General features: G+C 30.1%; 3 protein-coding genes across 3 annotated transcripts; 1 reads left to right on the forward strand and 2 right to left on the reverse strand.

Annotated features, from left to right (window-relative positions):
- Positions 1-3453: 3453 nt before the first annotated feature.
- LOC122271495 (zinc finger MYM-type protein 1-like) lies at positions 3454-13793 on the reverse strand. The gene is made up of 3 exons (XM_087153462.1): positions 13150-13793; positions 8413-8637; positions 3454-6969 (listed from the first exon to the last, which is right to left on the reverse strand). Exons 2-3 carry the CDS (start codon positions 8599-8601, stop codon positions 3988-3990), a joined length of 3171 nt encoding a protein of 1056 aa, XP_087009588.1. The 5' UTR covers positions 8602-8637; positions 13150-13793; the 3' UTR covers positions 3454-3987.
- A 27201-nt stretch (positions 13794-40994) lies between these two features.
- On the reverse strand, positions 40995-43666 carry LOC147802497 (uncharacterized). Its single transcript, XM_087152732.1, has 3 exons — positions 43468-43666; positions 43075-43213; positions 40995-41598 (listed from the first exon to the last, which is right to left on the reverse strand). The coding sequence occupies exons 1-3, from the start codon at positions 43664-43666 to the stop codon at positions 41385-41387; spliced, it is 552 nt and encodes a 183-aa protein (XP_087008858.1). The 3' UTR covers positions 40995-41384.
- Positions 43667-60839: 17173 nt separating this feature from the next.
- LOC147802498 (uncharacterized) lies at positions 60840-63122 on the forward strand. Its single transcript, XM_087153384.1, has one exon. The coding sequence runs from the start codon at positions 61121-61123 to the stop codon at positions 63062-63064; it is 1944 nt and encodes a 647-aa protein (XP_087009510.1). The 5' UTR covers positions 60840-61120; the 3' UTR covers positions 63065-63122.
- The last annotated feature ends 8967 nt before the right edge of the window (positions 63123-72089 follow it).

Genomic DNA, 72089 nt, shown 5'->3' on the forward strand with positions numbered 1-72089 from the left:
GCTATTGCAGTTTTAAGTGCCGTTTTTAGCCATTTTTTTTTTCCATTTTTCCTTGCTATAAACAATGACTATTGCTTTAGAAAAAAAAGTTTCCCCTCGAGATCTTAATTTTATAAGCTCGCTCTTTTCTTCATGTAAACTTTAATAAAATAAGTATAATAAAAAAAATGCGATTGGTTGGATGTTTCCAGGCATACATTTTAGCATTTGTATTGAACTTTTTAGGCTATATAAATGAGTCAAGAGAAGAAGAAGAAAAAAAACAGTTTCGTATTTGAATTGTTATGTGATTTAAAGTAATCGTTACATATTATTATGTACACAAGTTATACATTTTTAGTAAGTAAAATGACTTCCTATCGCGCCACTCATTCTATATTCTTGAAGTACATTTTTTTTCTCAAGTACAGTTGATTATTTTTTAAATCTAGGTATCCATTCATTTCGTTGTAATTAACATGTTAATAAACTGCTTTGCATAAAATTATACTAATTTGATAGTTTATAAACAAAATGATCTTTTTTATCAACGTTTAATGGAAATAAAAAACAATGATGAAAAAGAAACAACCACATGAATTGAAAATTGAAGCCTCTTAAATTAATAAAATTAAAAAAAAAAAAAAAAAAAAAAAACATTTAGTTTAAATTTAACCAATGAGTACTTGATCAAAATCCAATTATACATACTTCTTTATGAACATAAATTAGAATTGTTGCTTAAAATAAAATAAATTCTGCAAAGGGCCATTCCTTTTAAGCACATTCGTAATCATTATCATAACAGACAGACTACAATGAGTACTTGATTCAAAACTAATCATACGTAGTTCTCCATGAGCATCAGTTAGAATTGTTGCTTAAAATAAAATAAATGCTGCAAATGGCCATTCCTTTTCAGAACATTCATTATCATAACAGACAGCAGCAGGGTGATCATTAAATATATCATTACATGCAGTTAAAAGTCTTGTATTTCAAGTTGTAATAATAATACTTCTCTTTTGTACTATATATCAATTCTAATTATTTTAATTTCGCCTAATATTCATTGGTTTGGTGTAATATTTAAATTTTTGTTTAAATAATTACAAATGTTTATCAGTGTTACAATTGGGTACTTGCACTTTAAGAAGAAGGAGACCTCCTATACCCACACATGGGACTTATGACATCAGCGGCATCATGAACTATGTTTCTGTATGCATGTTAGAAAGTTAATTATTGTTAAGTTAATTAATACAGAGCTGTATCGCACATCGAAATTGCTGAAATATAATTCTATCTCAACTACTTTTTTTACTTAACTTAGAGTTATTATTTGTTTATATATTTTATTCTAATCGCGATATATTTTTATTTTGAGTACCTGGCAAACTTCTTTGCATAATTAGTTTGTTTATGTTCCACATGGTTTCGTGCCTGTCTTTGTGTTAAATCTCTGCGTAAATATATAATAAAAGAATTGAAATCTTTGATAAAGAATTTCGAATGATTGATCAAAAATGCCACTTTTGATTAATCAATCAGGATCAAGTTACTTGGGAAGTGGTGGACTGCGCTCCGTAATTGTCTCAATTATGACCCCCACCCGTAACAGTATGCCAATTGTGCTGCTAGTTGGTTGCGTTTCCAGGTAGATCCCTCTTCTCATTGACACGTGAGGGGTGCAATTTATAAAAATCAAGCACTAACTTGACAATAAGCTTTTACTTAGCCAAGAAATGTATCAAAATATATTATGACAAGTTACTAAATTCGAGATATTGCAAGCACGATTAGATTTATAATTAGAATATAATACATTTACTGATAGTATTGCATTTATCAAAACAATTTTATAATCTTTATGGGTTAGTCAATTTACAAATGTGCGGAATTATAAATTTTGGAATTAAAGAACGGGTGAACTTAGCCATTTGCGAATGTTGTGTTATTCTCTTTTCAACTTTTGATTTATTGTGAATAAAAGAATTTGATTAGGACACATTTAAACGCATTATTTTGTTTAAATATAGTACTCAGTGTTTTGTAGTTAAAATTAAGAAACAGTTTCAATCACGAGATTGCTTAAGAGTAAGAATCGAAAATTTTTTAAAAGTTTTACAAAACAACTCCTTTATGGTTTTACTTCATGAAGTAAAAATTAGAATATTGAGTGTAACTTTCTAATTTTGGGAAAATCAAGTTAACATAGCTTCAGTTAATTTTTCTCATATTATAATATTTTATGAAATTTTATCTTAAAATTTGCTGCAAGATTTTCTTATTAACTCTAAAAATAAAGAAGGAAAGTCGAATAATATAAAAATATCAAACAAGATATCAACTTTTATTTTTAAAAAAAATAATTTATAAGAAACTCTTGCAACGCCTTTTATGAAGTTATATTTAAAAAAAACGTGTACTGAGACTATACTGACTCGACTATCATTAGTTAGAAAGTTACACTCAGTATTTTAAGTTTTGCTTTTCTTAACAAAACCTTCGAAAATTTGTTTTTTAAGCTTTTTTATTTTATAGGATATATTAGGATTTCTATCAAGTGATTAAAGATTCTGCCTTTAAAAAAAAATTGCTTCCAATATTTTATTCCCCTTTTTAAATTTGGTATTGACAGCAAAACGCGATTTAAGTTCATATTTGTATTGCATATAATTATAGAGTAAAGCATAAAGCTTATATTAATCTTATATAATTATACTGCACCCTGAACTTACACTTTTTAACCAACTTACGACGAGAAGTGGGCAACAAATATATATTTTTTTAACTTTTTAACCAATATTCTTGAAACAATTACATAGGTGTAATTAAAATTTTGACCGATTTTCGAAACTTTGAAAGCCATATGTCACCTTAAAATGAACTAGACAATTTTTTTTCTTAGTTTATTTATAGTTTGTATTTTAAAATTACAGAAGTATTAAAATTCACAAACCTGTAAAAAAATAATAGAATTTATATTTTTATATATTATAAATGTTTATATTATATATATATATATATATATATATATATATATATATATATATATATATACACTTTTTTCAACTTCTAAGTTCTAACTAAGAAAAGTTCTGAAGAAATTTTTTATGACATTAGTTTAGTTGTTCAAAATTTACTCATTTGATGAAATTACATAAAAATATAACCTACACCTCCTTGTGAATGATAATATAGAAAATTATTAAGGGCTTTTGTAACTAGCTGGATTTTAAGTACATATAACATCATTGATTTCAAGGTGTTGAAATTAATATATTCAGGCCCGTCCCTAACCGATTCCTGAGGGGGGGTGTTGAAGTTAATTTTGCCGACTGTCATGAGTAATTTTTACAGCACTTAAAAATGCAAACGCTATAGGTGTATAAATGTGGTATTATTGACTACTACATGATACCAGTAATTATTCAAAATCAAAAAGAAAATATACTCTTTAAATTTCCATTAACTTTTATTATTAAATTGGTAAAAAATATTTAAAAAAATAATTTTATTAAATAAACTGAAACCTATTAAGTTTTCAGTAACAGTAATCAATAATTATTTGTGGAAATAATTTTAAAAAATAAAGTTGTAAATTTAAATCTTTTTCAATGCAACTTTTAAATCACTTAATATTTAAATACTTTTACTTAATAATTAAATTCTTTTTTTGAAAATTTCTTTGTTATTAAACTTATCTTTTGTTTCATCTAAATGTTGTTACCAAAAAGCTAAACAGAGCAACTGTTAGAAGATAAGGAAATAAGTCGCAATCAGCAAACACAGTCTTCTATCAGAAATTGATTCAAAAACAAATTGATTCAAAAGTAAATTGTCAATTCTTATTTTTAAAAAATAAGAAAAATAACGTAAAAAAACATTGAAAATATTTGCAATTTAAATTATAAATGAAAAAAAATTATAAATGAAGAAATTCACATAAAAAGGATAGAAAAAAAATAAGATATTAGCAAAGTTACGTTATATTAATCATATTAGCTACGTAAATTTAATTCGGCGTTGTTTTAAAAGTGAAAAATGTTCTGCCAACATATCAAGCTTAATATTATCAACTATATCTTTTTCTGCTTTGAGTAAAAGCAGGGAATTTAAGCGTTCATCGGTCATTGTTGTACGAAGATAGTTTTTAACCAATTTCAGCTTGCTGAAAGTTCTTTCATTCGTCGCAACTGTCACTGGTGCAGTTAGCACTAAGCGACAAACTAAATTTGCCAAAGGCAATATTTTCTTCAGGTCCTCTGACTTTTTCATTACTGACATTAAGTCAGAGTATTCTTTGCAATGATCGCAGAGAATCTCCAGTTCTGCTTGAACTGCCAGAGGATCTGAAATTTTTAAGTTGGTGGGGAAAAGTGAAAGAGCCCTTTCAACATTTTCCAAAGTACACCGACTTCTTTCCATAGGAGGCTTTAAAATGTCAAACAGGGGTTTCACGACGTTGACAAACGTTTGGACATTGTCCTTACATAATGTTATAATAGTGTCCAACACTGCTGTAAACTCCTTTCTATAGAAATCTTTCAGAGAATACTTCGCTTGAGTTTCTGCATTCTCGTCCAATCTTTTTGGTGCAATCCTTCTTCTGTGATGTTTTTTAAATTCCATGAATGGATCAATTTCGTATTGTTTTGAAAATGCAATTGCACTATCCAATAAATCGTCCATGCTCTTTTTATTATGATTGATATCTTCTAAAGATTTTATGGCGCTTTCGATTAGAATGGAAGCATCGATAATGTTTAGCTTCTCTGCTTCCAAAGCTTCTGTTAAATTTTTTAATTTATACAATATATTTTTCATGAACAGTATAGTTGAAATAAAATCGAATGAAAGCATTTTCTTCTGTAATCCTGATGCCCCAAGTCTTGTCTTTGAGTCAAATTTTTTTGAGGATGAAATATCATCTAGAACAGATATAATAACATCAAAAGACTGCCAAACAGCTTTTACAGATTCAGACCTGTTGGTCCAGCGTGTTTGAGACAAATTTTTTAACTGAAGTGAATATTCCAAATTTGACAATTCTTCACACAAATGTGCATATCTTTTTGTACTTGAAGTGAAAAATGTGTAGAGAGCACCAAGATCATCCAATAAATGACCGACTAAGGCACTCGCTTCACATCCATGCTGAGTGAAAGTATTCAAGCGATGTGCTTGGCATGGAATGTATGGAATATTACGTTCCACGATGTCGGAAAGTTTTCTTTGGGCTCCTTGGTGCTCACCGGACATAGAACTAGCATAATCATAAGATTGAAACACTAACTGACTGCTTAGTAATTCCAGTTCACTTAATAGCTTGAAAATCAGACTGGCAATTCCAGAGCCTGTTTTATTTTTTGCTTCTGTAATTTTTAAGAGCCTCTCGTTTGGATTTCCGCTATCATCTACATATCGAATTACTAACGATAGCTGATCTCTGTGAGATGTATCAGGTGTGGTATCCGCCATAATCGCAAACATACCTGATTTTTGGACTTCATAAACTATATGCTTGGATATTGCTTGCGCAAATATATACAAGAATTCATTTTGTGATTTTGGGCTCATATAGCTTACGTGGTATGGTCTGATGTTGCGATCTTCAAGCCATCGCTTCATCACGTAATTATGTCTCGATAAAAGTTCGACAATTTGATTAAAATTTCCATCTTTCTCATCCGCATCTCCTCTTAAAGCGAGCCCTTGTCTGCCTAAAGTTCGCACAACATCAAAGAGTAAATTCACTGCTTTTTTATTGTAGATTTTTTCTTCCTCTTCTCTAACTTTTTGCAATCTCAGATTTTTTTTAAAAAACTCATCAACGTGTTTGGAATCTGAAAGAAAGTTACAATAATCTTCTAGTGCTTTTTTGTGATTGCACGAGGAGAAATGGCTTGCGAGTTTACCTAGCTTATTATTACCAACACTTTTCATTTTATGCCATTGCCTGACACCTTCGTCAATCCAGGGCACATCACCAGTTATTTCCCTATTAGTACATGCAGGGAAGAGACTGCAAACAAAGCAAAATGCAGCGTCTTTAAATACGCTGTACTCCAAATGTGGGTATTCCTTATACCAGCTGGGATTAAAGCGTCTTTGCTTGGACTGAGGAATTTCATTATTAGCCGGAAAAGCTGTTAGTTTTGGCTGATTTGGTCCAAGGGAAATTAAATACTTCCTTTGATTTGAAGAACAAATACGTTTGCGTTTTCCAGGGTCATGCTCAACTATTTCATGATGTTCTTCCGATACAGAATGAGAACTTACTTGCCGACTGCTTAAAATTGCATCTAGAGCCGTGGTTGCATCATTTAAATACAAGCTACACTTTTCTTTTACACTCGTTATGACTTCTATGCTTTCAGACAAAAAAATCAAAGGATTTGCAAATCCTTCTTCGTTCATATGGTTTAAAATTTTCTTGCACTCTTCAACCTCAGTAACTAGCGCTGAAAGTTGAGCTAAACACGTCAACCAAGACTTATTACCTTCAGTATTTTGTTGATTACCATCAGTATTTTGTTCATCGAATCTTAGTAATATTGTAGTGTCGGTTACTTTGGTTGGAGAATGACAAGCAATAGTAATGAGTTCTTCATTTTTTTCTTTTCTTACTCTTGGAGAAACTTCTACAACCGCATCTTTCCTTTCTTCGGAGTTAAGAACTAACTGATTTGTTTCAAAAGAAGGATTTTTCGAAGCATGGTTAAGTTCTTCAATTGCTTTTTCTGTAATAGCTTCTACATCCACAATTTTTCGTTCTTCAGGATCTGTAGATTCATTTGTGTTCATAGAATTTTCGGAAAATTCTATTAACTCTTCAGTGATTTTCGAAGCATTTTCTATTTCTTCATTTTCTACATCTTTAGTTTCTTTTTCAAGGCCAGCTAACTTATTAACTTCAAAGGAAACAGTGCTTTTTGGAAAGTTGCTTGAAATTTCGCTTACAACTTCTGTCAAATGATGAAGATTCTGAAATAATAATAAATAAAATAAATTTTTCAGCTATTTTTTTAAAAATTGGGATCTATGGTTCTTTAAAAAGTGCCAATTTTCAGACTGTAAAAATTTTTATATATTATATATTCTTTATTTTGGGAATTTTTTTTTGTTGCCATTTCACTTTTAAAATCAATAAATCTAAGTTCTGCAAAATTATATCTCTAAAAGAAATTTTGTACATTATAAACACATTTGTGTTTTAAGTAATGAATTCATATAAGAAAATTTACTTTCTTTGAAACATAACTTCTTACAACGAATTTAGAATCTAAGCCGAAACTTTTATACACACTTTGGCTATTAGAGTTTAGTTTTGTTTTCATTGCTCAATATCTGCTTTTACCTATACACTATATACGCATCAATTATATTATATTGAGCAAAATCAAAAGCACTGGTGTAAACAAGAAAATCGACATATTTTGAAGAATCTTAAGTCCCATATATATATATGTTTACATACGTAATGCAGCTTAACATTATTTAAATTAAAAATTGTAAGTAAAATTTACTATCACATTAATGCTATTTCTATTTTTACGAACTCTCATCTCATTTAAAAATCCCTTTTTATGGAAGAGTATTTAGCTGGTAATTGCTTGAAATAATTTAGCCAGTTCAGTTAAATTTATTCAAAACCAGCCATAAAAAGCGATTCCATCGAATTATAGGTCTTATGTAAATACTCTCTTATTCTAAACAAATAAATAAGCAAAAGACAAAATTAAATAAAAATAGAACAAGTATTTGCAAGGACTTTAAACAATACTTATATTTAATATATGCATGCCGTAATACAGTTTTTATCTCTTGGATTTGAAAATTAAATATTAATATTTTTATGCGTTTTAAATGATGAGATATATATCACCCTCATGCCAACAATAATACAATATCACCCTAAATTAATTAATTTCAAAAACATTATGCAAACTTAGGCATTTATGTTCAAAAACATCTCAGTAAATTTTTCATTTATAATTTTCGTAATGAACATTTTTTATCAATAAACATAAATTTAAAATTGGTGCAATTAAGTTACTTTTTTAGTCATTTATGTGCTTTTTATAAGGTTCTCCTATTTATAAATGGATTTTTATCATTGCTCACTTGTAAACGTGTACAATGAGAAATGATATTTTAAAAATTTGAATTTAATAAATAACATCAGTTCCTAATTTATGCAAAATGAAGGACACAACTGTTTGTTTAAAAAATTAAAATGATTCACAAAATCATATATATATATATATATATATATATATATATATATATATATAGATACACACACACACAAACACATACATACATATACATATATATATATATATATATATATATATATATATATATATATATATATATATATATATATATATATATATACTTATTCAAAAACTAAATGTCACTTACTTGGCTGTTTTGGGGTTTTTTCTTTGCAGCTTCAAAAGGGCTCGATGGTGCGTCTAATGTTTTAACTTGAACACGTTTTCCTTCATGGCATGCCTTTTCATGGCGATTTCTATAATCATCATCGAATTGACTACCACAAATACAACATTGAAGTTTTATTCGCTTCCGTTTTTTAGAAATACTTGACATGATACGGTGTTCGCTTGTTCTTGTTGTCTTCGATTTCTATAACGTATAACGATTATTTTAATTTAAGAAAACAACTCATAATTCTGGGAGTATAAAAGTAAGTAACCGTAAAGATATTTAAAAATTAACATATTTTATAAAACTTGATAATAAAAAACCTTGGAAAGTTCTAAAAGGAACTGCCCCCCCCCCTTCCTCTTAAGGAGGACTGAATAACCAATGTTGGAGAGGGAAAAAATATTCATTTAAATTGGTGATCTAAGAATTAAAGTTCGGATTCTAAATTTATAAGTCTGAAACAAACTTTTGGAATATAAGTTTTACAAGCGGTTTGTCTTCATAATAGAAAAAATTCAGTAATGGGCACTGTTAATCAGATCTTAAGGATTATACATGTGTAAGGAAAGTATGTTTCCGATGTGATTAATGTTATTTTTTTAAAATTTAGTTTTATTAAATATTTTAATTTCTCTTTAGATATCTTTTTTTGAAGGGAGGGGTAAGAATACTCGGGTCATTAAAATTATATGAACATTTGTAAATTTCTTTGTTAATTTTAGTCAAATCTTCAACAGAAAACAACAGAATTTTCAACAGTCAAATTTTCAATTCCGCAATAATATTAATTTATATTATACAGTTAATATTCATTTTATATTATATCAGAATTTTTTCGCAATTTTCTTTTTTTAAGAAATATGTACCTTCAATTCTTGTTATCGTTAAAAAGTTTTTTAAATACGTAAAAGTACTAAAAATTTAAATACATTTTGCATATTTTTTGCAAAGCAAACATTAAATCAACTTATGATGAAGTGCTAGAAATGATGGTTACATACTTTTTATATTTATTGTAAAAATTTTCACAATTTATAGAGCCTTGAGCTTTAAGATTTGAGATTGAGCGTTTTTTATTTTTAATTAAGTTAATAAAAGTTACTGAAAGTAACGATCTTCTATTATTTAAAATATCTTTTAGACGCAAAATTACAACATTAATCTATTTGATAATATAATTTAATAATATGCTATTTATTCAAAATCACCCCTCTTGGTATTCATTTTAAGAAATTTTGTTCCAAGTGAACGCGAAAAAGAACGCATAGAGGTCGCACGTTGGAAATTTAACTAAGTGAGGTGAGAATAAAAGAACAATCGAAAACAGACAAATCGCTGTTGAGGAAGGCGAGCGTAAAAAGGCATCAAGACATGTATGATTAACGATTTTTTACCTAATTAAATAAATTTATAAATTAAAAACTTTAACATTCACCTGACAATCAAACAGCCCTATTATTATTATTATGAAGATTATTATCAATATATCGTATTAGATATTTTATAAATTCATATGCTTGTTTTTTCTCATTTAAGTTTTAATTTACTACACCCACTGAAGTAGATTTTTATCTTTATTTTTGACAAGGTTTATAAAAATTTATATTAAGGATTATCTTTTCTTACCATCATGTTTTATATAATTGCATGTGATACACATCAAAGGCTATTTAAGAAATGTAGATAAAAATTAAATAAGTATTTATTCATTAAACTGAAACATTAATCTGAAAAATTATCTGACATCAATTATGCCCTTCGTGAACTTAAAAAAAAAAATCTTAATCCAAGTGTGATTGTTTTTTATGCATTTCAAATATTAATATATGCATATTTATTTAATTTTAGTAATTTTGATTGCGAATAGTTATTTATTTTTACTGCTTATTTATTACTAAAATTTCATTTTTCATTTTTATTTAAGAATTTTATGTGTTTATATTATTTCTTGTTATAATTTACACTGTTATTATTTTAAGAACTGGGACTAAAGTCTTAAATGGAGATACAGAAATAGGTTTCTTTCGGAAAAAAATTGACAAGGTTTGGAAGTGCGGATAAATTTTTGTATGCATTCTTGCCTTAAATAATTTGTAAAATGCTACATTTTTTATCAGAAAATTTTTTCAATATGAAATTAACACAATATAAATAATGAACATAGCATTTTAAAAAATTGAACTATGAATTCAAACAAAATGACATGATAAATCATAAATAAATATTTGTAGGAATTATATTTTGTAAATACCTAAAAATGCTTTACAAAGAGTGATCAAGTCCCTTTTTAAAATATTAAAAAAAAAAAGAACATCACTGTAAATAATAAAAAAAATGAAGGAAATAAATAAGGCGTTATTTCTTTTATCACTTTTATAGCTTTTTTTAAAAAATAGTCGTAAATCACAAAAAAATTTTTTTTTCCAGTTAAGGCAGTTAAAGTACAATTTTGTTAATTATATCTTATCCGTAAATTATGTTAAATAGTTAATTTTAATCGGGGTACTAAAGAAGTCACACAGGCGTGACATAAATATTTTGCAATACATTTTTTATATATACATTTTTAATATGTAAAATGCAATAAATGTACACAACAAAATTTAACAATCAACAAAAATTTCAAAAAATTTAAATCAAAATTTTAAATACTATAACATATTAAATTATCTATGTAATTTTATAAAAATAATATTTGATAGATAACAATATTGTTTTACCGAAATATGTTTATTTTATTTTTTAAAAAAAACAATTAAAAAAAACAATAAATATAAATAGTAAATAACAATTTGCCATAAATATTTTTCAACTTTCTGAAATTTTTGTTAGAATGTATTTATTTTTCTAATTTTGTGCGTAAAATACATTAAATATAAACAATCAACCAAACTTTAAAAAAAAAGTTAATAAACATTATAACATGATAAATTATGTATCAATATTCATAAAACTATTTTATAGATGGCTATATTTCTTTACCAAAATATATTTATTATTTTTTAAAAAAAACAATTTAAAAAAAAAAAAAAAACAATAAATATGAATAGTAAATAACAATTTGCCATAAATATTTTTCAACTTTCTGAAATTTTTGTTAGAATGTATTTATTTTTCTAATTTTGTGCGTAAAATACATTAAATATAAACAATCAACCAAACTTTAAAAAAAAAGTTAATAAACATTATAACATGATAAATTATGTATCAATATTCATAAAACTATTTTATAGATGGCTATATTTCTTTACCAAAATATATTTATTATTTTTTAAAAAAAATTTTAAAATGCGATTATATAAATAGGACACAAAGAATTTAAATAGCAATTACAATAAATGAATTCAAATTTTTTTTTCATATTTCCTTAAATATTTTGAAGAAATACAAACACTTTTTTAGCTATAAGAGGTTGTTTTTAATCCTCAATCAAATATAACGAAAAGAAAATATTGTTTTTTTGTACAAGAAAGGTATATAAAAAAAAAGAGAGAGCGAGAGACATTTTTAAAATTTAAAAACCTTAACTTAGACCTGACAAATAACTTAACTAAATTAAACTTAAATTAATAATAGAAATACATTCACTTTAATTCATATGCCTACATAATTTTATTTTACTTATTATTTATTTTTTTTTGTTTGTTACTTTTTTGTATCGCCTGTAAATTTTAAAAATGGATGGTGTTAGTTTGGGAAGCAAAATAGCTGAATTATTTATATATTTAGTTAGTTAAATCAATGAAAAAATTTTCGGAATTTATTTGAATCTCATAATTCTGTTAGGTTTTACGCTTTCTTCAACTTTCGAAATTTCAAATGTTATTATGTTATAGATTTGTTAATTAAAAACGCATAAAAACATTATGCTAAAATGATTATTCTGTATTTTTAATGCAAAACTGTGAATTCTGTGTGCAAAAACTGTCAAAACTGTGCAGAATTTTTATAAAAATACAAAACTATTAATTTTCTTTTTACTAATAATTAACTTAAACAAATGAAAAACTGTTAACTTTAGTCGAAAAGATAATATAATTAACATTAAATGCATGAGAAATACATGATAGTAGCTGAAAAAAAATTTTATAAAAGAAAAAAAAATTAAACTTTTCTATTTTTAAACAAGTCACATTTTCAATAAAATAAGAATTAGTACATTTTTGTTCATAAAGTATTGCAGTTTGAACTTATCATAAAAACAAAGGCTACGTACAAATATAGAATTTGATATTTGAAATTTCAATTAAATAAAATCTATGCAAAATAATTTCAACTGAAAATTTTTTGAAAAAATTACAATTTCAAACATAAAATAAAAAAGCTTAGTAAATAACTATTTAAAAAAAGGAAAAAGACTTCCTAATTTTGGAATTCAAATTAATTATTTCTATCTCAAGCTCCTACTAATGAATATAAATAACATAAAAAATTTTTAATTGTTTTTTTCTCTTTTAATCATTTTACCGTACAAAGAGATTAAAAAAAATAATTTTATCTGCTTCATAAAAATTAATTTTGATCCATATATATTTAAAAAAAAAATAATAATAATATTTTTTTGGAAGAAAAGTTTTAACCTAATTTTTTAAGCAATAATTGAGGAATTAATTTAATTTTGAAATAACAACTTATTTAATGCATTTTAATTAAACTCAATATTCAAACAATAATACAAATAATAAATATTCATAAAAAATTTATACTTACATTCAAAATTTAAGCTGATTGACTGATTCTTGGCTTCTTAGTAGATTCAATAATAATATGAATATTTAAAATGCGCTGTACTGGACAGTGATATACCGGTCAGTGAAGTAGTTGAACTGGTGAGGTGAACGAAAAAAAACTGGACAATTAGAGAAAACCACAGCTGTGTGTGCCTTTCCCTTCTTAACGACATGGACAAAGATATTGTCTTTATTCTTAGAAATAGTAAGAGAAAACGAGAGAAAGAGTAGCCTTAGGCATTTCTAGCTAACCACTTTTAAAACACCCTCGATTTTTCAAGTTGACAGAAATATCCGGGGTTTTGTGTGCTACTTTACAAGATCAGACCGGTGGCACCATCCTCTTTTGTGCCTTTTCATAATGTCGGTAATGGCTTGCTCAAACAGACAACTGACTTGCCACTTTTTCGTGTGAAAACTAGGAATCGAAGAATTCCTTTATATTCACCGCTTTTTTATTAAAATAATAAATGAATCCAAAATTACAACATTTAATACTTTGACCTCGAATCGGCAACCATCCACAAATTGTGTGAAATGATTGAAATATCGATTCGATTGAGTGTAATTCAATTTACTTTTTCAGAATTCTTAGGATTCTAGAGGAAAAAAAACAATATTAAAAACAAAATATAATATTTAATTTTCGAAACAGAAACTTTTATAAAGGTGAATTGAGGATCACAGATATACTTACTATTTTAAATAGAAAAAATTAAATTTTGTTGTGATGATTAATTGTTCCCAAGATATGAATTGACACTTGAACAGTTTATTTCAGGTTAAAAAGAATTTAACCCAAATAATAATCCAATCATCATAGAATTTTAAAAATTACGAATTGAAGAGTCGTTAACAAATTAAATGTTTTTTTTTTTAAAATTTTTTTTAATTCATTTGGAGTTAGTAAAAAAATTCATAATAGAAAAATATCTTTTAACAATAGAAAATATAAAGTATTTCATAATTTGTGTTATTTAAACAGAATTTAACTATTTAAATAAGATATTTTTGAAAATTAAGTATCCTTTTTAATAGGTATTCTAATTTGTATCCCCCCCCCAAATATTTTGAAAGTAACAGAAAAAAAAAATAGGTTTAATTGAAAAATATGTAAATTTATTAATTCTTTGAAAAAGACTCATGTGAGTTCATCACTCCCTTTAAAAATTACTTAAACTTCAAATTAAGACTTAATATTATTCAGAGAATTAATATCTAAATTTTATGATACATTATAAGCTAACTAACAAATAGAGTTAGCAAAATTTACGAATGTGTCGTGGAAATAATAATACAGAGAAATGGTTTTCGGGATTTCGGCTTGTATTATCGGTCATTTTGCTTCGAATTATCATAAATGGTTACTCTTGGAAGAGAGAAAAAAAAACTAAATTTGAAAACACATTTTACAGCAAGATTTGCCGAGTCGGGTCTGGACAAAATCCCGAAATAAATAAAACTCAGATAGCATTGAAATCCGTTTAAATCTCATCACCGATAAAATATCCGACGATGAAAAAATTACGGCAAAGTCGGCATTTTGGCTAGTATTATCAGTCATCTTGCTTCGAATTATCATAAATGGTTACTCTTGGAAGAGAGAAAAAAAAACTAAATTTGAAAACACATTTCACAGCAAGATTTGCCGAGTCGGGTCTGGACAAAATCCCGAAATAAATAAAACTCAGATAGCATTGAAATCCGTTTAAATCTCATCACCGATAAAATATCCGACAATGAAAGAATTTCGGCAAAGTCGGCATTTTGGCTAAGTATTATCGGTCATCTTGCTTCGAATTATCATAAATCGTTACTCTTGGAGTGAAAAAAAAACTCAATTTGAATAGTTACATTTCAGGGCAAGATTTGCCGAGTCGGGCCTGTGGCAAAATCCCGAAATAGACAAAACTCAGAAGTCATCTTGCTTCGAATTATCTTAAATAGTTACTCTTGGAAGAGAGAAAAAAAATTTGCCGAGTCGGGTCAGGGACAAAATCCCGAAATAAATAAAACTCAGAACTCGGAGAGCATTTAAATCCGTTTAAATCTCATCACCGATGAAATATCCGACAATGAAAGAATTTCGGCAAAGTCGGCATTTTGGCTAGTATTATCAGTCATCTTGCTTCGAATTATCATAAATGGTTACTCTTGGAAGAGAGAGAAAAAAAAAACTAAATTTGAAAACACATTTCACAGCAAGATTTGCCGAGTCGGGTCAGGGACAAAATCCCGAAATAAATAAAATTCAGATAGCATTGAAATCCGTTTAAATCTCATCACCGATAAAATATCCGACGATGAAAAAATTACGGCAAAGTCGGCATTTTGGCTAGTATTATCAGTCATCTTGCTTCGAATTATCATAAATGGTTACTCTTGGAAGAGAGAAAAAAAAAAACTAAATTTGAAAACACATTTCACAGCAAGATTTGCCGAGTCGGGTCTGGACAAAATCCCGAAATAAATAAAACTCAGATAGCATTGAAATCCGTTTAAATCTCATCACCGATAAAATATCCGACAATGAAAGAATTTCGGCAAAGTCGGCATTTTGGCTAAGTATTATCGGTCATCTTGCTTCGAATTATCATAAATCGTTACTCTTGGAGTGAAAAAAAAACTCAATTTGAATAGTTACATTTCAGGGCAAGATTTGCCGAGTCGGGCCTCTGGCAAAATCCCGAAATAGACAAAACTCAGAAGTCATCTTGCTTCGAATTATCTTAAATAGTTACTCTTGGAAGAGAGAAAAAAAATTTGCCGAGTCGGGTCAGGGACAAAATCCCGAAATAAATAAAACTCAGATAGCATTTAAATCCGTTTAAATCTCATCACCGATGAAATATCCGACAATGAAAGAATTTCGGCAAAGTCGGCATTTTGGCTAGTATTATCAGTCATCTTGCTTCGAATTATCATAAATGGTTACTCTTGGAAGAGAGAGAAAAAAAAAACTAAATTTGAAAACACATTTCACAGCAAGATTTGCCGAGTCGGGTCTGGGACAAAATCCCGAAATAAATAAAATTCAGATGGCATTGAAATCCGTTTAAATCTCATCACCGATAAAATATCCGACGATTAAAAAATTTCGGCAAAGTCGGCATTTTGGCTAGTATTATCAGTCATCTTGCTTCGAATTATCATAAATGGTTACTCTTGGAAGAGAGAAAAAAAAAACTAAATTTGAAAACACATTTCACAGCAAGATTTGCCGAGTCGGGTCTGGACAAAATCCCGAAATAAATAAAACTCAGATAGCATTGAAATCCGTTTAAATCTCATCACCGATAAAATATCCGACAATGAAAGAATTTCGGCAAAGTCGGCATTTTGGCTAAGTATTATCGGTCATCTTGCTTCGAATTATCATAAATCGTTACTCTTGGAGTGAAAAAAAAACTCAATTTGAATAGTTACATTTCAGGGCAAGATTTGCCGAGTCGGGCCTCTGGCAAAATCCCGAAATAGACAAAACTCAGAAGTCATCTTGCTTCGAATTATCTTAAATAGTTACTCTTGGAAGAGAGAAAAAAAATTTGCCGAGTCGGGTCAGGGACAAAATCCCGAAATAAATAAAACTCAGATAGCATTTAAATCCGTTTAAATCTCATCACCGATGAAATATCCGACAATGAAAGAATTTCGGCAAAGTCGGCATTTTGGCTAGTATTATCAGTCATCTTGCTTCGAATTATCATAAATGGTTACTCTTGGAAGAGAGAGAAAAAAAAAAAACTAAATTTGAAAACACATTTCACAGCAAGATTTGCCGAGTCGGGTCTGGGACAAAATCCCGAAATAAATAAAATTCAGATAGCATTGAAATCCGTTTAAATCTCATCACCGATAAAATATCCGACGATGAAAAAATTTCGGCAAAGTCGGCATTTTGGCTAGTATTATCAGTCATCTTGCTTCGAATTATCATAAATGGTTACTCTTGGAAGAGAGAAAAAAAAAACTAAATTTGAAAACACATTTCACAGTAAGATTTGCCGAGTCGGGTTTGGGACAAAATCCCGAAATAAATAAAACTCAGATAGCATTGAAATCCGTTTAAATCTCATCACCGATGAAATATCCGACAATGAAAGAATTTCGGCAAAGTCGGCATTTTGGCTAAGTATTATCGGTCATCTTGCTTCGAATTATCATAAATCGTTACTCTTGGAGTGAAAAAAAACTCAATTTGAATAGTTACATTTCAGGGCAAGATTTGCCGAGTCGGGCCTCTGGCAAAATCCCGAAATAGACAAAACTCAGAAGTCATCTTGCTTCGAATTATCTTAAATAGTTACTCTTGGAAGAGAGAGAAAAAAAAAAAATTTGAAAACACATTTCACAGTAAGATTTGCCGAGTCTGGTCTGGGACAAAATCCCGAAATAAATAAAACTCAGATAATATTGAAATCCGTTTAAATCTCATCGCCGATGAAATATCCGACAGTGAAAGAATTTCGGCAAAGTCGGAATTTTGGCTTGTAAGGAAAAAAGAAATGCCGACTTAACCTGAATTTGCCGACTGGATGATATCGCTGGGGGGGTGAGACACCCCTCTCACCCCCCCGTTGAGGACGGGCCTGAATATATTTAGTGGGGTATGTAAATCAACTATGTCTTTCAAACAGTACCTCAATATAGAATCAAGTTAACAAGTCTTATATGCTACTGAATTGATATTTAATATTATTAGTGGTAGTTACGCCACATTACACTCCCCTTCCAGAATTTTGATCTGTAATACATTTTGATGAATGAATACCACGAGTCGATTAATGCTGTTTTATTTATTTATTAATAGATTTTTCTACTTATATTATTTATCCCATTATTATTTATTAGCCGGGAGAAACTTATTTACTTCACTGGATTTTTGACCGCAATTTTGTGTGCAAATCAACTGCTTGATGGGGACCATCTATCGATGTTGCTGAGTACAGTCATTAATGTGGGGAGTTTATTATGTCTTTTTTCACCTCTCAAAGGGTACCTCTATATAGAATCGAGTTAACAAGTGTTATATACATAGATGTACTATATAAGTCCTTGGTTATATACTACTGAATTGGTATTGATATTATTAGTGTAGTTATAACACATTTTCTTATTGCTTTAGGTACTAGTATTTTAAGAAATTTATTTCTAGTAAATACCTGGTATACAACACTAACAAAATATAAGCATTTGTTTCTTAAATTAATTAGTTTAATTATAAATTTATGTCGCAAATTATAATTCATTACTGCAATTAATAAAAGTTCTTATGATTCATGGGGCATTTAGTAAAAAAATATTTAATGTCATAAAATAAATTAAATATATCTTTATTTTGATTGGTAACAGGAACATGGGAAAGATATAAACGCATAACACGAGCAAAGTGAATAACATGAAAAATATAAAAAATAACATAACTTATTACTTTTATACTTTTCCAACGTAACCATGTGTAAAAAGATTAAAAAGCTTAGAGAAAATAACCTATTTTAATACTTATACACCTGCATAAAAGATTTTTATTTAAAATAAATAAACTTAAATGTTGAATTCTCTTCTTAAGTACTGGAAGTATAAAATAACTGCATCGCAACTTTAATAAAAAATAAAAATGTTTTGTTAAAAAACTACATACGGCTGATGTTTTAGGCATTTAGTTCTCTACACAGAATTTTTTTTTTAAAGGCTGTAAAATATGAAATAATCGTAGCTTTTAAGTAATAAATTTTTATATTTTCCAAAAACGCATGTTTTGCAAAAAGAAAAAAATGCTCTTAAAAATAGCAATTATTAAAAATAAATGATAAGAGCGAGAGCAATTTGTGTAGCAATTATTCTTTTTTGAAAAAAAGTTTTGAAGTTTTATAAAAAAAAGTTCCCATAACTAGATTTTCTTAAATTTTTTTCATTTTCATAAACTCGTCGCAATCGCTGATATATTCAAACTTTGATGACGGAAACGTTATTAAATCCACAAATCAAGAATTATAAGCAATTTACATTATAATTCTTATGAAATTGGATCTATATATCTCATTTACGTAATATTTTAAAATATCACTTTTGACTGTAAGTTCATATTCAATAATTGAAGTCAAATAAGTAGTTTGCATTTTACTTCTTATTAAAAAATTGAAATATTATTATAGCATATTTACTTACAATGAAATTAATCTAATTGTATTTCTTAAAATTTTTTTGAAAACCAGTCGCAATGGCTGATACAAAAAAATGTTGAACACGTGTGTGAATAAATCAACAAATGCATATTTGCAATGTATTCATAAACTATTAAAACATGAATTTGCATTCCCGATTGCAATACAAATTCCCGATTGCAATTTCACCAAAATTTTTTGTTAAATAATTATATAATCTGCATTATACTTTTTAATAAAATTTAGTAGCTTAAATAAAAATTAATAATTTTTTAATAAAAAGTATTGCATATATAAGAGCGAAATAACATCTCCGTTTTATATTTTTAAAAAAATCGAACAAAACTCTTTTTCCTAAGTTAATAAGAAATACTTTTCTATTTCACATTACAATTAAGTAAATTTTATTACCGAAAATAAATCTTCGCATTAAAAATTATTTATTAGTATTTTATTATATTTCAGTTAACTATATATAGAATGGGCATAAGTACTTACCATTATCATTTTCCATAGCATAACTTTCCATCCTTACAATTTTAAACACCTACTCACTTTCGTCTGAGTACACTAAACTATGTTTCTTTTCTTGAGGATCCTTGCACTCATAAGGCTAAACCCCGTACATTTCAGAGCAATTTATTCTTAAGTGCATATGTTGCCCATTCATCAATGTCGAATGCGAATTGTTCACTTCCTTGAATAACCACACCTTACTAACTCTCAAATGAATGGTTTCTTATCTACTTTTTCTATTGCTGCTTTCTAAAATAACAATACTTGCTTACTAGTAAATTCACATTTATACTGAATACTTTTGAGAAATGGACGCTGTAACTGAGGAGAATTTTTTTATAGCAAATTCTCTGAAAATAAATAATTATTTGACTGTGTAATCTGTTTTTAAAGCTTAAATGGGGAAAAAATTATTGATAGATATCAAAACTACTTAATTAAAAAATTATTTGCAATGAGTTGAATAAAACTACAGTTCCTGGCCAAATTATTTTACGCACTGAAGAGTCTATGTCAAATCTTAATTATGAGGTCATACTATACAGCTTTATTGCTTTTACATGACTGAAACCGGTTTGCACTTGTTTACGTTACTTGGTTGTTAACATTGTAATGCAATACGTTAAAAATAAATACAAATAGGAAGTACATAAAAAATTTCCCGAATAAAAACACATTACATGTATGTTCAAATGTAAAATTATTGCATATAAATACGTGCAAAAGAGATAATTTTTAAAAAAACTGCAGTGTGTCGAATAATTTGGTCGAATTATTATAACATACTAATATAATACCTGATATAATAAATATTTTATATAATATACCGTCTAAACTTATCTTATTTTATAATTTAATTAATTAATACACGAACATAAACAAGTGCAAACCAGTTTCAGTCGCATAAAAACAATCAAGATTATATAATATCACCAGATAATTATAATTTATCTTAGAATATTATAGTGCGTCTAGTAATTTAGCCAGAAACGGTAAGCAGCTTATAATTTGGCATTTGATACTATATAAAAGTTTAAGTAATATTTATATAGAAACCAAACTTATTAGCAAAATGAGAATAAAAAAAATGCAAGAATAGAAGATAAAAGGACGGAAAAGAACAGGATTAAATAGCTAATTATAATAAATTTTGCTTTATTTTATATTTTAACCTTATTAATGAGTGTAATATGATTGCTATTGTTCCAATTCAATAATCAATGATAAATAACGGTTAATTTTAATTATTTATGGCGATTATTCTAAGATAATTTTGAAGTTGAATTAATTAAAATTATATAATAGATAAATTTGTTTCTATTTAAATTATTTATAATAATTTAATGTTAATTATTAATTTCAGAATTTTTTTACTTTAAGTTTTGTCCAGTCGAAGTTATGTTCACACGAATCTTAGTCAGTGCGAGGTTTTGCGATCGCGAAGTTTTGTCCGGCGAAGTCTCGACCGTTAAAGTCTGACCAATTACTTTTACGAATCTGAATAATATTTGTTAAAATTAGCGAGAAAAACTTTCAAAATGCAAGAAACAGTTTCAGTCCCCTTTTCAAATAACTATTTAAAAAATAACGCATCTTTCATAAATAAATAAAAACATTTTTAATAAAACACCCCCTTAAGAAATACGTCGTGCTCAATATACCCCCCCCCCTTTTCTTCAATTCACAAGTCTGAATCATAATTTAAAAAAAACCATCCCCTCCGCAGAGGACCAAAATTGTGATGGCATGTCTTCGGATCATCCTTAGGGATGTTTCCCAGACCGTTGCCAATAGCCCATTGTGCAGCACTAGTGCGACGTAAATGAACAACAACCTTCCATTAAAAAAAATATTTCACAAAAATAAACGCTTTTATAAAACACCCCCTAAAAAAGAAATAATTTCCACTCAATATCCCCCTCCATCTTACCTCAATTAGCGAATCTGAATTATATATATTGAATTAGCGACAAAAATTTTCCTGATGCAGAGAATCTTCAACACCTTCACAAAAAAAAATCATATGTCGAAATTGTAGAATATATATATATTTAAAAGCAGAGGGGCGTCATCTATGGCTAAGAATATGACTTCTGCCACACACGTACAACACAGCCTGTTTTACAGAGAGGACACATTCATACGCCATCCTCAGATCATAATTTTGACCAGCATCGATCAGAGCACGATCAATCTCCGATCCAGTACCTCCCGAGGTATTGATTTGTTATGGAAACTTCTTGGAAGACTTCGTGCCGCCGACAGATTTAGCTTGCATTGGTCACCAATTTGCGGGCAGGAACTCACGATCTCTCGGGCATGGCCCCAACTGCCTACAAATCAGGCTATACAAGCCCACTGATTTGCATTTAAATACATTTAACGTTTCTTTTTCTTATATATCCTAAATTCAAGAGTTTTTTTTTCTTTAGGAGACCAAATTAAAGGATCAAAAACACGCAAAGATGTTAACACGGATTGTAATCTTTCTGTGATGTACAGTGCTCGAATGAAATAATAAACAAGCAAACGGACCACCCTGAATAACTTTTGATCTGATGATCAGATCTTTACGTTCTAAGACATAATCTGAATGGTTCAATTGGGGTTACCTCAAATATGCTAATAAGAGCAGACGACATTTTAAATTACAAAATCAGATACAAAACGTACTTTTTCTTAATAAAAATACTTTTTTAACGGATTCGGGTTTCTGAGCCCCAAAATATAGGAGTAACTGCTATCGAAAAATATGTTCCCAATAATTTGGTCAGGAGAGTAATCCAAAGTTTTGATTCTTAAAGCTAGTTTTAGTTTATTTGGTTTCGCCATATCTCGAAAACTTTTTAACCAAATTTAAAAAATTTTGCACACAATTATAAAATTTATTTATCCGAAGATAATTCTATGCAAACAATAACTTTTAGTAAATAGAAAAAATATTTTACTTATTAATAGTTGAAATATTTTGAGTTTAAAGGTACTTAGTGTTTTTACATGTTTAAAAGAATTTTACACGGCAAAATACAAAAATTTGTCAAGTAGTTCCTAAGAAATCGAATTCAAAAAAAAAAATTTTTTTTTTAAATCTTACCTTTACAAGTCATAATTATAAAAGCATGATAAACGCAACATGATTACTTAAATTTACCCTAAAAATAACTGCTTTTCCGATAACCATCTTTTTTAATAACCATCTTTCATAAATTAAATTCATGAGCTAATTTGTAAAGCACACTTCTAAAAATAGATCTATATTCAATAGTTAAATCCTTAAAATCTGTCAATCAAATGTAAAATTAAGATTATTTGATTGGATTAGACTTCATTCAGAAGAATTGTGAGATTGTTTGTAGCTATACACCTAACGTACTGAAAAACACTAAAACGGTTATGTGGATCTTTTATTAATGTATGTCAACATGCAACATAAATTTTTCTATTATATATACAATATATGATTACCTTCTATAGAATATGATACTGCTCCCACATGATTGGAACAAAATACCAGTCTTATAATGACTTAGAGCATTCTGTCCATGACCAATTAAAACAGAAAAATGAAAAGTAATTCTAGGCTCTGTACAGTACCCAAACACTATAAAGGGTAAATTATGGTTCCAGTCATTATCCTCTAAGAACACAGCATGAAAATTTAAAAACAGATTCCATCACTACTTGTTTGTATTAATAATTTAAAAAAACTTAACAAATGCAGAATATAGATTAAAAATATCACGACATAAGTCTATGTGCTTTGATACTTTTTATTTTTTGAATTTAGAATTGTAATGTAATATGTAATTGACACATTCAGATAATCATTAGTTAATTTTCCTCAAAGATAATTTAAATATTCAGAGTGTTTAGAGAAAACACCATATAAAAAATAATGTAGTCAACAACACCAATTTCTGATGTATTGAAAAGCAGAATTGAATTGATAACTCAAAATTAAATTAATATAAATTTTATTTTTAACAAATTCAAAAACAAAACAATAAATTATGTATAAGATAAACATACAATTTTAAACAAATCACAGACTTAATTTTTTTAAATACAATGCACCACAAACGTTTAAGCAGATATAAAATATTTCTATAAATTCTAAAATGATTCATATTTTTTTCCAATAATTTTACTGAATGTGTAATAAATTTATAGAAACAGATAAAACAGAAACAATACCTAAAACATTGAAAATAAAAATAATATTCACCTTTTGACCAGTTTTGACTGCACAAAAGTTTAGGTACAAATTACAATATTTATTCAACAAATAAAGTACGAAATTTTAATAATTGATTTCATAAACCATTTTTTATAATCAACTAAAACACAACAATTTCCCTTTAGGCAAAACTTTTTTGAGCTATCTGCGACAAAACACTCTAGCACTAATATCTTCCTGCAAGATACTTTTACAAATAACAAACATGCATGTTACAAATTTAAAAGAACAAAAGCGCTGTGTTTACAAAAAAAACTATATACAATTTTTTTAATTAAACATGAAATAATTTTTTATTCTAATATTATGGGTGATATTTTTGCATTTTTTAGGGGGAGGGAACGCATTAATTATTTCTTACTTCGCATTTTGTAAATAATTATCACAGTAAAAAAATTAATAATTTAAAATCACGAAATCCGCAGAAGTAATTTCGTGAATCGGGCTTCTCATAAAAGGGTCTCTCACATGCGTGTTTTGTTTCGAGATTAGGTTGTTGTAATAAATATTGAATAAAAAATATCAGATTTAAAAACTATGGAGAAATCAATAGCAAATAACTGCCGAAAATTCAATATAATTATTGCCTTAAAAAGAAAATACTCAAATGCATGATTGGGATTTTCCATACTCTTTGAAATGTATAGGGAAATTTAAAATCCATGTGAAAATCAATATTAATAACTGCGAAAAATACAATCGGAAAATTACATCGATTTACGACACTACCAGCGTAAATTGAGCGTGTCAAAAAGTTATTATCTAAATACACAATTCAAATATTACGTGCAAATTTCTGTAGGATAGAAAAGAAATTTTTTTTAAACTTTTCAAAAGAAAAATCTTTCTGCATGAACTCTGCAATGTTCTGCGATTGATACAATTTTACGAAGCCAATTTCATGAAATCGAAATTAACAAACGAAATTAATGCTAAAGACTAATATTAACATTTTAATTCAATGGTAAGGAATGTACTGAACAAAATTAATGCTAAAGACTAATATTAACATTTTAATTCAATGGTAAGGAATGTACTGAACAAAATTAATGCTAAAGACTAATATTAACATCTTAATTCAATGGTAAGGAATGTACTGTCGTATGGGTCAGAAAAATGGTAACTAACAAAACTTCAGAGAATAAAACTAAATAGTTGGTGAAACAGATGTTTGAGAAATATTCTAAAAATATTCTGGCCTCAGACCATATCAAATTCAGAACTCTACAGTAAAACCAGGCAAGAACCAATCACCATCAGTATAAAAAGATAAAGATGGAAATGGATAGATAATGTATTGAGAATGCCTCCTAGAAGAATACCATCAGTGGTCTTAACATGGGCACCAGAAGGCACACAAAAAAGAGGCAGACTCTTGCTAACATGAAGAAAGAGGCAGGATGAACTAGCTGATCCGAGGAGAGATCTTGTGCAAAAGACCGAGTGAGCTGGCACAAGAAGATAAAGGCCTTAAGTGATACCCGGCACGAAGTACGATATATTAAGTAAAAGAACGTAATAAAACTGAATTTACATGAAACCAAAACTTCCTTTCGTCCTATTGCAACAAAAGAAGTTGTAAATAGTTACCAAATATTTAACTTTCATTTCATTTGTTGTTAGAAGCAAATTCTGCAATCTCATTAAGGACTCATATAAAAAGATATAAAATATTTCGAAAAAAAAACCTAGAAAGGCTAGGCATTTTCAAACCCTAACTTCAGGACTACGAATCCCAGGTTGGGAATCTCTGGAATAGGTTTGCAGCTCGAAGAATTTTTGAATAAAATAATCAGTTTTACAAACATATTTACCCAATGCAATAGCAAGCTTAAAACTATAGATAGTACAAAATTTTAAGAGTTTTTCAGAATACAACTAAAAAGAGCTCTGCCATGTTTTTTAGAATCCCCACAAGAAATAATAAGAAAAGACTAAGACTTCATAACCTTTAATAATAAAGGTTCTCACATATCATTTCTTCATTATGAGAGCCTCAAATTCATTTTTTTTTCAGTGGTACTGAATTAATGCAGTAACTTTTCAAGTTAATAGAAATTTTATAAGACTATTACAAAACTGATGACATGAAAATTCAACCGTTAGATCTTTTATATATCTGTCTAAAGTATTTATATATAGAGACAGTCAAAATTTCTTAATTTCTAATTCATGAATTAAACTATTTTAAATAATAATTTTAATTTCTAATTAAAATTATTATTCAAAATATTAATAAATTATCTTTTTTACTAGTAAGAAAAATATTTCAGGAAACTATGGAAATTCTATAGCATTTAAAGTATGATACCGCATGAATTCAAATGTGTAACATACACAAGCACAAATTAAATATAAAAAATTAAACATAAGAAATTAAACATAATTTAAAAAATATCAATTAAAGGTAATCAAAATTAAAGAATTTTCAGTAATTGTGTTAATTTTTTGAGCATAAAACTTTTAGATTTGGCAGAAAAGTTCAATTCAATAGAATTTCTAAATGAGAAGAGTACAAAGAAGAAAATTTTTCAAGTTTATGAAAAGAAGGGAGCGAAATCTAACGTTATGCCTTTTTTAAGTCAGCTAATAATATTTGTACTTTGAAGGATGAAATACTAAATTATAAATGCGGTTTTTTGTTCTATAACAAAAGCAGGAGTCTAATTTTAGCAGTTAAAACTCCTTTAGAGAATCTTCTTTAATTATTTTAAGATTTAATATAATGTATAAATGTTACTTTTGGGATGTTTGCATAAAGTATTTATAATTTTCATTAAATGTGTGTAACTAATGCAATTCTATGTTTTAGACAATCTAAATTTTTTTTATAAAGCCTTAAGCTTTAAATTCTCCAAGTTCAACTATGACAAAAACAGATCTTAAAACAAACAAACTTAACCATCGAAACTTAAAACATCAAACAAACTTGACTTTAAATCACTAATAATCACTGTTGAAACAGTGACCCACTATGGATCACTGTTTCAAAAAAATTAAAAAACAATTTCAGATGTATGAAATATAAATATTAAATGTATGTATGAAATATAGGTATTGTCTGTGTTAATGCTTATAAAGGGATTTATGTTTAAGTCTAGTAACTTCTTTGAATAACACGCCAAAAATGAAACATTTTCACAAATGGAAAAATAACATCTATTGCTGGGGTTCTTTCTTTTATTCTTTAATAGAGACCTGTCAGTTATTTTTATTTCTTCTCCATACCTAGTTTCGATCGAGTTATCGGTAAATCTCAGGAAATGGAGAAATAATTGGCATCATTAGAGACAAAGCTTGAGCGGCAAAGCGAAATAGTTACTCTCTTAGTCATTATCATCTTCAATTCTTCCTAACGACTTGAAACCACAAATGGAAATTTCGGGGGGGAAAAGTTTTAGTTGGTAGTTAACAGGAAGTGAAGTGTGTTCTTAAATGATTTTTAAAGATGATTTGAAAAGCAAAATAAATTCTTAATAGATTAAGAAAAAGAAAGTTTCCTTTAAATTACTAGTACTTTCTTGATGATTCCAGCATTAAATTTCTAGAAGAGTTCATTAATTTATGTGTAAAGCACTTACTTTACCCAACGTAATTTAAAACGCTTTAACATTATGAATTAAATTAATTAGCTGCTTAATGTATTAAACAAATTTGACTTTAAATCTCTAAGAATATACTTCGCGTACCTAAAAAATACATTATATGGAGGGCATACATATCATATACCTTAGATGGTTTGTGCATTCTTGAAAAATCATTAAAAGAAAGGGTATTTAATAATTTAAATTATAAATAATGATAAAAATTTAAAAGTATGTCATGATCATGTTTTTTACATTATTAATTAAGTTAATTAACTGCTTAATGTATTAAACAAATTAGACTTTAAATCGCTAATAATATACTTCTTTATTTTATTGAAGATATTTAACATAGTTGCAGTTGATCAAGACACAACAGTTTTTATTAATTAATTTTGTTATCAAGAGTATTTAGATGATTGACTGTTGAGATAGATATTACAAAGAAAATTTTGCGTATCTTAAAAATACATTATATGGAGGGTATACATATTAGACAGTTATATACCTTAGATGGTTTGTACACTCTTGAAAAATTATTAAAAGAATGGGTATTTAATAATTTAAATTATAAATAATGATAAAAATTAAAAAATATGTCATGATCATGTCGTTTACATTATTAATTAAATTAATTAGCTGCTTAATGTATTAAACAAATTTGACTTCAAATCACTAATAATATACTTCTTTATTTTATTGAAGATATTTAACATGGATGCGGTTGATCAAGACACAGCAGTTTTTATTAATTATTTTTGTTATCAAGAGTAATTTGATGACAGACTGTTGAGATAGATATTGCAAAGAAAATTTTGCGTATCTTAAAAATACATTATATGGAGGGCATACATATTAGACAGTTATATACCGTAGATCGGTGTTTCCCAACCTTTTTATCACAGTGGACCAGTCAACGTTTGATAATTTTGCGGCGGCCAGCTGGGAGGGGGGGACGTTGATTGATTGTTTATATTTTAGATTATTTAGATTTATTAATTTTAATTTAATTATGCTTTCTTTATGATATTTACAGTTATGATAATTCATTTTTTTTAAACTAATTGAAAGAGAAATTAGTTGTGGTGTTTTTCTTTCTTTATTTTAACTTTTTAAAACATTAAAAAATTTATGTCACTACCTTCGGGGGCCTCTTTCTTTAAATAAATAAAATTTTAATGAACACAAACATTTTTAATTTGGGGTATAAACTTAGGAATTTAAATTCAGTTTCAAGGAAATGGGCTGCCCGGGTCCATTTGATCCACTGACCGGGGGTTAGGGAACACTGCCTTAGATGGTTCGTGCATCCTTGAAACATCATTAAAAGAAAGTGTATTTTATAATTTAATTATAATAATTATAAATTATTAAATTAAAAATAATGACAAAAGTTAAAAAATATGTCGAAAGATGGTCATACAAGAAAAGCATAAGAATTGTAATGCCTTTTTTGTTTTTAAATTAAGCAATAAAATAAAAATAAAGCGTTAAACTCCTTCAAATATGAAAAATAAATAAATGATATAGTGCCGGGAAAAAGCTAAAACAAATGCCGTTTCTTATAATAAAAATAATGGCGTACACAACCAGCTGAATATCCTATTTTTAATAAAGAACAAAGTGCCTTAGTTTCTCTTCAAAAAAGGAAGGAAAAAAAATACCGATTCAGATAATATCCTAAAAATATCAATTGTGACTTTTAGAAAAATACTCGATACAGCCTTTTTTGATCTCCTTTTTTTATGGGCAAAAAATCGAAGCAGTGTCAATACTTAAGATGTCAGAATTTTTTTCGTAGAGGAAGGAAATCTTTTATTCTTTTGTAAACTAAAGAAAAAAAATCTATTATAGGTGTCATATAATAGAACAATTAAGCTGCCAGTTAAATTTATGTTTGCTTTCTTTGATCATTTTAGTTTCTTATAAAATGTAATACCTTTTGGAGATGGATATTTTCTTTCAGGATTTGCATTTCATTCGACAAAACACATCCTACATTGTAAAGATTTGTATCATGCAGAAATTAAATCAACTGCTTAAAACCAAAAAATCTCATTTCTGTTCAAAATATATCAAAATATTATATCATATATGTTCAAAATAATATTCTGTAACATTGTTCAATTTTGCTACAAACTTAATATGCAACCATAGATGGTTTCTTAAAGAAGTCTTTTAAGAATTAACTTTCGATCTTCTGCAATTATTTTTGGCACAAGAGCTTCCGTAGTTTTTCGTATATTTCTCTAATTCGTATCTACGCCGATCCCCTACTTCAATCATAAAAATAAGTTAACTAAAATCTTAAAAAATAAATTAACTAATCATCTTATGTACAAAAAAGTTTTCTAAAGACATGTTATCGGACCTAATGATTCAATTTTATCCAGGACATTTCACTTAACTTAATTTTCGCACCTTACATTCGTGTTGAAACTTCATTTAATTTTTTAGTTGTTTTCTCCCTTTTACCTGTTCCATAAATGTTCCAATATACTCTCCATGAATAGAATAAGAATCTCAATCTAACGTGATTTTCCCTATTCTCCACACTTTTCCCTTTTCCGTCACCATGGTAACAGAAAAGTCCTCGGTAGTCCGCTTCAGAAAGAAGTGGGAAGATACAGGCGTGGGGGAAAAGCTAGTTTTGAAGATATAGGTAACAGAGAGGGGAAAAGTGTGGAGAATGTTAGATTCGTGTAACCTTCAGACGCCTATTCTATTTACAAACAGTATATTAAACGATATCGATTAAATCATATTTAAATGTAATCGATGCAACTCTTTTTGCTCATGTTTCAAATTTTCAATCTTATACATATTGGACTTGTTTTTTTTATCTATTTTGTTAAGATTAAAATGTTCTGTGTTGCAAGATTAATTAACAATGAGATAAATGCAAGATTGGGCCTTTTATACACTGAAATCTACAGTATTAAAATGTGAAGGATGTATGATAATGACCGATGCCATGATATAATTTTTTAAAATCTTTTTAAAAAATGAAGTTAAAAATATTTACATTATTTACGTTAGTAATTTAGCATTTCAGTGAAAAAGCAAAAAACTTTTTTAAAACTGAAGGGGCAGGCAGCAGAAGAAAATATCAACTTAGTATAAATAAATATGAACTATGTACTACTTTATTCATTTAGGTGTTTTTCATACATAGACGTTTCTCGTGACTGAACATCAATACATTAGGGAGTTAACTACGCCCATGCACCAAAAGTTAGATGCCTTGACGAAGCAGCCCCTCCCAACATCAGAGCCGAGTAAAGCGAACCATCAGGTACAAGGCCTCGAGTCACGCTCGACTAAAAGTACCACAATAACGGCAGACGAGACCTGTGAGCACACAAGTGCCAAATCCAAACTCCCAGGGCGAAAGCGCCAAATTTATTGCAGGAGTGGCCAAAACATAGCCGTTAGCAGCGAGTCCCAATGGCAATAGCATCATGTAATCAAGTATAACATAAATACTGTAAACTTGATTACACGATTCTCTGGTTCAAGTTGAACTGTTATATAATTCAATTTAACACCTAATTAAGATAGAAGAAAATTTTCATCTTTTTAAGGTTGAACGAAATCTTCTGAGAGTGTACATAATTTTTTTTTTAAAATTCATCTTCCCTTATACATTAATTTGAGTAAATAATTCCACGCACCTTTTCTTACGCATGTTAAAAGATTTTAATTTCCTTAAAGCTTATAAAAATAAACTTTATTTTAAAGACAAATAACGATGCTAATAAAAGCAGTATATTTAAAAACCATTTTATTCTTTTAAAATAAAAATAAAAATGTACAATTTTGAAAAGAAACCTAAAACTAATTCTAATTAGATGAGATAAGTTTAGCATAAAGTAGTGCTTTCTTTTAAGTGTCACAGAGCTTTTATATGTTGAAGCTATAAAATCCTGATTTAAAGAAATATGGTTTTCCAAAATAAAGTAAAAACTTCTAGAATCAACTGTTTACCGCTAAAAAAAGGGAATCAAGTTTTAAATATTTCTTTTGAAATCATTTTTTCATTCCGCCTTTGATTTTGAGCAACTAAATGAGATAAAAGGGATTAAAATGTTTATTTTGCTTTCGGCGTTTCTTTAGTAATGAAAGAAAAAAATATATTTGATTTTGAGCGGAAGTGAGTTCTAAAAGATGCATAAATAAATTTTTTAACGAATCGGTAGGTAGCATATTTTTAGAGAATATTAAGAGTTATTTTTCATTATGCATTATGTTAAAAAAAATTAAGGGAATCAGAAGAAATAAAAAATATAATTTACTGAAACGAAGCATTTTGAAATAGATAATTATCTATTTTAACATAATACCTTAAGAGAAATTACGTCGAACGAAAGCTAATTTCCTTTGTATTTAATTATATATTTCAGCTCGAATCATAACCCAAATGGTTAAAAACATTTTGAAACAAAAAAGAAAAATTAATCTTATTGAATGAAACTTGTAAAAATATTGGTGATTGTGTGAAAAATGTGATGTTTGTTAAACATGTTTTAAGTTATAAAATTTATTGATGTTGGTTAGCAACATAACTTGATGGACAGACTCATGGTTAGAGCCGTAATGGCTCAGGGGATAGAGCGTTCGCCTTCCAATAAGGTGACTCGGTCTTGAATTTCAGCCATGGCTAGTCGATACGAATTCCGCATCCGGCTTTCACCGACCACGGTGCTGACATGAAGTATCCTCAGAGGTAGACGGATCATGAGTTAGAGTCCCCTTACCGTCAGGCTAACCGTGGTAGGCTCCATGTTGCGCTAATGCGGGTAGGTGCCATCAAAAATTCCTCCACGAAGGCAAATTTCTCCCAATACTTGATCCAGAAGTTCCCTTGTCTTCTGGATTAGGTTGAAAATTAGAAGGCTACGGAGTTGAACATTATAGTATAGACATAAACCAAAATAATCTCAAATCTTGTGTCGGCTGTTCAACGACGGTTATAAAATAAAATTAAAAAAAAAATCATAGTTCAAAACATCTTGAAATAAAAAGGAAACTTTCTTTACATGAACTAGCAAAAATATAGGCAGTTGATAAAAAAATGTGTTTTTTGTAAAATATATTTTAAGTTTCATAAGTAAATGATGTAGGTTATTAACGTAACGTGATGGTCATACTCATGGTTACATAAGCGGACAGTTAACAAATATTTCTGAGTATATAAGAAGTCAATCTAATGTTCTAATTCATTAAAACTAGTAAAAATATTTGCGATTGTTTCAAAACTATTTTTTTTAGTTCGGTTTGTATAAAATTCATGCAAAACTAACACAACATGATTGACTGAGTTATGAATAGATAGTTGGAAGGGTTTACAAGATTTTTACCAAACCGACTGTCACAATTTTGTTGTATTGCTAGAATTACTTTTTTTTTTTTAACAAATCTTTTTATATTAGTATATTTTCTAAAACTATTTACTCTTAATTTCATGGCAGTTTTAATTTATTCTATGCAAATTTTGCAAAGTGATTCTTTTTAATTTAGTGATCTATCTCAATTTAAACGCAAACACGATGAATATAATTTTTTGTCTTAAAATTTCACTTCTACTTTGGGAATGGATTTTAGCCAAGTAGTTCCAGTACCAAATACTTCATTATTAAAACATTGTTCCAATTATTTTAAATTAAAAACCATAAGTCTATTTCAGGGAGTCTAAATATTGCGTAATGTTATTTGTATTTTACCTTACATGGTAAACGGAATTGAGCATGATATGTAATAACTCTAGAATGAGCCGGCTGTTCAACGCCGATATGAAATAAAAATAATTAGTTCGAGACCGTCGTGGGAAAAACGAAATAGTTTTTAATACAATTAACTTAACCTGAGTCGTGGAGACTTAGTAAATAGCTCACTCCCAATTGAGGTGACTCAGCTTCGAATCCCAGGGGTGGCTGATTGATACGAATTCTGCTCCCGGCTCGCACCGACCACAGTGTTGACGTCGAATGTTCTTAGTGGCAGACGCATCATGGTTCTGAATTCCCGTGCAGTCGGGCTGACCGTGGGATATTTTCGTGTTCTGTCTCCCCCTGGAACGTAAATGTGGGTTAGTTCCATTTAATAGAACTCCACGAAGGTTGTTTTATCGCAATGCTTGATATAGGCCTCGATGCTTAAGAGTTAGATGGCCCGACCTGAAATATGCTAATTACTTAGTGCAGACAATATTTTGTACTACGAAATCATACACAAAAAGCGGACTTTCTCTGAATAATACCCTTATATCTGATTTTGTTTTTAATGCCTTTAGTACTCATAAAATGTTTAAAAGTACTAGTTGGTGCTTCAGTTATTCAATATGGAATTCTTCGAATACTGTAAGTAAATTCTCATTAAAATTATTATTAGTTGTTCTAAGTTACGTATTTAATAACAGTAAAATTCCGTTATAACGACATTTAAAAAAAACTTGAAATTGTCATCATAAGCAAATATACTTATTCATCATGTTAAAAATAGAATTTAAAAAGATTTTTAAAAAACATAAATAGAGCACTTTTTATTTTATTTTGAGCAACTATATTTTGATCTAAGATGAATGAACTAATAACATACATTTTTATGCAAATATAACCGTCGTTGAACAGCGGATCCAATTTTGAATTTACGACTCTGGAGCCTTTGTAATTTCGAACCCAATCTAGAAGACAAAGGAACTCCAGGATCAAGTATTGGGAGACGTTTTGACTTCGTGAAGGACATTTTGATGAAACTAACCCGCATTTGCCTTACATGGACAGGAAAACCACAAAAACACCCCACGGTTAGTCTGACGACAAAGAATCGAACTCTAACCCACGATCCGTTTGCCACTGAGGATAATTTACGTCAGCGCTGTGGTCGGTGCGAACCGAGTGCGGAATTCATATCGACTTGCCATTGCTGGAAACCCGGAGCATCTCATTGAGAAGTGAGCGCTCAATCGCCTGAGCCACCACTGCTTCAAGTAATACACAACCGAATGTGTTACGCAGTCGACCGAATTTATAATACGTCGTCAAAATACTAATATTTAAAATGCAAAAGGTGTCTTTTATAACGAGTTAATAATTTTCTGGTATTAAGATAAAATTTTGTGGACTGCCCTTATTCGCTAATTGAAAACTTATAATTTAAATGAACTTTCACTGTCAAAATTTATTGGATTACATTTTATTTTCTTCTTTCAGAAACTTATCAAGTTTTGAAAACCTTTGATTTAAATGTTCCTGTCATAGACATTTCTTTCTTTCACTAAGTAAGCAACTAAATAATTCATTCAGCAATCTGTAGACAAAGTTATCTTGTCTACTCTAGATATGCATTTTAATCGTTTTCATTTCTAGTCAACCCTTTCATACATAAAGTTATTACCATGAAGTCAATATTTAATAGATTCGAGTGAAAATCTTTCTCACTGTATGAATGGAAATCTAGAGATCTGAAGTAAACCAATTGAGAGTTTACACAATTGCTAAAACCACGTGTTTTATTTACAAAATACAAATTTATACTGCCATCTAGTTACTACTTTTAGAATTATACCAATCAATATATATGTCTGCTCAATAAAGGTACGAAAAATTTAATACGAAATTTAACAAGTGAATATAAATCACAATAATAACAACGTATTTGATTTGTATATAGGGGAGAGTCGCGTAGCCCCGCCCGCAGTCAATTTCGTATGTATAGAGTATTTTTTCAAGTCAGTGGGCCATCTTACATTAATTGTTGTATTAAAAAAAGATTATTTTCAAAGTTTCAAGTATTTATGCGGCTGTTAAGATGGTAAACAATAGTTTTGAATATATGTTGAATACAGTAGTCATGAAATTAAGAAAAATTGGTTGAATGTTTCGATTAAACTTCATTTTAATACTAAAAAAATTATTTTTTCTATACATACAGCATTAAAGTGCGTAGTCTTAAGTTTACTTTGCACGAAGAAAGAAGTTCATATGTGAAAAATTGCTCGAGTAATTATAAATTTACAAAAAAATTGGATTTCGGGTAGTCCCGCTCACATGTATGTCGGGTATCACCGCCCAATTTTATTTCGTCGATATAAGTACGGTTGCAGAGATTATCATTTTATTGCTTCAAATTTGAATGTTATATAAATTTTTAGCAGCAAATATTGTCGTTATTAAATGATTGTTATTAAATGATAGAATTCACTAAAATTATATAAATATGTAATAAATAAAATAATTTTGTGATAAAAAGGATAAATGAGGTTTATCTATTGTCAATACATTGGTAACTTTCATTTACACCTGAAAAAACAGTCAAAAAACATAATTTTTGTAACTGGGCTGGGCTACCCGACACATTTTGAAAAGAGCTGAAAAACATGTTTTTTTAAATTTCTATTTTTTTAAGTTAAACTATTCTTTTTTTTTTTGGTTTATTCTTTTTGCATTATTTAATTAGATGGTAAAACAATAGAAACATGCAAAAATATTGATTATTACTCAATATTATACAGAAATATAAGCAATACTCCTTAAGTGGGCGGGGCTACCCGACTCTACCCTACTGTTTTTCTTTTTCTTTTAAATTTCACATTTATTTATTATACTTTCACTTGTTAATCTAATAAAAGTTCAAGGCAGCTATAAGCGGAAAATTTCAGCCCGAAAAATTGAATAGATAAAAATAATATACCGTAAAATAGGATAACTTTTTTTTTAACATCTCATTTAAATTACAATGCAGATCACTGTACTAAACATCTTGGCACTTGCGGCTTTTTTCCCATTCAACTTTAACTTGAACGTGGTGGTTTTTCGATGATGTAGTGGAAAGCAAATGAAGTAAAAGAGTATTCATGTGGATAGATGATCATTGAGTTCTGACAGTGTAGTTATATGCAGTAGTACCCATCTATGTTTGGGTAACTTTGGAATACATAATTTAAAGCTTTATTGAAATCAACTAAAACATTATTCTAGCACACGGAATAGATTTCGTGATTACGAATGGAAACATAAATTTTTTAAGATTACTCTAAAAGTTTAACTATGCAATTCACTTAAATACTTTAGAAGAAAAATCTTTTTTTGAAAAAGTGTTAGATTTTTCTTTTTTATATAGTTATGAATAATTCTATTATTATTGTTATTATTTGCATTTTTTATTAATTCTATTATTAATTTTATAAGTATTATTAATTCGATTATCATTACTAATTGCATTACTATTATTTAAAATTTCACGCTAAAATCAGACTCAATCAAAGTTATTAGAAATTTTGATTGGAAGTAGAATCTTTATTTTAATTTGATTTTTCTTGTACCAGACAAAATCAGACAATTCGACGATATCCAATAAATTGCCATTTTTGGAATTAACTAAAACTAGTGTTCTCCGCTCTCATTGGTATCTGTACTCTTCCTCCCAGAGTAGCATTAGCATACATCCCAGTTTGTTGAAATACTGAAAAACAACATAGTGCAGCACTACGTATATTCTTTGTGTTCCATCATTGAATCAGGCTATTTCTTTTACTGGTATTGCAAAGTGAAAAAAAATTGTCCACATCATTCTTGATAATTACTACCTTCATTACAAGTCGACAAAGTTAAAATACTATTAATCAACACATTCTGGAAGTTGTTAAAGTATTATGAACCTCCTGAATGTTTTGGAAACATTATCAGATGTAAAAATTACATTACATGACCAACACCCTTCAAGATATGCAAACATTTTAAACGTTAAGGTAAAAATACGAGGGTTGCTATTTATATTTCTGACCTTGGCAACAGTAAGTGTTGCTAGGCGACCGCAGACGATTTTAATCGAAAGTTTGATATTTTTAAACATAAATTCAGCAGACGATTTACCATTATAGCTTCATTTGTGTTGTTGACAGTAAATTGAAAAGTTCTTCTCTTTCAAAAAATGGAATTGAATCGTGAACATTTTCGTGCCATTATTTTTCATAACTTTCGACGTAGATTGTCACGACAAGAGTGCTTCGATGAACTTAATTTTTTATTCAGCGATAAAGCGCTATCCTACAGCACTGTAAAAAATTGGTATAACGAATTTAATCGTGGTCGATGTTCGATCCAGGACGAATCCCGTGCAGGTCGTCCAAAATCCATTGTTGTGCCAGAAAAGATGGATGCTGTGCGTGAACTGATAAAGCAAGATCGTCATGTGACATACCGTGAGATAGAGGCGTCTTTGGACATTAGTATGACTAGCATCAATAAAATATTGCATGAACATTTGAGCGTAAAAAAAAATTTGTTCGCGTTGGATCCCGCATAATCTGACAAACGCTCAAAAAAAGCCTCGTGTCGATTGGTGCAAGGAAACGTTGGATAAATACGTTCAAGGTACATCAAAGACTGTGTATAACATCTACACAGGTGACGAATCATGGATCTATGCATATGATCCGGAAACAAAACAGCAATCAACTGTATGGGTCTTCCAAGACGAGGCAAAACCAACAAAAGTTGTTCGAGGAAGAAGCACATAGAAACAAATGATTGCCTGTTTCTTCGGCATTAACGGTCATGTGGCAACAGTAGCGTTAGGCTGAGAGCAGGCTGCTTTTGCTTTCCTCAGTGAAATAGATATCCCACAATTACAAATTGATTATTTGTTAGCTACAAATCGTTTGTGGTCGCCCCCTTTTACATGGTGGACACTAGAGGAAGGGGGTTTGAACGGCGAGAGGACCACTCGTCTGGTCAGCAGATGGGGAGATAAGGAGTGATAGATTTAATGACCCCGTCCGAGGAGTCCGTCGAGGCACACGTAGGCACAAGACATTTTACACGCAGAAAGGTAGACCCCCTGGCCGGTTGTGGTCAATGGCACGTGGCATCCATGTCTAATTGGTTGATATCCATGTCTAATGAGGGAGGGCTTTCCTTCAACTTTGCGAGGTTGCTCTCTCCGTTAGAGCAACGCAGGACGGTCAATTCTGAATGGTACACGACCATTTGTTTGCCAGAAGTCATCGGAGAAATTCGAAAAAGGCAGAAGAACAAGGTCGACCTGAACTGCGCAAAATTTTCTACCCCCTTCAATCAGTGACATCAATTATCGAACTCTCCTCCTTACCAAAATTCGTCACGGGAGGGGAAAGAAAGTAGGAAGTTCATTTCAAAGGGACTTAAAAGGGTAGCTACAAAATTGGCTGTTTTTCGCCAAAAGATATTCTTTCTCAACATTCTCTCCTTCCTTTCTTTTTTTCTTTCTTAATTCATCCGATTCCTTACGAAAGTATGATATTGATAGAATCTTATTTTCATAATTTAGAATCAAAGTTTTTTTTTTACAAGCACATATAATAAATAAGTAATAAATAAATAAATATTATATTGAGAAATGTTAAATAAATCTGTTTAAATGGGGCAGAATTGGACAGATTTATATTAAGATCTTTCTTTATGTCAGAATAGCTGATAAGTTTTGGTTTAATTAGAAGACATATTAAAAATGTGAACCTCTAAATATTATTTTTCAATTTTGAGGATTTCTCCAAAGTGGTTTGCGCCTATTTACTCTAAAACAAGTTTATGGTGAAAGTATTTTTAACAGTTTTTCATTGTAAAGCATGCATTTTAGAATGTATAAAAATGCGTAATTTTTAATGGACAAACACTAAGATTGAAATTATTAAAATGGTATCTTTGCCACATACGATATCATCATCTTTTTAAAATGTAAAAATATTAAAAAAAAATTTTTTTGTTAATTCTTATTTATTTATTTTATTTGCTTATTTATTATTTTTTATAAGATTTCATCCTCGAATGAGTGAATTTTATTAATAAATGCAGAGAATATTTGGTTTATAATAATTTGTTCTAAAAGCGAGATAAAACATATTAAAATAGTACTAAAATTGTTTAAGACGGTTCCAAATTTATCGTACTTGTCATGTTTGTGTGCCGTTTTGAAACTTAAATTATCATCTTCACTGTTACATAGAATATCTTTCGTTATGTTAGGAATATTGCATCTTAGTTCAGAATTTTTTGATTTTAAGATCAAAAGTTATTCAGAATAAAACGTTCTGTACATCTTTTTATTTTATAAATTTATTCCTGGGCAAAGATAATGGAATTTCTTAATGAAAAAAAAATTAAAAGACATTAAAGAATAATAGCCATAATGCCGTTAACAAGTCAGTTCTACTCTTCCAAGGGCTAATAGAAAAATACCTTAGAGGCGATTTAAAAATAGACTCTCTTCATTAAATTTGAAAATTATCATTATCCAAACCTAACACAATCATTGACTAACATTGATCACTTACATTAAGTTTTGCTTTAATGGTTTCGTTGGATTACAATGATTCTTCGTAACTTTTATTAGCGAACATTGAATGGAATTCAGACATGTGAGTTTAACGAAATTTAATTCAAAGAAAGTTTTTGGTATTTATTTATAACGCTTTCTCTCCTTTATTTTAAATTCTTAAAAATCAAATGAAATGTTTAATATTGAAATGAAAATTTAAATTATATATATATATATATATATATATATATATAAAATTTAAATTGCGAAAAATATAATTTATAAATGAAAAGACAAAACAAAATGAAAATTACTTTTCATTGATAGAAATATAATTTAAAATCAATGTGCATACAAATAAAATGTATTTTAGGACAATTAACTAGATTAATAAAGAAGAAAATAAAATTATTTTCAGTCAAAAATTTAAGTGATATTAAATAAAAATTTTATTTAATGACAGTTAAGTATTTTTGATGAAAATTCTGATTCTGAAAACTGATGTGTAGTGCTTTGATAATTTTGAAAATGAATACTAAATAATATCCAAATAACATTTATTAAGGAAAAAAAGAGAGATAATAAGAGATAACAAAAATATATACAAAATAAATACAGACATGTAAAAGCAAATAATATATACAAATCCTAGTAAAAACGTAAAAACAAACATATTGACATATTTGTATTCGTGACTATTTTGGCAAAGTTGTTTTTTTAACATAACTATTCTTACTTTTTGAAGAAACAAAAAACGAATAAATAATATTTCAAAAATATAAAAAAATACAATATATATATAAGTTTTCAAGTTACAATTATAATATGAAATAGCAATGGCATTATAGAAATTAAATAATTTACTGATTTTAAAATGATTCACAAAATTGTTAAAACTTTATCTTCTTCAAAAAATTCAAATAATTAATATTTATTAAAAAAATATCTATTTTGTTTTTAAGGCAAATGCTTCAATTCAAGTAGAATCAATAGAACCTTAGTTTATTACTTTAATATATTATAACTACTTTTGTTCAAATTTTTCTTCAATTTTTTTTTTTAACTTTAATATATTTTAACTATTGTTGTTCAAATTTTTCTTTAAATTGTTTTTGTTTTATATGACACTGCATTTAAAAAATCAAAATATCCTATTTTTCCATTTTTAAACTCGGCAATTTTTTCGTTAATAAACAGTTCTTTTTTTGTTATTTTTCGAGGTCCACTAGCCTCGGCGGTGTTTATTCTAATATAGGTATCACTTTGTATTAAATTAAGGTTTTTGACAAAAATAAAGATGTTAGGGTTTGTTGCTCCAAAAAATGAACTAAACCTGCTGTGAAAACTCTCAAAAGAATTAGTTGTCCGCCACAGATCAGAAGAGTCAGCTGCCCACGTGGAAGGAGGATACGGCGTGTTTTCATCTACGTCGATCGTCGATGTAGTTTTTTGCTAAATAATCAGCAAATTCCATCGCTTCTGAAATCTGATTCCCAATTAATAAAAAAAATGCCACTTCGACATCTTCTGGGCTTAAATATGCAAGACCAAAACAATAGCGCAACCATCTTCCAGTCGGAGAATCTCGCTCTTTGTAGTGCCTACTAAGACCTAATTGTTGTATTTTTCTCCACCTGAAAAAGATCACTCTTGTAGTATTATGAATTTGAAATAAATAATAAACAAATAAAAAAAGTGCAATGTTAAAAAATGCAAATACAAATTAAAGAGCATGCACTAAATTATTTTTAAGTAGATGTTTTAAACTTAATACTACATTGAAATAATAATAATTCATTTTAAAAGTGTTAATGTGTGCTAAATATGAAAGAGGGACAAGTGTTTATTATGATTTTTGCAATTTGTAGCTCATTAAAATTAAACAGTTCAACAAATCAGTTTTTTTAAGACTTAAAATGTTACTTAGGGTTTGTTGTGCACTCCAATTTGTCATATATATCATAACGATATTTCATTTTCATTGCTTATTTTATCGAGGAATGTAATTTTTCTACGATTTTTGGGATATTTGTATTATTTATTTATTTAAAAAAAAAGCAAGAAATCTACCTCTGGTTTTTTCAACAAAGTCATAAGTAAACTGGGTGGTGAAAATCAGAGTAAAAGCTTATAACTATTTGTTTAATTAACTTCTTTATGCCATAGATTGTGCTTTAGCTTCTGCACTTAGTATTTTCACTTAAAAATTACTGGAATATACTAATATAAACTATATATATATCAGAATAAATGTGAAAATAAACTATTTAATATATTAGCCATAATCATATTTTTGCTATTAGGGTATTTTTGTTGAACACAGTCATCCTGACTTTTCTCGAATATTCAAAGTTTTAGTAAAAATGCAAAGTGAACAAAAGCTTATGGAAACTGTAAACAGAAATTATGCAATGTATGATTGATATCGATATATGGTATCAATATGTTTGATTTGAAAATCATTTAAAATCAATGTAAATTAAACTAAAATCCGATTGATATGAAATAATGAAGCATTAGTGTTCTTCCTCCTTAATTATTTGAAAAAATATATTTTTCCTAACTCAGAAGAAGTTCACAATTATGTTATTAATTAGTTTATTAATTGTTTATTAATTGTTTTGCACATTAATTTATTGGGCATATTTTAAAGGTATTTTATAACCGTCGTTGAACAGCCGACCCAATTTTTGGGTTTACGACTATTAATGTTCAACTCCGTAGCCTTGAAATTTTGAAGCCAATTCAGAAGACAAGGGAACTCCTGGATCGAATATTGGGAGAGATTTGCCTTCGTGGAGGACGTTTTGATGGAGCTAACACGCATTTGCGTTACATAGAGAGGAAGACCACGAGAACCTTCCGCGGTTAGCCTGAAGGCAATGGGACTCTAGCCCCTGATCCGTCTACCACTGAGGATATTTCACGTCAGCGCTGTGGTCAGTGCAAACCGGATGCGGAATTCGTATCCGCTGGGATTCGAACCCGGTTCGCCTTAATGGAAGGCAAACGCTCTATCCCCGGAGCCATCGCGGCTCATTTTAAGCGTATTGGACAAACTTTGAAATTAATGTATATAATGTAAAATAAATAAATAAATATACACTTACCATGCTTGAGCTAAATGAAAGCGACAGCCGATAATTTTAGTTCCAGGAAAAGTGTCTTTTATCAGGGCCGCCTCGAAAGAAGGAGGAACTCCTCCTTCTTTCGAGGCGGCCCTGCTCTTATGCTTTCTTGTATCCCTCTCTCAAAATCAGACACGATGGTTTTGGGAGAAAATCGTAACCCTCTTTTATCACACTCAGACTGGGCATAACTGTCCTTTCGTTTGTCTTTTAGTAAGCAAAACACAAACGGTATGTAATTCTCTTTGTAATACCCGTGGACAGTAAACATTTGAATAAAAAATTTCGGAGCTGCATCAAAAGTTTCATCCACGAGTATTACTTCACATTTACACATGCATTGCAGATTTGAAAGGCAGGAAAACATAACTATACCTGCATCTTTCACGTTTTTCAATAAAAATGTGTCTCCTTTAACAGTGCTAACATTTATTTTCTGCAGGACATCTTGTGCTTCGAGTAAATCTTTTGGCATTTTTGGCAACACTGATAATCTGGAGTTAGGAATGTTATTTCTTATTAATTTTAAATCACATCTTGTTAGGACGTCAGCAGCACTTGGCAGTGTCTCCATGGCTGAAAAAATTAGCTTGGCAGGCTTTTCGTGAATTTTTTTACTTTCCATTTTAATATGATTTGACAGAATCTTTCTGTGCAACACACGCTCAGTCAAAGGATCATGGTTATGATCAGTTCTTATTCTCGAAAAAGTTGCTCCATTTCCGAAAGCATATAACTTTGCGTTACAATTCTTATTTAACTCAGGATTTCAATGCTTTGTATGCTTATGTATCTAATGCTAGTAGAGGAGTACCACTTTACTCCATACATGGTTGCTAACCTTTAGAAACTAACCTTTAGCTTTAAAATGTTCACTGATTTTGCTCTTGCTCGTAATATTACTAACCCGATGACTTTAACTTGTGAATATTCAGAAATATGTAATGAAACCACAACATTTCATGATGAGTTCACACAACATTATGAAAATTCAAAATTATTTGTCGCGATGGCCGATCCTCCACGAAGTCAAAATTTCTCCCAATACTTGATCCTGCAGTTCTCTTGTCTTCTGGATTGGATTCAAAATTACAAAGTTCTTGGGCAGTCGTAAATTCAAAATTGGGTCCGCTGTTCAACGATAGTTATATATGCATGCATAAAAAATGTACGTTATTTAACCGTGGGAGGTTTTCACGGTTTTCCTCTCCGTGTACCGCAAATGTGGGTTGGCTCCATCAAAAAGTCCTCCATGAAATCAAAATTTCTCCCAATACTTGATCCTGGAGTTCTCTTGTCTTTTGGATTGGATTCAAAATTACAAAGGCTACAGATTTCATGGATAGTAAACTCTAAAGTAGGTCTGCTGTTCAACGACGGTTATCTATGCATACATAATTTTTTTATATTATTTGTTCATTCATCTTAATCGTTTTCATTTTTTGTTTTCTAGTCAACATTTTCATTCGTGAAGTTATTACCATGAAGTCAATATTTAATAGATTCGAGAGAAAATTTTTCTCTCTGAATAAATAGAAATCTAGAGATCTGAAGTAAAACGAATGAGAGTTAATACATTTGCAGAAACCACGTGTTTTATTTACAAAATAAAAACTTATACTGCCATCTAGTTACTACTTTCAGAATTATACCAATCAATATTTATATCTGCTTTATCAAGGTACGATGTAAGAAAAATTTAATACGAAATTTAATAACTGAATATAAATCATAATAGTAATAAAGTATTTGATTTGTGTGTACTGTTTTGTTTTAAATAAAATTTATTTATTACATTTTCACTTCTTAATCGAATAAAGTTTCAAGGCAGTCTATTTTTTACCATGTGGTAGATAAAACTTTACTCTGAATGGCTAGGAAAATTTTAAAAAAAAAATGTTTTGTTGCCACAGAGTCACCGCCTTTGTTAGAGTAACTTTGGAATATGTAATTTAAAGCTTTATTAAAATCAACTAAAACATGATTCTAGCACACGGAATATATATCTTAATTACGAAGAGACATGATATGTTATTGTTTTCCTTTTTACTAATTCTATTATTAATTTTAATAGTATTATTAGTTCAATTATTATTACCAATTACATTGCTACTCAAAATTTAACGCTAAAAATCAGACTCAAACAAATTATTAAGAACTTTGTTTGGAAGTGGAATCTGTTTTTTTTAATTTGGTTTTTCATGTACCAGACAAAATTAGACAATTCGACGATATCCAATAAATTGCCAATTTTTGGAACTGGTGTTGGTAACTCTCATTGTAAAAACTGGTAAGTCTCATTGGCATCTGTACGCTTTCTCCCAGAGTAGCATACATCCCAGCTTGCTAAAATACTGAAAAAGAACATAGTGCAGCAATATGCATAATCTTTGTGTTTAATCGTTGAATCAGGCTATTTCTTTTACTGATATTGTGAAGTGAAAAAATTGTTCACACCAGGGCTCGAAGAAACTCAGAAATTTTACCCGTCCTCCTTTGAAACTAACCCGTCGCTTCTAAATAAATAAAAATATAATTTTCTCTTATTTATGACAAACATTTATATAAATTGCACAATGAATTAGTAGTTACTGGGATTACAAATACTAGGATTACATTATACAGTAATAAAAGAAATACTAGGTTACTAAGAGTAAAACCTAGTATTTCTATTATGAAATAATTTATTTCTTTGATGAAATAATTTAAATAACAAAGGTTAAGTTATCTGTCAATTATCATGTCAATTTACACGATTGTACTGCGTTTTTTAAATGAATCAAATATGACTTTTGCCAGTTCCACAATCAAGCCAATGATTTACAGAGGTTTCTGCACAGAAATATGAAAGAGGTTTTCCATTTAGGTAGATGTTCATAAATGCGTTTAACACTTCTTGTTTAAGACCAGTAAGTAATGTGTTTTTTTGTAAGTTCATTGCTGAAAAGCCCCTTTCAGCCGCTGCAGTAGCTGGACTAACGCTACTCGTACAGTAAGGACAAAGAATGAAATAACATCTATGCCTTGTCCGCAATTCAAACCCAGGAACTTTCTGATGTGAGGTCAACTCTCTGACAACTTCACAGTTCGGACGGCCCCAAAATAAAGCTAAAATTTTGAAAATTAATCCAAAACAATTAAATGACATAGCCTTCAAAAATAACAAATTAAAAGAGGTAAACAGTTTTGCGTATTTTGAAAGTATAATAAACAACAAAGGAGGAATTGATGAAGTTAAAACTAAATAGATTAGACAAAGCTCAAAGCACTTATGCTGTTCTCCATGATTTCTGGAAAAACAAAAATATAACTAATTCAGCAAAATGTAGAATTTTCAATGTTAAATCTGACCTACTCTATGGATTGGTGACATAGCACTGCAATAAAAATAACATGAAAAAATGTCAAGTATTTATTAACAACAGTTTAAAAAGAATTTTGCGTATCAAGTGGTTCCCTGAAATTTGTAGAGCTGAAATCCTTAGAAAAGCAAAGCAGATACCAATTAAACTGGAAATTAAAAAACGCAAATGGAAATATATTGGTTATGTTTTGCATAAGCCAGAGAAGTTTAAAGTAAAACACGTATTTGATTGGAACCTTCAGAGCAATAAAAAAATAGGAAGACCTAAAATTACTTGGCGAAGGGAGTTTACAAATATATTGAAAATAGCCAAGATATGGAAAGAAGCAAAATATCTAGCTCAAATAAAATGAGTTGAACAGCTATGAAAGACCTTATGCTAAAATTTGGATTCATGTGTGTTATGTGTGACCAAAAAATGGCACAAAGTCATCAACCAAAGAGCAATGTTATTGATTATCATGACATATAAAATAAACTACAAGGACGTAAACGTTTTTAATTGTAAATGAAATACGTTCATTATACTGAAAATCTGAATGTTTACTTTATCGATAATATGTACTGTACCGTGAATATGAACTTCTATAATATTTGACAGAATTCTTCACAGACTGCAAAAGAAACACTATCAAATGGCAACTTTTTAATTCAGATAAGTTATCTCAAAAATGATAGTCGTATTCTAGACGATAAATATTCTAATTCTATATTCTAACACTATATTCTATAGATATTATAACACTGCCCCAGAGAGTGACAAAAAGTTAAAAATAATTATCTTCATTCTTGCTATCGCTTCGATTTATGATAAATTTGTACATCACCGTTCAATGTTCAATCTCATCTTTCAATGCTGACGAAAAACATCCCAAGTGATAGAGGAGGTGAAATCATGTGTTCATCACGAGGAATCTCATCAAGTGTTCAGCAAGAAGAATCTCCATACCGTTTTGCTAATGGGAAATATTTGAGTTTTGCATCTCCATCTCACGCAAATGTGGATAAGTTTTACTAACTCAAGTACTCTATGAAAGTGAGTTTATCTAAATATTTGATCCAGGTGTTTCACTGTCTTCTGGGATAGGTTCGAAATTGTACGCCAGGCAAGTTGAACATTGATTAGCCGTAAATCAAATATAGATTGTCTGCTAAACGAGCGAGATAAAAAAAAATATTTTGCATTTGTGGTGGTCATAAAAATTAAGGATTACAAGCTGGTTAAGTTTGCTTGAAATCTATAGTTACTGATAGATTACACCCGGCTCGCACCGACCACAGTACAGGCGTAAAATATCCTCAGTGGTAGACGGATCATGGGTTATAATCCTCTTGCCGTCAAGCTAACCGTGGGAGGTTTTCCTCTCTAAGTAACGCAAATGCGGGTTAGTTCCATCAAAAAAGTACTCCATTCCTCCCCGAAATGAAATTTCTCCCAATATTTGACCCCTGTCTTCCGGATTGGGTTCAAAATTACAAGGCTACGGAGTAAAATATTAGTAGTCATAACTCAAAAATTGGGTCGGCTGTTCAACGACGGCTATAATATGTAAAATAGCATGACTTGAAGAACTAGATCAGAGATGCCGTTAAATAATAGAGCTTGCAAGTTTGTTTATTTTTTCTTTTTAAATAATTCATATCTTTATACTATAAGAACTTAGCTTTTCATTAAAAAAAATAATATATTACTTTTTAGCGTACAAATTCAAAAAGATTATTTTTTGCTTGCATTGAGGGTGACAATAATTAATACCATGTAATTTGCTTATTCATAAAATGTAATTCTTAAACTAAATGGGGCATCAATCCGAGCTCTTAAGAAATACGGATTGAAAAATGCGTTTTTTAGTGGACAATTTTAATCGATTTTCATCTCAAACAATAAAGCAAAGAAAATCTGATTTAGTTTTCGCAGCCGTTTCTAGACTTTAGGGCAAAAAAAAAAAAAAAAAGGATTATCTAAAATCCAGATCATTAAAAAAAGGACGTCTTGCACGTAATCCTCTGAAAGTTTGACATTTTTCTTCAAGAATGCACCTTTTACTATTTTTCGAAAAAAAGTACTACAGTAAATGTATCTTCCTTTGTGTCATTTTTTCGAAAACATTTGATTGTAGATTGATAAAAAATTAGTTCTAGAATAACAAAAAGTCAATTAAATTACCTATTTGTTTTTAAAAATTTTGGTTTCAAACTTAATATGTAAAAACCTTTGAAATTAAATAATAAATTAGTATATAAATTAAGTTATTTATTTTGCGTCACACACTTTTTTTATTTCAGTAATTTAAAATGATGGTATTATAAATAATGCTATTTGTACGTGAAAATCCGATCATGAGAATTTTGCGCAGTGCACACTAACCATGCATGGTAAACCTGTTATGTTCAGAAACTTTTTCTTTAAAACAGTAGTTGAATAGCCGGCCCAATTTATGGGTTTACAACTACCAATATACAACTCTGTAGCCTTGTAATTTTGAATCCAAACCAGAAGACAAGGGAACTCCTGGATCAAGTATTGGGAGAAATTTGCGTTACATGGAGAGGAAGGCCACGAGAACCGCTCCTGACAGCAAGGGGACTCTAACCCATGATCCGTTTACCACTGAGGGTATTTCGTATCAGCACTGTGGTCGGTGCAAGAAAGATGCGGAATTCGTATCGGCCAGCCATCGTCAGGATTCGAACCCGGTTCACCTCATTGGAAGGCGAACGCTCTATCCCCTTATAGCCATTACGGCTTGTAACTTACTGTTTGACATAATCCTAATGATTCGATGGGGGTTACCTCAAATATGCTAATAAGTGATCACGATATTTTAAATTACAAAATCAGACACAAAATCGTACTTTCTATAAATAAAAATACTTTTTCAGCGGATTCGGTTTAGTTCATTTGATTTTGCCATATCTTGTAAACTCTTTAAGTAAATTGAAAAAATTTTAGCACACAATTATAAAATCCATAAGATAATTCCGTGCAAACAATAATTTTTATTAAATAAGTATTATTTTATTTATTAATAGTCGAAAATATATTGAGTTGTGAGGTTCTCAATGTTTTTACATATTTTAAAGAATGTTTAGCAGAATTTTACGCAGCAAAATACAAAAATTTGAAAGAATTCTGACAAATAGTTCCTGAGAAATTGAATTTAAAAATATGTTTTAAATCTTACTTTTACGAGCCATAATTATAAAATCATGATAACTCCCAACGCGATAACTTAAATTTACCCTAAAATTAACTTTTTCTCATAATCATCTTTTTTAAAAATTGTTTTTAAAATAAAATTTCATAAATTAAATTCATGAGCTAAAATGTAAAGCACACTTGTAAAGCTAAAATAGATCTATATTCAACAGTTAAATCCATAAAATTTGCCTGTCACGTGTAAAATAAAGATTATTTGATTGGATAAAACTTCTATCAGAAGAATTATGGGATTGTTTGCAGACATATACCTAATATTCTGAAAAACATTAAAACGACTATGTGGATCTTTTATTAACGTATGTCAACTTGCCAGATAAATTTTTCCATTATATCTACAGAATATGATACTGCGGCCACATAATTGGAACAAAATACCAGTCTTATAATGACTTTGAGCATTCTGTTCATGAGCAATTAAAATAGAAAAATACTTCCAGGCTCTGTACTGTACCCAAAAACTATAAAAGGTAAATTATGGTTCAGGTTATTATCCTCTAAGAATACTGTATGAAAATTCAAAAACAGTTCTATCGAAGCGGGTTTGCGGCGTTTCGCGACCCCCACGTATATATCATCTCCCACTCACTCCGGAGGTCGTCAGGACCGAGGCCTGTCGAAAGCGGAAAGCACACAGCCGTCACCCAGAAGCGTCGTGTACGGTCCCGCGCACCTAATGCCCAATCTTACGACCCCTACAGACCTAATAAAGCCCGTCTGTCCAGGCTCCTGCAAGGGAAGGGGGTTAGCACGTATAATAACATAACAATATTAAAATTAAAAATGACTGTTTAAAAACTCATTAAAGTTACTATTAAAAGCTTAGGATAACTGTTAAAAACATAAAATTAACGTTAAAAACATTAGATTACTATTAAAACACCAATCTTGCTAATTAAAAACATTTAATGCTATTTAAAAGGCAGTTATATTACTATTAACCTTAGAAATTACTATCAGAACTTAAGAATTACATTAAAGCTTTGTAATTACTATTAACACATTTGATTTAGTGAAGTATTATACCACATTACCCTTGCTTATCAGTATCATCTGGAAGCTGAAACATAAAGACTAGCGGCGTTACTGTGAAACACAATCACTGCAAACACGTTACGATATATAATAGCTAGTCACAACACAGTTTTTTTTTTTTTTTTTTTTTTAGCATATAACATCCTTGGCCTCCACGGGTAGCTGAAGAACTCCGGGCGCACTGCCTGCCCCTAGAGACTAAAAGCAGGGTCAGTGGTGAAGGCGTGTGTGGTGATCAACCACGTTGGCTGCCATTGTGAGCCAGTCTGCGGTTGATTGTGGGGTGTGCCGTGACCCCCGAGAGGAGGCCAGCCGGCTTGCTCTCCCTCCAGTGTATGAGTCATTCTATTTAGGTGGTGCGAGAAGACGAGTGTAGTAAAGCAATGGCGGAATGTTGTCTCGTTCATCTTTAAAACTATGCAATTAAAATTAACTACAGGAAAGTGAGCACGTACGATATCAATTCATTAAAGCATTGACGTTAAAAGGGTAAGTTTATTTATGTATTTATAGGTAGATTAAGTAAAAATTAGTATAGATGTAATGTGTATGGCCTATGCATCCTTTGTTTACAGGCCTATGCATGCTTTGTTTACATTTAGAACTATTTGAAAATAGCTTATATTTTATTTATTCTCAGGTGTCTTGATTTTTTATTTAAAGTTATACTTCATTAGTTTATAAAGATATCAGTTATACATTTTAGATGCGAAAAAATTTTCTATTTGAGGAAATGAACCAACTTTTTTAGTAGTTAAAATTATACTTTTGATATAATTTCTTTCACAATCTTATTTATTTAATAAATTGTAATTGTAATTATGGTTATGAAAACAATTTTTTCCCAGTCTGAAAATAATTGCAACAGATGTAAAATCAATTAATGTTTTAGTGATTTTTAATGTTTTAAAGTTTGTTATTGACATTACTCGCAGTCTTAGACGAGATTACGAGTTTAGCATAATTCTAAATATACAAATTCTATTTATTCTAAGTATACTAATTCTATTTATTCTAAGTATACTAATTCTATTTATTCTAAGTTACTGTTTTCATAGAGATCTCTAATTTTTAAAGGTTTTTATTTTCTAATTAAATGTCAAACAGAGGACAAGGTTATCCTTATAATTGCTACTTTAATATTATTTCACAGTATTATTATATTGATGCATATTATTTTAAGGAAGATATTCAATAGAGTGATTTAGTAGTAAATATTTATTGATTCTTTAATAGAAATTTGTTTTAATATATTTCTTTTTCTTTTCTAGCTTATGTGCCATCTTGTTCTGATTCAGTGTTCTGATTCTCTGATAGCCTAAATTATTGAGGAATTCAAGATTTGTTATATGTTCTATATTAAATATAATTGCTACTTTAATATTATTTCACAGTATTATTATATTGATGCATATTATTTTAAGGAAGATATTCAATAGAGTGATTTAGTAGTAAATATTTATTGATTCTTTAATAGAAATTTGTTTTAATATATTTCTTTTTCGTCTGGAGGGGTGGCGGTGACTATGGTAACGTATGATTATTTCAAGTAGGGGTGCGGGGTCCCTCTTTAGGACTGGTTTCGGTGGGAGAAAAGGAGACTTCTTTGTTCGATCTATTGTATTAGCCCTAGAGTTAAGAGAAATGAGCATTCGCGCCTGAAACATCGTTTAGAGCGTTTGATTCCTTTTTTTTAATCTTTTCTCTTTTTCAAAAGCTTCTGTTTTAGAAAAAAAATTAAAAAAATTTATTTGTGTTGTAAATTTTTTATTTTATTTTTCCTCTTTTAACTTTTTTGAATTTTGAGAAATGCCTTTTAAATTTAAAAAAGGTGAAGTTCTGAAATCACAAGCACGTAAAGTTGTGCACAATGTGTTTGAGTTTTTTGCTAATGAAGCTAAGGAAAAAGCCCTTAAATTACTTCTCCATCAACCATCTGATAGAGCATGTCTGGCTACTGGAGTGTCAGACTTCACACTCAGAAAAATAAAAAGAGAAGTTTCTTGTTTAGGAGAAGAAGGTGTGTTGCGCACTCCCGGAAAAAACAGGAAAAAGAAATCGGTGATTGTTTAAAAATAATAATAATAATAATTTAAAACTACTGAACCATAAAATTTTATTACTTTTTTCTCTCTCTGAATATGAAAATATTAGTTCCAAATTCCTTTATATTTAATAAACAAAATTTGCTAGTGTTTTATTTTATGTATTGAAATAAAATAGACATTTGAAAGATTTTTAAATTGAAATTAGTAAGGAAAGAAAATAAAAATAAGTTAACGAGCTTTGGCGGATAATATATTAACTATCCAATGACAGATAATATATTTAAAATTGCTGATTTGCAATTTTTTTTTTCTTGGAAAAGATAGAATGTGAGAACTTTTCTTTCACATTCATCAAACCTTTCTTGACTCCTTGAAACCCCTTCCCAACAAAAGAAGCCTTCATATTTTTGTAACAAGAGAAATTATTGAAAGAGCTGTTGCAGCAAAATGTTTAAGCAATCAATTTTTTTGTTGTTGTCCCTGCTTATTCCTGTTATTAATGTTAGTGTAAAAGACAGCGAAAAGAATGGGTAAAAAGGGGCATAGACTCAGGGCACCAAAAGGAATATATTTCTAGTGAAAATAAGATTTTCTCATGGAACTTACAAAAGAGATGACACATTTCTCATCAGTGGTCAGTAACAGAGGGACTAAGGCTTACAGGCACCCTGCAGTTCATAATAAAGAGTATCCTTCATAAATGTCCTGTTTGGAGAATGAATATTTATTTTTTACACATGCTCAGACCTTTTGAAGAAAAACCCCTTTGAAGTTTTCCTTTTAAAAGAGATACCGCGTTTTTACAAAAGAAGCATTAGTAACGAACATTTTCAAAATTTCAGGAATTCTTTCATTAATTATTAAATTTAATAGCTTGAATAAATTGTTCCTTTTTATGTTTCAGCTCTCTTCTGATTTTCATCGATGCCATTTGTCCAAATACAATGACAAATTGAAATTGTTATTTCTATGAATAACGATTGATAAATAGGATATGTATGGAAATTGTATAAAATTGTTTAAAGCAGCTCAATGTTTTATTAATAAATAACTCATCTATAAATTTATCATACATAGTAAATTGGTTATTAAGAAAAAAATAAATTTGCTAATAAAAACTGTTTTTAACAAATAGTGAGAAAAAACTGTACAGGTTACAATAAAATATGAATAAGAAAACGTAATTTAAGCAAAAAAAACTTCAGATAATTTCAGATGGTTTGATGGGTGCTGATAAAAATCTTCGTTGATAGTTATAGATTTCATCCTAGTTGCGGTCACTTGCTTTCAGTTTCAAAAAAAAATAAATAAATAAATAAAATATTTAAAAATTAATAATCAAAACAAAGATATTTAATATTTCTCCGGCACAGATAACGTGAACTATTTTTATTTTCATCAAAAGTTTTATCTCCTTTTGAAATCAAAGTTATTAAGTTTAAGCTCTTCACTTTTTCCAGAAAATTCAAGTAATAAAAGAAATTAACTGCTTTAAAAAATGTGCAAGTTTAGAAATTAAACCATCTAACAATCAATGAACATTCATAATAAATATCGTAAAATTAAAAAGTAATATTAAAAAAACCTGTACTACCCTTAATGTCAGAATATGTTCACTTTTTTTTCCTTTGTATTTAAAAAATAACAACTGATTGAATCGAGAGAATTATTTTAAGTAAGAAAGAAATATTCATGCGAATCTTAAAAAAGTTCTTGAATCAGATTAAATAAGTCTCCTACTGGTGGCTGAGTCAGCCAATCTGGTATACTCCCCATACAAGCTATCATCGAAGGCGAAAGAAAAGGAGACCTCTTCATCGAAGCCACCCTCCCTAAAATGCTCTCTTCTTGTTTCCATAGCACCAGACTGCCGCAGACTTTGTGGCGGACAGAGTACCTATCATAGACAAACAATATAGACAAGCGGCATTATTTAGACATATATACAATAAGCACAGTTATATTATAAGCTAGTCACGTCACAGTTATTGTTTTTGTGGGAGTGGTTGTTAGGTCAGCCTTGTTTAGTTTTTGGCTGGCAATGTGACTGAGCATTATATTGCAAAACAATTTGCTTTAGTTGGTAGTCATTTACCTGGTTGTGAGATGTAGATGGCTAGTTGTTAGTAATAAGGTGATGGTGTCCCTGACAATGCGACTAAGTAAAAAAAAAAATGGTCTTGCTAGGAAACGTGGTTTCCGGAAAAGCAAAGCAGCGCCTTACTTTCGTCCTCCGGCAGTACCGACGATCGGATCCATAAAAATGGTCCATATCATCTCCAGGGTGGCATTATTATAATGTTTCACCCAACTCTTGTCACGCGGAGATTTGGTGATTACGACACTAAAATATTAAAAATTATAAAAAATTGAAAAGTTAGGTTGTTCTGAGTTGTGCGTTGAAAGGTTGATAGCACTTTGGAGGGGTATCCTATGTTCCCAGGGGCAGCTGACTGTCCTCCGGTGTGCTACCCTTTTTTCAAACGCACCCTCTTCCCTCCCTATTGGAAAACTGGCCCACCTCCTCCAGGAAGGTCCTGTTGGTTATTCCTTCCAACTCATTCGTGAAGTATTCGGAGGTGTTCACTAAATAATGGAAAAAGTATCTTTAGTCCCTATTTTCTCAGTTCGCATCGCCTTGGACCATGTTGAAACTTATTAATTTATTATTTGCAGGACGTTAGGTCGTTTAGCTGAATGTAGTTGCATTTTAACTTATATCTTAATTAATTATTACTTTAACCTGAATTGAGAAGCAATGGTTGTTGATAGTATTAAAATTGATTTTTGACTATTAATTTAATTATGAGATGGCTGGCCCTTTATTATACACTTTTTTTATTATTATTTTTTTATATTGTTAGCCATCACGGGTAGCTGAAGAGCTCCTGGCGCACTGACTGCCCCTGGGGCTTGAAGCAGGTCAGTGGTGTGGCGTGTGTGGTGATCAACCACGTTGGCTCCCATTGTGAGCCAGTCCGTGGTTGATTGTGGGGTGTGCATGTTTTGTGTTTTGTATGCTGCTGCTTACATATTGTTAGTTATATTCTTTGTTGTTTCTATTATTTTCATCAGTTTTTCTTTGACAGGCTATCTGCAAATGCCGTTAGGTGGGCTAGGTCTTTTTGATGATTGTGTTGGGTTAGTGGACACTCGTGTAAGTAGTGTTCAGGTGTACCTAATTCGTCGCATGGGCACTGATCTGTGTCTAGTCTGTGCATTCTGTGCAGGAATGTTGGAAAGAAGCCGTGTCCTGTTAGGAATTGCGTTACTGCTGGGTGGCCGATTAATCTATCATAGCTTACCGTTGGGTAGTATGTTTTGGTTGTTTGGCCTTTGTCTGTTTCGTTCCAATGGTTCTGCCAAAGTTTGGCTATTAGTTCTTTTGTCTTGTTTTTAAGACTTGATGGGGGTAGCTAAATTGTTGTCATTTGTCCGTTGCCGGCAGCAGCGTCTTTTGCAGCTAGATCGGCTGTTTCGTTGCCTATTATGCCCGTGTGCGCTGCCACCCAGTATATTTTAATATTACTTTTGCTGGCTAGGTGCGCAAATTGTTTTTGTGTATCTGCTACGTGTGGGTCCTTTTGTTTTGTTTTAATGAGTGCGTGCATGCCAGCCAGACTGTCAGTGTGTATTGTAGCCTCTCGGCTATTTTGTTTGTGTAACCATTTAAGGGCTTCTTTTATAGCTAAAATCTCTGCTTGGACAGTGTTATCTTGTTTTAGTGTGAATTTAAACGTGTACATTAAGTTGTTGTTGTTGAAAACACAGAATGCAACACCTACACCTTGTTCTGTTTTTGAGCCATGAGTGTAGATATTAATTATTGTTTGGGTTGGTGTGCTTGGTGGCAATAAAATATGTTTATAACTTGTTTTGTCTGCAGGGTGTATGCTGTTACTTTTAATTTTGTGCTGATAGTCATTGATATTTTTGTTATATTGGTCATTAGATGTGTTGAATTTTAGGGCGTTTGCTGTTATTGATTCTTTGAGTATTTGCAAGTGAAGTGGTGGAATGCCTGTTAGTACATTAAGTGCTACGTTTGAAGCTGTCTTAAAGCTTCTTGCTATTCTGATTAAAAATGGCCTTTGTACCTTGTTTAGTTCTCTGATGGCTGTTATGCTTAAGTTGGTGCCCCATGCGGCTGATGCATATATTAATGTTTTCTCTGCTACCGTGTGGTACCAGAGTTTTAGTAGTTTTGTTTGGATACCCCAGGTCCTCGGAGCTAGTTTAATTAGTTGATTGTAGATATTTATGGCTTTTGCCCTAAGTGAATTTATATGTTCTAAAAAGTTAGTGTGCTGGTCTAGGACGACCCCATGATACTTGATTGAATTAACGGATTTTATTGATTGATTGTTTATCTTGACTATTGGTGACCTTTGTTTAAACGGATTTTTGAAGGTCATAAAATTAAATTTGTTGATTGAATGGTTGAGATGGTATTTTTGACAGAATTCGTTGAATATTATCGTTTCCACGTTGGCGTTTATTTCTAACTCTTTACGCGTTTTGCCGGTAATTATGAAAGCATAGTCGTCTACGAAGGCTATAGTCTTTGCGTTATTGTGATTGAAGACTTGTAGAAAAATGTCCACGATTAACAGCCACAGGAGTGAGCCTAGGCATGACTCCTGTGGACAACGCTTGAACGTGCTTAGTTTAGTTTGTCCTAGAACGTCGTCAAATTGAATTGATCTATTGGTTCGATAGCTATTTATTAGGTTTACTAGCTGCTTCGGGCAGTTTAGTTCATTTAGTCTGTTAATAATCTGATCCCAGTGTATCGAGTCGAAAGCGCCCTTAATGTCGACCGAAATAAGCATTTTATAGTTTGTATTTTTGCAATTTCTGTTCTTTTTAGTTGTTTTTGTCTCGTTAATTACTAATTTTAGTGCTGATTCTGTTGATCTACCTTCTCGGAAGCCGAAATAGTTATTGCTGAGTTTATTATTTGATTCCAAATGGTGTATTAGTCTTTGATGGATAATTTTTTCTAGTAGTTTACCTAGTGTTGGTAGGAAGCAGATCGGTCTGTAAGCGTCCGGTTGTGTTGTGATTTAAGGTTATTTGGAAAATGATTTAAGCTTAGGCATTTGTTTACCCAGTTAGTTAGAAATTTCGGTTTTGGCCTCGAAAACGCGCCTCCAAATCATGAAGTCTAGCCCGTCAGGACCTGGTGCTTTTGTTGTGAGGAAGGCAAAGAGAGAATCTCTCACCTTCTTTGTATCGGCCTGTGGTTCTGTGTTGTGTGTGTAGAGGTGGTTGGTCCACGATAGAGTCGTCTTTATCCGGGAAGTGAAATTTTGATAGGTACACCAGGGCTTCCTGCTTGTTTAGGATACTATTATTTGGTAGTCTTAGATTTATGTCTGTTGGCTTGAATAATTTATTGTGGCCCAGTTTGTAAGCTGCGCCATATGGGTCTGTTTGCGAATTGCAGAATTGCTTCTAAGATATTTCTTTTGCTTTTGTTATTTGCTTGCGATAGTTTGCCTTTGCATTGTTGTATTCTTGTTTGTTTAGCTTAATCTCTGCTGGGTCATTGCTCTTTTTAGTCTTATGTTTAGTGCTTTTAGTCTATTTCTTTCAAATTTAAGTTTATTTGTCCACCATGTGGGCGCGGTTGAGTGTTTTTTCTTTCTATATTTATAAATCTTTGTTGCTATATCAATGAGAGCCCTGGTGTGCTCGTCTAGTTCGGCTGTTGTTTCTATTTTGTTACAATTATCTATTAGGCCTGTGGCCTCGCGCTGAATTAGTTTGATGAATTTTGGGTGATTGCCAAAATTTGTTTTTACACGGTTCGATTTTGGGACTATTAGAGCATGGCTTAAGTTAAAGGTAATATACCTGTGGTCGCTCGCAGTATGTGTGTCGTTGACGGTCCAGTCATAGACTAATATGGAGCCGTCACGATTGCCTAGGGTGAAATCGCGATTTCCCTGCGCGTGTGGTGTGTAGAAAGTAGTTAATGGTGTTCGTGTATTTAGTCTAATCAGGTCATGGGCTATGTTGAAGTCTATTAATAAAAACTAACAAAATATTGTAAAACTTACCTTATTTCTCTCTGTAGGAGAACACCAAAAATTCAGTACCTTCTATCGAAGCGGTTTGGTAGTGTTTTCGGTAAAAATAACTATAACTTTAGATTTTATAATATATGTTGAAATTCGACAAACGTGGTAAAATTTGGAAATTTTGCCATGATAGTTTAGACCACTGTATAAAAAAACATTTATTCAGAAAAATTTACTATTCAGTTTTATATTTTTTACTAAGTGTGAGGTTATAAGAGCTATAATTTTGAAAACTAGAGTATCCTGTAAACTGTTATAATTTTAGCAGAAAAATTACCAAATAAATAGTGAAAATACTTGAGTTTATTAACAGAGTTATGGTTTTGTTTCGGAGAAATGTCATTATCATGGAATGCGGTAATTTAAGCAAACGTTTTTCTTCGCGTAGTTCCCTGAAAAGTAACTTGGTTAAAATTTAATTTGCAGAAAGGGTGGATTTATGTGTAAACTTAACAAGAATTTTGTTTTGAAATTCCAATTTGTTCGAAAGCAATTGCAAATTAAAGTACTCATTTGTTATATCTTTCTTTAAGTTTTTTTTGCTCTAAATGTTGGCTATTTATCCACTGATATAAAAAAATTTATTTCATAAGCTTGCGCTTAAGTTGTTGTCAATCAAAAGTAGCGAAAGATAGCGAGAGAGAGATTTTTATGTTGCCTAATATCACTCTTAATATTTATATTGACATTTTTAAAACTATTAAACTTAATAAATAACGTTAAAACCGTTCCCTGTTTAAATTTTAATAAGTCTCGTTAACGAGTAAAATAACTTCTTCTTATTTTTTTTATTGAGTTACACAATTTGTATTCCTTAAGTTAAGTGTTTTTTTTCCAAGTATGTATAGATAATTATTTTTCAAATTTAATAAATTCTCTATTTCATTACGCTTAGCAAAATGTTCTTACATAAAACTACAATGCTTGTATATTTTGAAAATAAAATGTTATGTGTTTTGTGAAAAGTGAAAAATATTGCAGCTTAAGAAAGTATATATATAAAAAATATATCAATGATGCATGGCTAAAGCCTCCTAGTTTTTATTTTTGTATAAATGGAATGATTTTTAAACAAAAAATAGAACGTAATTTTCAGCTATGCATTTATTAAAATATTTAAAGTTTCAAATGATAAAATGAAAAATAACTTTTACTGCAAGTTATAGTTATGCAAATAATAGCAAAATAAAAAATGATATTACTTCGAAAAATTTCTATGCATGTTTTAAAACTGTGTGAAAACTAATAATGGATTTTTAAAATGAACGTCGTAGCTTAAACGTAAATAAAATAAATTTTAGAGTTACGATTTTTATTTTAAAGAATTTAAAAATCGTGAATTTTAACGCCATAGAAATTATAAATCTGCATAGCTAAATAGAATTTCGTCGTATAAATATCATCTGTAAGAAAGTTAAAAGAAAATCGTTATCATTATGAAGATAGTTGAAAGAAATAAGTATTTAGTAGAAAAGTATAACCTCAAATTATTGTTTAAAGTATCCAAGGCAATGAATTTGCTGCAGTTGGTTGTTTAGGATTTTAAATCTTTGTGATCATTAGCTTTCAACCAAAAATATAACTATTATTTAGTAATGTAAGTGAATGATATAAAATAACACAGTTTTTATGCATTCATTCATAAAAGAACAAAACAAGAAAAAACATTTATTTTTTAACGTGGGAAGTAATTTATAATGACTTTTAGACAAAAAAATATATTTTTTTATAAATTTATAATGCTAATATTATATTTTACGCAGCCAATTTACTAATGTAAATAAATTTGCCCTATTAAAGATACTTAATTATTTATAAAAATATTTCATAAAACGAGAACGTGCTTTTTATGTACTAAAAGTGTTAAAAAGCTGATGAAAACTAAGAAATGGTTTATTTACTTAAACGTGTTTAATTATGGTAGCTATACTGTTCACTTAACTAGTAACATGCATATTAAATATATGACTTAGGTTCGTTATAAATTACGTAAGCATCATGTTCTCTCTTTTTATTCGAATCTTTAATTCAAAACTAAATTTAAAAATTGTATTTTACAGATGGAGTCCGCAAAGAAAAGAGATCTGGAAGCTGGACACTCAAAACTTCTAAAACAGAATCAACTGAAATCGACTTCATAAACATTTTTTCTGAACCTCCTTCCCTGCAGCATATAGCAGTAGTGTCGATTGCAATTGGGCTATGGACGGCGCCTGATATAAGGAATGAATTGACATCTTCTTTCTTATCTTCTCCCTCAAACGATAACGCAGTCATGTATGAGTTAGAGAGAAGAATATTGAACAAATTGTCCAATAGCTCTTTGCCCTCATCGCTGAGGAGCGAAATCTCATACGTTATTCGACCCATTCAGTGGCAGTTGTGGGAATTGTTTCGTAGTTACTACAGATGGATAAGACATCAAAGAAAACTCTGTGAGTATTACATGAAGCGTGGTGCAATTTATTGGATAGTTGAGGGGACAGTTGACATAGTAAAATCCCTTAAGGAACTATTCGATAATGGAAGCTTAGGAAGCTTAGATATTCGTGATTTGTATGAGATAGCCTGCTCTCATTGTTTAGAGGAATATGTTTCAATTTTGTGGGAGAACATTTCAGAACAATTTAGTAGAGACAGCTTTAGAAGGCACCGAAATTATTTGATAAGATATTGGACATGTGTCCTCGACAATAATTTAGGGAGTTTTCTAACTGAACTCATGGCTTCTGAAAACATATACGATAATAAGGTTAGTATTGATGTAAATATGATTACTTTCTCGATTCGTATTGGTAACAAAGTTGCCCTAAAGTATTTTTGGAAAAAATTGTCGGAGCAGGAGAAAAACGATCATTTGAGTCAGTGGCTTTTACAAGCTACTGAAGGTATGAGCATTCCAAACCATATATATTGTCAGTATTCTTCAGAAACTGTAGATGTTTTATGTTTTTTATTATCTCGTGTCAATCGTTTAACTCAAATGACCGAATTTTTTCGGAATCATTCTGGTGTATTAATGCTTTTGTTCGAAAGTTGGCCTTATCGAAGAATATTCTTTTCCACTGTTTTTGAACTATTAGATAATCTGCAAGAAGACATTTATGCATGTATAATGGAGAATATTAGTTATAAGGTATGGGGAAATGAAATGATGATTTTTAACGAAATATGGAGTGCCAGTCCCTTAAGACTAAGACGATCCTTTCTGAAAAATAAATGTCTTTGCAAAGTGTTGTTGCGTTTGGTGCAGTTCGAAAATATAAACATGGCTGATAGGATATTAAATGATGCTTCCAAAGAAGAGATTACACTATTTATCTGCTTTATGTTTGGTCGACCTGAATTTAAGCGTGTTATTTATTCAAGCAATCTGAATTCGATTCACGTGATATTATCAAAATCTACCTTGCCACCAGAATGTTATCCCTATAAAATCAATCTTATAGACCAAAGAGAGCAAGATAGACTGATAATATCGTGGCTTGTTGGATTTAGCGATTGGCATATTTGTATTGAGTGGATATGCGATGGTAACTTCCAAGCAGCTGAGTCCTTCTTGAGGTGGGTTTATCAATCTGTGGGAATCGAAACATTTAAGAAAACTATGTCGTCTCCGGATGTTATCTATTTAACATTACTATTTTTGCCCAACCATGAGCGTGTGGACCAGTTCTTGAATTGGTATTTTCAGACGGTAGAGGAAATTCAACAATTTAAAGCAGATTTTTTGCGAAAATGGGGTAATTATTATTTCAAGCGATTCATAGACACGCCGTTCATTGTAGGCGATGTGTTACAAAAATTTATAAATTACAACTTGTCTTCTCTTGAAAATGTTGCAGAATTTCGACTTATTTGTCGTAGTTGTATAGAGTATGCACTGAGTAAAGGTTTTCTTGAAAGGGCCACCATACTTTTGAATGCATCTTTTGATAACAGTATCGATGAAGTGAAGCGATACAAAAATGAACTTATACTATCTGAGAGAGGAATTAAGAATAAACTAATTTTTACGCAATCACTTACTGATGCGGACTGGAATCACGTGAAAGAAATCGTAATGTGGTCGTCACCTCTATTCCTGAGTACAGTCACAGAATTAAAGTCGCTAGTTCTGGAGCAAAAGACTAGTCACTCTTTCCAAGATGAGTTGAATCCACAGATTTCAGCTCTCCTTGATTTATTGGAGAATGTTGTTGAGAAAGATACTACATGATAGTTGTACATATTTTTGCGATCAAAAGCGAATGCAAATAAAATCATATTCTCTGTCAAATCATGTACACTGCGCAATCACCGTCAAACGATAAATTGACTTATAATAAATATGTAACTCCATTTTTTAGTGTTAGTTGTTGAATGTTAATGAAACAATATAATATGTCACAACTTCAATAATTAATTTAATTGTCACAACTTAATTTTTTTAGTTTCGTTACACCTGAAGAAAAATCAGCAATTTTACGTGATTTATTTTTCATCACTTGTCCCAAAAAAACAGTCACTAGGAAGATATACAGTCATAGAGGAAGGCATTCTATTACTGTTGATAATATGTGAGCTTAACAAAGATTTTATTTTATATAAATGTTAAATAAGCTGAAGTTAAACTAAATTTCATGTTGAGATGATAAAAGGTTATTGAAATATGTTTTTTTATTTAAATCGGTGATATTTTTAAAAAAGAAAAATCCAAGGGAATTAAAATTGTTTTGTCTATTTTACTCAACTGTATCCTTCAGAATAAGCAATAGACAAGGTTATTACTCAGATAAAAGAAGAATAATTTTTATTGAATAAATCATTCAAATATAATTCTACTGTCAGATTTTTTTTTCGAACTATTTTTTTTTACAAGATAAAATAATTATAAGCCAAGTAAGGGGCCGAAGTTTTGCTATTTACAAAGTTCTTATTTTAGATTTTAGAATAAAATCACTACAGTCCCTAGCATAATCATTAGACGTACTATAAGATTCTATGTAAAATCTTAATTATCAGGTAATACTATAAAGCTTTACTGTTTTTATGTGACTGAAACTGGTTTGCACTTGTTAACGTTAGCATATCAGTTGGTTAAATTAGATAATATATAATATAAATTAGGTGATAGATTATACAAATATAGAATATGTATTATATTAAGCATTATATCAGTACATTATAATAATTAGATCAAATTATTTGACGCACTGTAGTTTTTTAATAATTACATGAGTTTACATGGAATATTTAAACATACATGTTATGGGTTTTTATTCAAGAGATCTTTTTTAACGTATTGCATTACAATGGTAACCAATTGATACAGGAGCGTAAACAAATGCAAACCGGTTTCATTCGAGTAAAAATAATACAGCCGTATAATATCAACTAATAATTATAATTTTACATAAAATCCTATAGTGCGTCTAATAATATGGTCAGGAACTCTAATTTGGCGATGTGAACCAGGGACTGTATTTTGGCGAAAATAGAGCGGCTGGCATAGTCTGGTTGGTAGGGCACTGAGTCAATGTGCAAGAGATCATGGGTTCGATCCCCACCAACTGAAGGCTCCCCGTGTAGTAAATGGTGACTGAATCACGTTATATCTGTCGAGTCACTAAGTCCTCCATGTTTCCGTAACAAATCAATACCTCTGGGTTTACTGATCCAGGAGTATCCTTGTCTTCTGGATTGGGTTCAAAGTTACAAGGTTGAACATCAGTAGTCGTAAACTAAAAATTTTGTCAATGACGGATATAAAAACGAATTAGAAGATAGAGAGAATCGATTTCTTAGCATCTTAAGATAATTTCTCAGCGTGGTCCCCCTATCAGGTTCAGCCAACAATGAAAAAGGTGTTGAGAGTTAAACACGTACAAATGTGCAATATTTAGTTGCTAACGGAAAACTACTGACAGCATTCTTTGCATTGAGTTGCTTTGCATGTTAGAGAATTCAAAAAGTACTGATTCTCTAATCACTTCTCTAAATTAACTAAATGACGCTTTTATTTTACAGACCTGCCAACATTGGAGAAGTCAAATAACGTAGATTTTACTACCGGCATTTTTTAAGTTACGAGTAAAGTTTAGATACATCATGCGTAATCATGTAAGTCAAAAAGAGCAATTCAAAATTGGAAATAATATAAGCACTTACTATTTAGCGAATTATGAAATGTGCATGTAAATCTTAATCTAAATAATATTTTTTGAACCATTATTTATAATTACTTAAACTATTTTATAACCGAGGTTGAACAGCCGACCCAATTTAGGGTTTACGGCTACTAATGTACTCTGTAACCTTTGAATTCAATCCAGAAGATAAGGGAACTCCTGGATCGAGTACTGGGAGGAATTTGCCTTTTGATGGAACTAACCCGAATTTGCTTTACATGGATACTGGGTACTTAAAACAATAGTACTGGAAATAGCGCTATCTGTTGAGGAAGAAGAGAAATATTTCTCCCAATACTTCATCCTGGAGTTCCCTTGTCTTCTGGATTGGGTTCAAAATTGCAAGGCTACAGAGTTGTATATTTGTAGTCGTGAACCAAAAAATTGGGCCGGCTATTCAACTAATGTTTTAAAGAAACTGAGCATAGCAGGTTTACCATGCATGGTTAGTGTGCCCTGCTCAAAATTCTCCTGATCGGATTTTCACGTACAAATAGCAATATTTATAATACCATCATTTTAAATTACTGTAATAAAAAAAGTGGGTGACTCAAAATTAAATAAATGACGCAAAATGTTTACATAATGAGTTTGAAACACAAATTTTTCAAAACAAATAGGCAGTTTAACTGACTTTTTGTCATTCTAGAACTAATTTTTTATCAATCTACATTTAAATGTTTTTGAAAAAATGACATAAAAGAAGATACATTTACTGTAGTACTTTTTTTCGAAAAATAGTAAAAGGTGCACTCTTGAAGAAAAATGTCAAACTTTCAGAGGATTAAGTGCAAGACGTCCTTTTTTTAATGATCTGGATTTTAAATAATCCTTCTTTATTTTTTTCTTCTTTCGCCTTAAAGTCTTGAAACGGCTGCGACAACTAAATCAGATTTTCTTTGCTTTATTGTTTGAGATGAAAATCGATTAAAGTTGTCCACTAAAAGACGCATTTTTCAATCCGTATTTCTTAAGAACTCAGATTGATGCACCATTTAATTCAAGAATTACATTTTATGAATAAGCAAATTACATAGTATTAATTATCGTCTTCCTCAACGCAAAATAGAAACAAAAAATAATCCTCTTGAATTTGTACGCCAAAAAGTAATATCTTTTCCTTTTTAAATGAAAAGGTAAGTATTTATACTATAAAGATATGATGTTTTTTATTTGAAGAAAAAAAAGCAAACTTGTAAGCTCTATTATTTAACGGCATCTCTGATTTAGTTCTCCAAATCACGCTATTTTTCATATTATAGCCGTCGTTGAACAGCCGACCCAATTTTTGAGTTATGACTACTAATGTTCAACTTCGTAATTTTGAACCCAACTCAGACGATAAGGGAACACATGGATAAAGTATTGGGAAATATTTTTGATGGAACTAACTTGCATTTGCGTTACATAGAGAGGAAAACCTCACACGGTTAACCTGACGGCAAGAGGACTATGATCCGTCTACCACTGAGGATATTTTATGCCTGCACTGTGGTCGGGGCGAGCCGGGTGTAATCTTTCCATAACTATGGGTTTCAGTCAAAATTAATCAGCTTGTAATCCTTAATTTTTATGACCACCACAAAAGCAAAATACTTTATTTTCTCGGTCGTTTAGCAGACTATCTATATTAGATTTGCGGCTAATCAATGTTCAAATTGCCAGGTGTACAATTTCGAACCTATCCCAGAAGACAATGAAACTTCTGGATCAAATACAGTCGGACCCCGATTTAACGAATTCATCGGGACCGGAAATTTTATTCGTTAAATCGGGGTCATTCGTAATATCGGGGTTAAAAAAATTGTTTTTTTGTACATATGTATTATTAAAAATTACTAGTTATGAACGACTATCAAAGATTAGAAAGGAATTTCCTGTTTGACTCATAGCCCACGTGACAAACCCCCGGAAAATGACCTTGCAAGTGTAATATGTCTTATTAACTCTGCCCACCTCCCCAAGACGAATTTTGTTTTTCCCTGTTGCAGTCGTTTCTTTTGTTTGAGACGAATATGCACTTTTTCTATTTTATTCCTCCCAGGAAAGATTTTTTTCCCTTTAGAATCCGCCAATTACAAAAAAATTCAATATTTTTCTGATCAAAATTAATGAAATGCTGAAATAATTCGTTAATTCGAGGTTAATTATTCGTTAATTAGGGGTTTATGACTCTGTTTTTGCTGGGGTTGAAAAAAAATTCGTTGAATCGCGAAATTCGTTAAATAGGGGTTCGTTAAATCGGGGTCCATCTGTATTTAGATAAATTCACTTTCATGGAGGATATATAACGCCGTTCGTCAAGAAATTTTAAGTCATTTTATTTTCTATTTCCCTGAGGGTTTCAATCAAAAACTTGTTTTACTTTAAATTTCTCATGATTATGTAGAACATAACCAATATATTTCCATTCGTGTTTTTTAATTTTTAGTTTAAATGGTATCTGTTTCGCTTTTCTAAGGATTTCAGCTTTACAAATTCTAGGGAACCACTTGATACGTAAAACTCTTTTTAAACTGATGTTAATAAATACTTGAAATTTTTTCATGTTATTTTTATTTCAGTGCTATGTCACCAATCTGTAGAGTCAGATTTGGCATTGAAAATTCTACATTTTGCTGAATTTGTTACAATTTTGCTTTTCCAGAAATCATGGAGAATAGCATAAGTGCTTTGAACTTTGTCTAATCTATTTAGTTTAACTTCTTCTATTCCTCCTTTGTTGCATATTATACTTTCAAAATACGCAAAACTTTTCACCTCTTTTAATTTGTTATTTTGGAAGACTATGTCATTTAATTGTTTGGGATTAATTTTCAAAATTTTAGTTTTATATTGAATCCGTCCGGACTGTTAAGTTGTCAGAGAGCTGACCTCACATCAGAAAGTTCCTGGGTTTGAATCGCGGGCAAAGCTTGATAAAAATTGATATTTCCTTACGTTTAAAATGTTTGCATGTCTTGAAGGGTGTTGGTCGATAAAGGTCAGTGAAATCAATATCAGAAAGAATTTCTGCAAAGTTCCATCTTATAACCCTTTCATTCTCTGATCTCATTCTTTCATTCTCTTCAAAAACCAATTAATAACAATCAAGAAGATTGTAGAAAGTCTAACATCTAAACTCACCTAGAAGGATTCTGATTGTTGGCCGGCATGGATTACTTATATAATGTAATTTTTGCATCTGATAATGTTTGCAGAACTTTCAAGAGGTTCATAGTACTTCAATAGCTTCCAGAGTGTATTGATTAAATAGTACTTTAACTTTGTTGATTAATAATGAAGATCATTCTTGATGATTAATAATCATCAAGAATGATGTGTACAATTTTTTTCACTTCACAATATCAGTAAAAGAAATAGCCTGATTCAATGATGAAACACAAAGAAAATGCATAGTGCTGCGCTATGTTCTTTTTCAGTATTTCAGCAAACTGGGATGTATGCTACTCTGGGAGAAAGCGTACAGATGCCAATGAGAGTTGTCAGTTTTTACAATGAGAGTTACCAACAACAGTTCCAAATATCGGCAATTTATTGGATTGATTTTGTCTGGTACAGGAAAAATCAAATTTTAAAAAAAAGATTCCACTTCCAAACAAAATTTTTAATAATTTCTTTGAGTCTGAATTTTAGCATTAAATTTTAAATAGCAATGCAATTAGTAATAATAATCGAATTAATAATACTATGAAAATTAATAATAGAATTAGTAAAAAATGAAAATAATAACATATTATGTCTCTATTCGTAATCAAGATATTTATTCCATGTGCTAGAATCATGTTTTAGTTGATTATAATGAAGCTTTAAATTATATATTCCAAAGAATCATAAATATATACTCCAACAAAGGCGATGACTTTTTTTAAATTTTCTTAACCATTTAGATTAAAGTTTTATCTTCCACACGGTAAAAAATAGTTGTGCAGACATATTTTGTAAACTATTCAGTGGTCTACAATGCAATTTAAATGAGATGCGAGAATCATAACCTCAAAAAGTTATCCTATTTTACGGTATATTTTTTTTATCTTTTAAATTTTTCGCACTGGAATTTAACGCTTAAAACTGCCTTGAAACTTTATTCGATTACGAAGTAAAAATGTAATAAATAAATATTATTTAAAAAAAACAGTATATCCATAAATCAAATACTTTATTACTATTATGATTTATATTCAGTTATTAAATTTCGTATTAAATTTTTCTTACATCGTACCTTTATAAAGCAGATATAAATATTGATTGGTATAATTCTAAAAGTAACAACTAGATGGCAGTATAAGTTTTTATTTTTTAAATAAAACACGTGGTTTCTGCAAATGTATTAACTCTCATTCGTTTTTCTTCAGATCTCTAGATTTCTATTTATTCAGAGAGAAAGATTTTCACTCGAATCTATTAAATATTGACTTCATGGTGATAGCTTCATGAAGGAAAATTTTGACTGGAAAACATAAAATGACGATTAAGATTAATGAACGATTTAATGATTAAGATGAATAAACAAATAACATAAATTTTTTTTTATGTATGCATATACAACCGTCGTTGAACAGCCGACCCAATTTTGAGTTTATGACTACCCATGAACTCGGTAGCCTTTGTAATTTTGAACTCCATGCAGAAGACAAGGGAACTCCAGGATTAAGCATTGGGAGAAATTTTGACTTCGCGGAGGACTTTTTGATTAAAACTAACCCGCATTTGCGTTACATGGAGAGAAAAACCACGAAAAATCCCTTAAGTTAGTCTGAGCAGAAGAGCCCATAATCCGTCTGCCACAGAGGATATTTTGCGTGGTCGAGTGTGGAATTCGTATCGACAAGCCATCGCTGGGATTCGAACCCGGGGCATCTCATTGGGAGCGAGTGCGCAATCCCCTGAGCTACCACGGCTTCAAAAAATACATAAAATGCAGTAAAACCTCGATATAATGATTATGATATGTTACAACTAGTCCACCGACAACTTTACGCCGTCAAAATGCTAATATTTAAAATATAAAACATTGCTTTTTATAACGAGTTAATAATTAATAATTTTCCGGCATTACGATAAAATTCTGTTTGTTACTTGCTAATTGTCATTTTATATTTTAAATGAACTTTCACTGTCCAAATTTATTGCACTACATTTTATTTTCTTCTTGCTAAAACTTATCAAGTTTTGGAAACTTATGATTTAAATGTTCCTGTCGTAGACATTTCTTTCTTTCTCTAAGTAAGGAGCTAAATAATGCATTCAGCAATCTGTAGACAAAGCTATCTTGTCTGCTCTAGATATGCATTTTAAATCGAAATATAGTTGTTCAAAATAAAATAAAAAGTGTTCTATTTAATTTTTTTAAAATCTTTTTAATACTATTTTTAACATAATAACTAAGCCTATTCGCTTATAATGACAATTTCACTTTTTTTTTTAAATGTTATTACGGACTTTTACTGTAATTAGAATCATAGCTTAAAAAACTAACAATAATTTTAATGAAAATCTACTTACAGTATTCGAAGAATACCATATTGAATAACTGAAGCACCAACTAGTAATTTTAAACATTTTATGAGTACAAAAGGCATTAAAAACTAAGTCAGATATATAAAGGTATTATTCAGAGAAAGTACGTTTTTGTGTATGATTTCGTAATTCAAAATATCGTCTGCATTATAGAATATTTGAGGACCGGTCCTCGAACCCTTAAGCATCAAACCCTGGATCAAGCATTGAGATTAGACAAACCTTCGTGGAGGTCTATTAAATGAAACTAACCCACATTTACGTTATATGGAGAGACAAGACACGAAAATCTTCCACAGTCAGACCGACTGCACGGGAATTCAGAACCATGATGCGTCTGCCACTAAGAACATTCGACGTCAACACTGTGGTCGGTGCGAGCCGGGAGCAGAATTCGTATCAATCAGCCACCCCTGGGATTCGAAGCTGAGTCACGTTATTGGGAAGCGAGTGATCTATTCTCTAAGTCTACACGACTCATGGTAAGATAGTTAGTTGTAATAAAAAAATATTTCGTTTTCACACGACCGTCTCGAACTAAATACAGTGAAACCTGCCAAGTTGATCACCCTTGTAAGTTGGGCACCTGCATAAGTTGACCTCAATTATCAAGAACGGAACTTTTCCTATATAATATAAAGAAACAAAACCTTTGTAACTTGACCACCTGTCTATCTTGTATGTTGACCACTGAAATAAGTCAATTTTGTCTAGGAGTATTATGAAATTCTATTCTAAAAACCTCATAAGTTGACCAGAAAAGAAATTCAGAAAATTTTATGTCATTTTGGCAATGTATGTTAAAATTTCACTTGTTTGGTGAAATAGTGTAAAAAGCTAATCTAAACCCTTTTGTGAGTTGACCATCAGGGGAAACTGTAAGGAGTTAGCTTTTTACCATTTCTTTCATCCGTTCAATGAAAACAGGTGTGTTAGTTCAAAAGTTGCTCTTACTGTTGCAATAGTGAGCATTTGAATAAATGAATACTCTGAATCTTTGATCTTTAAGTGTAGTAAATAAATTTTAAAGTGTCCAAATAATTTCATTTTGTGAAAGATTTCAAATTACATGTTTTCGTGTTCTGATATTTTAAGAAATTATATTTATTAAGCACTTCCCATGCATAACTAACCAAATAATTTTTAAAAAAAAAAATTTGTTAAATATTAGAATTATATGTATCAAATTGAAGTTCATTCAGGTTTAAACACATTTCTTAACATATTCATTTGCATATTTTCTGAATAAAATTTTTAAGTCAAGTAAAAAAAAAAATTCAATATATACCAACATGATCTAGGAAAAGAAAAAGTAAACAATGACCCACCCCCTCTATAAGTTGACCACTAAAACAATGCACCACAAGTGGCCAACTTACACAAGTTTTACTGTAATTTTATTTTATATCGCCGGCTCATTCTAGAGCAGTGTTTCCCAAACTTATGACTTTTGTGTACCCTTTCTAAATTTTTCGTCACGCTGTGCACCACTAATAAAAAAATGATTGTATTTTTTAATTAAAAAAAAATTGCGCAAAAGTTAAAAATCACAAC

This window comes from Parasteatoda tepidariorum, chromosome 10 (genome assembly GCF_982258835.1).
Source record: "Parasteatoda tepidariorum strain Cologne lab strain chromosome 10, Ptep-v5.0, whole genome shotgun sequence".
In the NCBI taxonomy this organism is placed as follows: Eukaryota; Metazoa; Arthropoda; class Arachnida; order Araneae; family Theridiidae; genus Parasteatoda; species Parasteatoda tepidariorum.

Bases quoted from the DNA above. Each gene is read 5' to 3' on its own strand.
- LOC122271495 (XM_087153462.1), bottom strand. From the start codon at position 8,601: ATGTCAAGTATTTCTAAAAAACGGAAGCGAATAAAACTTCAATGTTGT. The intron at 6,970-8,412 runs GTAAGTGACATT...TTATTATTTCAG, and splicing joins AAAAACCCCAAAACAGCCAA to AATCTTCATCATTTGACAGA.
- LOC147802497 (XM_087152732.1), bottom strand. From the start codon at position 43,666: ATGGAGACACTGCCAAGTGCTGCTGACGTCCTAACAAGATGTGATTTA. The intron at 43,214-43,467 runs GTATAGTTATGT...TCTGATTTTGAG, and splicing joins GAAAAACGTGAAAGATGCAG to AGAGGGATACAAGAAAGCAT. The intron at 41,599-43,074 runs GTAAGTGTATAT...GATCTTTTTCAG, and splicing joins TTTCATTTAGCTCAAGCATG to GTGGAGAAAAATACAACAAT.
- LOC147802498 (XM_087153384.1), top strand. From the start codon at position 61,121: ATGTATGAGTTAGAGAGAAGAATATTGAACAAATTGTCCAATAGCTCT.